Source organism: Nilaparvata lugens, chromosome 1 (assembly GCF_014356525.2).
Source record: "Nilaparvata lugens isolate BPH chromosome 1, ASM1435652v1, whole genome shotgun sequence".
In the NCBI taxonomy this organism is placed as follows: Eukaryota; Metazoa; Arthropoda; class Insecta; order Hemiptera; family Delphacidae; genus Nilaparvata; species Nilaparvata lugens.
In genome coordinates, this window is record NC_052504.1 from 28996496 (window position 1) to 29068584 (window position 72089).

The 72089-nt window shown below is 33.3% G+C and overlaps 3 protein-coding genes across 7 annotated transcripts; 1 reads left to right on the top strand and 2 right to left on the bottom strand.

The window, feature by feature from the left end:
• Positions 1-1851: 1851 nt before the first annotated feature.
• On the bottom strand, positions 1852-19027 carry LOC111050553 (nucleoplasmin-like protein). Its single transcript, XM_022336894.2, has 6 exons — positions 18566-19027; positions 15937-16049; positions 11180-11396; positions 10937-11037; positions 8156-8233; positions 1852-2872 (listed from the first exon to the last, which is right to left on the bottom strand). The coding sequence occupies exons 1-6, from the start codon at positions 18585-18587 to the stop codon at positions 2867-2869; spliced, it is 537 nt and encodes a 178-aa protein (XP_022192586.1). The 5' UTR covers positions 18588-19027; the 3' UTR covers positions 1852-2866.
• A 40-nt stretch (positions 19028-19067) lies between these two features.
• Positions 19068-37029, top strand: LOC111050554 (nucleotide exchange factor SIL1). 2 transcript variants are annotated; one of them, XM_022336896.2, is made up of 5 exons: positions 19068-19394; positions 23567-23811; positions 24492-24739; positions 26455-26770; positions 34418-37029. In XM_022336896.2, exons 1-5 carry the CDS (start codon positions 19268-19270, stop codon positions 34934-34936), a joined length of 1455 nt encoding a protein of 484 aa, XP_022192588.1. In that variant the 5' UTR covers positions 19068-19267; the 3' UTR covers positions 34937-37029. The 2 variants fall into 2 exon arrangements, with proteins under 2 accessions (XP_022192588.1, XP_022192587.1); XM_022336895.2 differs by having other exon boundaries at positions 19119-19409.
• On the bottom strand, positions 36882-51876 carry LOC111050551 (putative odorant receptor 69a). 4 transcript variants are annotated; one of them, XM_022336893.2, is made up of 7 exons: positions 51032-51857; positions 47024-47379; positions 45978-46360; positions 40380-40479; positions 39955-40065; positions 37974-38129; positions 36882-37570 (listed from the first exon to the last, which is right to left on the bottom strand). In XM_022336893.2, the coding sequence occupies exons 1-7, from the start codon at positions 51066-51068 to the stop codon at positions 37514-37516; spliced, it is 1200 nt and encodes a 399-aa protein (XP_022192585.2). In that variant the 5' UTR covers positions 51069-51857; the 3' UTR covers positions 36882-37513. The 4 variants fall into 4 exon arrangements, with proteins under 4 accessions (XP_022192585.2, XP_039280631.1, XP_039280621.1 ...); XM_039424697.1 differs by having other exon boundaries at positions 45978-46180; positions 51032-51855; XM_039424687.1 differs by lacking the exon at positions 39955-40065 and having other exon boundaries at positions 51032-51876.
• Positions 51877-72089: the final 20213 nt, after the last annotated feature.

Consider the following 72089-nt stretch of genomic DNA (forward strand, 5'->3'; position numbering starts at 1 on the left):
TTTTTAACTGCGCGTCGATGTATAGCCTACACAAGGTTTTTTTGAAATTTTGCATTTCAAGGATATGGAAGGAAAAGGAATCATCTTCTTCTTACTCCGATATCACTATAGGCTATATATCATCTTTAAAAAAAAAAGGCTGGAGGTGAAGAACTACTGGCATAAGTGAAACACTTGTACGCCAGTAGGAGTAGAGACTTAACTGTTTCTAAATCTTAAGCTAATAATTTAAAATGGAATCTTTTTATTCAAACAATGGTAAATATATTCTACTAAGTATATTCTGTAAGTATGGTAGGTATCTACTCTGAAGATAGGATTAATCAGAGTAGGCTATATAATTATTCATAATCAATTAGCTGACAAGTGGATTATTGATTGCATGCATTACACAGATGTCTGGCCATGTCTATTTCTATAAAGTAGGGTTTCAATACTTTTTATGATGCGTGCCCATCAGTATCAATATTTTCACATTTGAAAAACAAATTTGATAGGTGATTGAAAATAAAATAAAACATGATTAAATGAACTGGGGAGGTGTGGGGAAATGTCTGCAGAAGCCGGTGAACAGGTGACACCAGATACTGGTGGATGAGAAAGCTGCGTGAGGTCTACTGTTCACAGAACTACTAGTTTCAAAGATATTCACATGTAAAGATACTAATTAATCATGCATATCGATGTGCGTTTTTCGCCATTCATATTCTCCTGAAATTCTGTATACAATGTTTTCTGTCACATGTTTTCCATCTAAAAAAATTAAGTTTAATACTAATGATAGCGGTCCAAAATGTTGAATAATCATCAGTAAATCGCCAAGTGGGCACACAATTCTTATGTTGCGTCCACATGATGGCCCAACGCGTACAAATGACGACCAGCGCCTGAGTGTGGATGGATGGTTTGACAGCGCTGGCCTTCATTGGTTCCGATGTTTGTCGAGTGATAGCCAATGAAGGCCAGCGCTGGCAAACCACCCATCCACACTATGTCAACCAATGCGTTCTGTTCCCTGTTTTATCCGTGTAATTGAGTTGCTACAGGCCTAATTACTATTTTCAACTTTGTTGTAGTTTTGACACTAATAATTAGTATTATAATAATAATACTTATTATAATAATTATTATTATTGCGTTACTTGATGTTTTCAACTTGTATAATGGATATGTCGCAGGCTACCGCTGGTCACATTGCAGTGTGGATAGCAAGACCAAGCTTACCAAGGCTGGGCCAACGTGTGGACTAGTCATAAAATACTATACAGTAGATGATTTAGTTTGAATTGGGTATAGATGCTGAATTCGAATAAATGTACTATTTATTTCTGAATTCAACAGCACAGTATAATATAATTATAAACTTCACTCGGTATAATTTAAATTTTTGCCAAGTCTTGATTTGTAGAACATTAAGATCATAGTCATAGAGAAACACAGCTGTTAAATGTGCTGGTGCCAAGAGCTTTGTTGGTATTTTATCAGTCTCACTAGTACCGGTACTGTCCGCGAATAGCCCAGGGTGAAGACAGATCCGAGTCACTGTCACCATTCAGCAAATGGATTAATATAGATAAAAATCATCAACTTCAACTATCAAATTAAGATACTTATTAATCATCATAAATTTTGAAGTTTCAAGCTCTTCGCAACTGCCATTTGACACACAAGCTTGGTCGACGTGTGAGGTACTTTGAACCTTCGGATCCCTTTAAAAACACAACTTCCATTTCAAGAGCAAAGTAAGATTCCCGACGATGTTGAATTAATTTTATTGTTCTAAAATTAATTCTAATAGACTACTTTCTTAGCAAGTCTACAAATGAGAGAGGACTTGAAAGTAAAAATGAATTGGTTTTACGCATTCAAAGTTTATTCCACAAAATGAGAAAGGGTAATACTTGGGGTAGGTTACAAAAAGATTTCAAGATTACGAATCTGATTTCCAATTGTAATAATAATTAACTATATCAAACCGTTCTCAAGAGACTTAATTTATAAAAAATAAGAATGATGGAATGGTTCATTATTTAAATACTTCTCTTTAAGTAAAAAAATGTCAACGGTAGTCTTCAGATATGCTAGAGCAAAAACTTTGTAATGTTCCAATTCTATAAGAAATTACCATTTCTTATATTTCACAAAAGCAACTATTGGTGCTACCGTTTCAAACTTAACAAACGGTTAGAGTATCCGTTATTTAAACATAATTTACAATTTACGCATCCGAGATCAAATTTCATATCTTTCATTTTGTTCTATCATTTTAATTATAAAACCACTTTCTTATTACTAATTTAAAATTGATTTGAAAAATATAAAATTAATACTTTTTTGTAAAAAATGTTTTATTAAGATATTAAGAATACAGTGTTTTCAATCTAATGAATGAATCTTAGTTTATAATAACATTGGCTTGTGAATCAATACAAACTAAAAGCACGTATCTTTCACTCGTTATAGGTAACAAATAAAATTGGAAATGTTCCTACAATTTAGTAGTAGTAATATTCAAGAATCAGCTACAGTTAAATTCAAATAGGAAACGTTTACTTAAAATTAAATCTGACAAACTTTATGATGAAAGCCAAAACCCATAAAAAAATGAAATACGATACATACACATTTGGTGAATCACAAAGTTTTTAAATCGGCTAATAATGAAAGTAGGTAGATAAACAGTCTATTAGTTAAGTTGCAGCCACTGACAGTTGCAGTACTCAAGATGTCGTGTGCTCTGGCTGCAAGTTCACGTTTCAATAGCTTTACAAATTCACAATAGATGCTGAAGATGATGATCTATCTTCTTGTCTGAGTTCCGGTCGGGATACGACAGGTTCTATGAACAAGTTGAGATTTGGCTGCCCTACTTCTGAAAAAAAAACAATATTGAATTATTAATTAACCCTTATGTAAGACATAAGAAATGTTGATATCAATCTTGTTATATACAAAGTTACCACAAACGATTCATGGGATTTTTAGCCAAAATATGACTGCCCTGTGATGGAGTGATCTACTGCCTGGCAGGCTGGTGTGACCGACCAGGTTGCCTGGATGGCTGCGCGTCCTATCTGCCTAGTCTTCTAGGGGCCCCAACGTATTTATTGTAGAAAAAGCTTTAGAACTTTCTTTTTTGATTGGTATACAGATTATTCATCTCGAAAGAGTAATTACGTAATAAAATCAGATGAATCTTTTTTAGTAAATAAAAAATTCTTTCATGCACTGGGCTTAAATCAAAAGAAAAATTTCAATTTCATAGTGAAAAACAGGTTTACTGAGAATTGTTCGTTCATTTTGCTTTCAATATAGTAAATGGATAACTTTCAGCCTTCAAAAACAAAAGAGACGCTTCTTCTTATTAGCTGAGTATTAGCTAATAATACTAATGATGAAGTATTCTCTGAGATTTGTCATTTGTATGGACATGTTTAAACATTTGAATACAATTCAACATTCAACAGTCAATCCATGACAATGGACAATCCTTCAACGCCAATGCAACATAACCGACACTCCATACTTTACGACAGTTTTAGACGGCCGTAGCGTAACTTGAGCGACGTCTTCGCCGGGCGATGTAGATTATCAATACGCAAGCTATGAAAAGTTATATAGTAAAAATATATTGTGTTGTGAACTGTTCGTAGCTTGCGTATTAATAAACTACATCACCAGGAAAAAAGACGTCGCTCAGACGTCTGAAACGGCCGCACAGTTTCCATCCGGGCTAATCTTGCCATGCTACCTTTTGACAAAATAAAACATCCCTTTTTACAATACCAAGTAAGGTTTATAGTTGTACGTTATTTTGTTCAGGTTACATTCACTGTCAGAGTGTATAAATTTTTTGGAACCCTCTGAACTATACTCCAGATCATGGACGATTAATTACAATATTGGTGGTGTCTTAGTAATGAGATAAAAGTTACTGTGGGTGAAATTACATAAAATATAAATAATCAAGTAACAGTTACATAAAGTATTATGCAAAAGTCTAGAAACAAACATCTTGTCTCTTCTAGTGTTAGTCATCAGTGTTAATAATTGTCTTCTAGTGTCGAGTAATGGTGATACTTTAATATCCTTGAAACAAAAGGTCTTTACGCAAAGAGCAGCAAGAGAAAATCATGCATCTCAAAACTACCATGAGATTTATACCAGGTTCGTGAGTAAAGCTGATAAAGCTTTAGTTTCGAACGAATACGGACGTGTTCTTGGTCTAAGAAATATTACTTGTCACACGAGGCCGGACACAGGACAATTGGACGAAAAATGTACTGATCATATACAAAATGTCCAGATGGGTCTGTGACATGGTCTCACTAACTCCAGTGCTCAAGCCTGGCCACTCGCTCGGAGCGATCACTTTTTCTGTTCGTATGACATCACCCTAGTTTTTCTTAAGTCTCCGCTGGCCGGACTTCAACGGACAATTGCCACAGATGACAAACATAAAGTGGTCAAACACTTCCACTTTTCTTCAAGGATGAGGGTGTTGAGTGATAGTATTTCATATACTGTTCCATTTGAACCCATTATTTACAAAGGAGAAGAAATATAAATTGAAGGTGTTATGTGCACTAATCTAACAGCTGTAGAATGGAAGAAGGTATTATTGGCACTTTTCTTCTCCAGAGTGCGTGGCTTTCAATGTCGCTCAACACCTTCGTCCACTTACGTGTTCATGGAGAACCAATACACCAATCAACTCCTTATAGGTTATGTTGTATTGTTTTGCAGCAGTGGTTCTCAAACTTTTTACTTCAAGTCCCCCCTGCATCATTCAGCTGTAAGCCTGATACAGCTACATGTAAATACATGTAATACCCCCTACATGTATAAGCATAGACTACTATACATGTTGTACATATACGTACGTATATACCTACATATTTAGTTGAGTTTTGCACATTCTATATGAATGTTATATAGCATTCTATATTGCAACCCAATGTTGCAATAGTTTCAATCATAATAAAAAAACAAATTCTATACTAACAATAAATTATAATTTATTCAGGTACTACAGCTACTATAGTGCATAGTTATTATGTTCATTTCTCATGGAAATTAGCAATACAAAGAGTGTCAGTGTGAAGGATGAGCTTGTTTTTTTTCGCAGAGTTTTTTGAAACGAGGTGTCAGCTCCGATAACGCTAGTTCCTGGGTCACATCCAGTCTTGGTCTATTATATTCACTTTTCATGGCAGCTAGAGCAGAAAACCCAGTTTTACACGGATAAATTGCAGCAAATGGAGTCTATATCTTCAATGCCGTTTCACTCAAAATTGGGTGTTCCTTTTGCACACTTATCCAGAAGGATGTAAGAGAATATTCTTCAAACTTCATTTTAAGCGCCTTGGAGATCAATGTAGTTTCATTTTTCTATCATGTTGAGGGAGCACTTATTGATTGAGAATTTGAATTTGACAATACGGTTGATACAGGGGAAGCCGGGGTAATAAGAGAAAAAAGGGGTAATAAGAGAACCACTAATTTGTATCTCTAAATCTATAGCAGTAGAAGAATGAAAAAAATCATGCTACCCCACTGACTTCTCTTAATACCCCCGGTGGGGTATTAAGAGATGAGGCTGTAATTTTCTCATTTGAAAGTATTTAGAAGTTTTTGGGGTATCAAAAGAAACCTTATAATAGGACAAGCTTTGGGAGAAAAATTTATAGAAAAATACAAATTTGTTAAAAAGTTATTAAAAATCAAATATTAATCCGCGGAAATTAGTGTGGAAAATTACACAAATAAGGATTTCTTAAATTGTAAATAAGCTAGAACACCCCAATATCAGTTTTTGTCATCTTAAGACATCAATGAAAACCAATCAGTGGTAAAAATAAAATATAGTAGCTCAACTCACCTTTTTTTATTAGTTGGTTTTAAAGCAAGTTGGGCACTTTTTCAGACTAAGTTCAACCTAAAAACCACTTATTCTCACATAATAAAAGTTTTTTAATGTTTCTTAGCTACATATATCCACTCTACTAACACAGTAACTCTTCGATAGTTTATAAAAATATTATTTATTAAGTTTTTTAACTTTTTTTTAACGCGTGAAGGATCAAAACTAAAAACGAAACCAATTTTTAACTTAAATATTCTTATAGAAACAAAATGTCTTTAAATAACCTATTTACAGTTTTGGACTAATCATTTAAAAAACATATGAAATGAGTTCATCAGCATATTCTCTTACTACCCCACCGTCATAAACACTGTGGGGTAATAAGAGAATTGGTAATAATTATTTTTCAAATAAATTAACCCAGCTGATGACTCCTTTCATATCTTCTTTATAATCATGGAAAAAAAATGAGCATAAATTTTTTTAACAACTCTTTACTGTCTGTCTGTAGTTTTCTGCTCGTAAGCAGGTCCTTCTATATGGCAGCAGCCCTGCACTCTCTTCTATTCTCTGCCAGTCGCTTCGTTGCATAGTAGCTCATCCCCTCCTTGATGTCGTCCAACATTTTGTATCTTCTTCTCTCTCTTCCTCTTCTTCCCTGAATGGTCCCCTCCATGGCATCCACCAACAAGCATTGCCGTCTCATCCAATGTCCCAGCCATCTCCTCTTTCTTCCCTTTATCACATCCAGCAAACTCCTTCTTTCCCCAACCCTCCTCAACACCTCCTCGTTTGTAACTTTATCCCTCCAACTGATCCCCTCCATCCTTCTCCATATCCACATTTCCAATGCCTCAAGCCTCCTCTTATTCTCCTTTCTCAGCGTCCAAGTTTCAGCACCATACAGTGCCACACTCCAAACATAGCACATTATTAGCCTTTTCCTTATTGTCTTGTCCAGTTGGCTACAAAGAATTCTCTTTTTCTTATTGAATGCTGTTTTTGCTATAGCAATTCTTACTTTGATTTCTTTGTTGCATTTCATATCCTCTTCCATTATGCTTCCTAAATACTTGAAAGATGATACCTGTTCCAATTGTTCACCCTCCAGTCATAAACTCTTTACTGATAAAATGTAGGCTTAGGCTTAGGCTTACCGAACTCAAACCACTAAATCAGGTGTAAGCATTTTTTTAGCATAATATGGTGATGACTTAACATGAAGATTGGAGTACATTTATAACTTATAATCCAATGTTCAAACTACTAAAAACTATTTTTTTTAAATTTTTATGACTTTTATTTATTTTTTTTTATGATTTTTTTCTCTTATTACCCCAGCTTCCCCTAAATATTTTATGAGTAAAAATTACTCACATGTAATTTTAAAATAGAAAGATTGCTTATCGTAATTATTTTGAAAGTAAATTCAAAGCATTTTCCAACCAAGCTTTGCGCCCCCCTTGGGGGTCGCGTCCCACACTTTGAGAACCACTGTATTACGGTATTCAATAAGACTCGACATCGGTTTATGTTTTGTAATTATGGAGAACAAGTATTGTTTAATGAATAGGCCTAGTAGAGGGCAGAAGATATTGACTATGATAGTTTTGGACCCAAATAAAAAGAGTCCCATTATTCAAGGAATCAAAATCTACATAACAAGTATCTGTCACCAACTTTATCCATGAGTAAGATGCAAGAATTATGTAATGAATTTTGTCAGGTGAAGAAAATACCATCCAAATTCAATGTTACAGGAAGATTTTTGTAGCAAAGTTCAATTTATTATTTTCATCCCCAAAAAGTTACACTTGCGGCAAATGTGACAGTGGAGAAGGCAATTTTGAGCACATTGAAAATGATGAGGCTGGTTTTGAAGCTCAAAAACTTGATAAATCTCTTGCTCAAGCATCCAATAACATGGCTTATGTGACTTGAATCACAGCAAACTATGCCTCTTCCAAGATAAAATTTTTCTAGCGGAATTTGATGAATAATATATATTCCAAATAAAAAAATCTGATGATAGATAAAACTTTGAACGCTTGTATCTCAGAAGTTTGATTTTGTAAGTTAACACCTTCTCCCACTTGACGCTTCAATTGAATAACTATGAAAAAACCAATGTACACAAAAGTTAAAAATAAATTATTAACTATAACTTAGTTCAAGTAATCAAGTTGTTTATAATAATATAGGCTACTTCTTTCAAGAGTAGAAACCAAAAAATATCCACAGGTCTAAATATTGACACAAGATAATATGGAAATAGTCTCCGATATTTACCTCATCATCTGTTTTTGCCTTCTTCGCTTTTGGCTTTGAATTATTTGACTGAGCCAGCTTCCTTCTTCTTTCTTCAATCTGGGAATAGAAAAGCAAAAGTTAGGCCCACAAATCAAAATTAAGTTTATGATACTCAAATATTATTCCACGGATTAGAAAATGATATACTTTTGGTTATTTAAATGATAAAATAATGTCAGCGGATGAAATGAATAAGGCCCGCCGCAAAGTAGACCCACGCTAATCCACAAAAAGCAATCCACGCCGTGGGATGTTTTGTAAACCATTGCTAGGCTTTACCAGACATATGTGTAATACATGCAATGAATAATTCACTTGTCAGCTGATTGATTATGAAAAATTCTATAGCAGCAATGGTTTACAAAACATCCCACGGCGTGGGTTGCTTTTTGTGGATTAGCGTGGGTCTACTTTGCGGCGGGCCTAAATGTCTAGTACCATTTCTAAATTTTCTTGGAGAACTATTCTGTTTAGTAATTATAAAGTCTGATACAAAATTCTCTTCAAAGGAATTTATTGGATTAGCTCCACTATATAAACAGTTTTCTGCTCAGTGAAATAATTTCGACATTCAGTTATACTGTCAGTCGCAAATTACCCAATAAAAATAATCATCATAGCAGAATATCACCAAAATTCATAACAGCTTTCAAACAGTATAAGTGGTAGTGAATTGGGAAGTAGTGCTCAAAGTCTGCTCTGGCCACAAAGAAAATATGATTTATCATTGAAACTATAAATTAGTTGGACGAATTTAAAATGAAAAGTACATAACTGCTCAGAAAAGCGTCTTCGACACCCAGTCAAGACTGTCAGTCGCAAATTACCCAAAACATAATCATCATAGCAGTCAAAATATTGCCAACAAAATAGTTGTCAAGCTTGAATGAAAAATAAATGTTAATAATACAATACTGGGCTTCAATTTTTTATTTCAGTTTTGTAACTATAATCAATACGTCACTATGAGAAATCATTCAAGCAATCCACAATTTGCTAAACAGAAGCCTTTGATTTCATGGGAAATGGAATGAGAAGAGATCATACGAAAAAAGTGAAATGCTTGAAGAATCAAACATTAGCTTTCACAAAAAAGATATAGGCCTAGCTGTCAAATAATAGACAATAGGGAAGTAGAAAACTTGAAAATAAAAAACTTATATATAATTTTTCGATGATATTTCGGTGATATCAAATTTACAGAATATTGTTTCTTCCATCCTATAATTTATTGTTTGGAGCAATTTTGCTTATATAATCATATACATATACAGATCAATTTTTATTTATGAACATGAACCAATATTGTCATACAAGTTTAGCAATCAACATCATATAGACTAAATATAAAAATATCGATGAACAATTCGTAATTAATCAGACTAAGCTAAACAGTTTATTTATAATGCTACACGTTAACGCGATAAAATAGTAGTGTGAATGGTCGTACTAATAGTTGGGTTCCCTTCGCTCTACATACTCCATGGAGAACAGTAATCAATCTCCTCAAACCCAAATAGAGAACTTTTTACAGAACTTGAAAACTACAACTGCATTGTCGTCTAGCTGCACCTCCAATATCCTATTCGTTCTGAGCAATTGATGGATTATGATATTGGTATTAAAATATGAATTATGAATAATAATAGCCTATATAATACATAGAAACCAAAAATAATAAAATAGACCAATAATAATGTATAGAAAACCAACATTAAAATGACTCTCCGAATGGTAGGACAGTTTTATAGTGTTTATCTGCTCAGAATTTAAATTTGCAGCACTCAGCATGTCTGCTGTCAGTCGCAAATTACCCAAAAAACATCATAGCAGATAATTTTAGTAGGTAGCCATACGTCAGGCGCGATTGACACCACATCGGGCGCAACCGCTTCGATATCCACATTATTATATTCTCAACCCTACTTCACCGTATATCGTATAATACAAAATATTTGTTGCATAGTGATAACTATTAGAACAGATTTAGCCATAAAAACTAATGTATTAAAACTAAATAGAATCTTAGAATGAAGATCCCTTATTCATCATTCACACTTTCATCTTTCGGAAGTAGGGTTGCTGAATGGTTTTTTACGCATTTCAAGTTCCTTGTTGGGAAAGATATTCTTCAAAATTTCTGTAAATCCTTGTCCCTTATTTCACAAAGAAGATAGCACTATCCTTTTCTAGCCCTGTGCAAAGTTGCCAGATCGGTTCTTAACCATGTAGAAATATAATAAAACAAACAATTTCTATCCTAATCATACAGATTATTCCATTGAAAAAATATTTTCTTGACGAATAGAATGTGATTGTACAGAAATTTTGAAGTGATATATACACAAAATCTATTTTTGGACTATTTCTATCAAAATTTAGGAAAGGAATAGTTTTGGGCTTCAAGTCTGCTATTCCTTGCCCAATAGTGAGTAGTGAGAATGATAAATTGTATATATATATGAATGAAGAAATAAATAAATAATTGATAATTCAAAACAGTTAATGATTAATCAAGAATGAACAGTTGATCAGATATACCGTTTTTATACTCTATATTAGCGAGTGACAAGGGAGAGAATCGGCAGCGCTGTTCTATCTTTATCCACTGTAATTATAACGTGGACCTCACTGAATTGAATTAATGAGCTGTAGTAGAAGAGAGCGACTCTTGTAATACAAGAAATCGTTCAAATAGCCAGTTACAGCACAACATAGTTACATATCATCCACTATTTTTTGATACACCAAATAACTTACATTATTTCTCTCGGCAATTTCATCCAAGTCATCAATGTCTTCATCATCCAACTCCTCATCTAGAGCGTCATCGTCGTCATCATCTGCTCCTAGCTCACCAGCTGAAAAAAGATCAAAAGGCTCACTTTCAGATGTATTATTAGTAGAAAATATGATAATAAATAACTATAAAGAAGAGAATGTGGAAGGAATTGTTTTAGAATTGTATCAAGATTTGATGTTAGCGGGAAGTACAATACTCACATCCTTTGGAGTGGTTGCCAAGCAAGTATACTGGTCCGTTTCCCTTGACAAGTTTGAACGTGACAGGATAATCTGGGAAGAGAAGGTCCAGAACAGACTGATGTGGGCCTCCACCCTTCATCACGGCTATGGGGAATTTCATGTCTTGTTGGTAGCCCATAGCTTCCACTTCCACAACGTTTACTTCACCCTCCTTCACGTCTGGTCCTAATACTATCTGCAAATACATAACAACACATAAGATCTACCTATCTTGACATAAGATATAAACAAACAGAACAAGTATTTTTTTCCAAAAATCACTTATCAGTGGGCAGCCTATTATGAATTATAATATAATATTCTTGAAACGGGTGACCCAGAATAACGGGAACTTTTAAAAACACCATAAAAAAAGTGTAAAGGGCAAAAATTATTTTATTTAAACTAATGTAAAGTTCAAGACTTGCCATTTGAGAATTATTAATAACATATATAAATATATGACTTTTCGAGAATTACTTCATTAAGATGGATTCCTCCTGCACGAATATCCTTTTAAAATCTGTGTTTAGATTCCTGAACGATTGCTGCAACAATTCAGCTGGGATATTGTTAATTATTTCATTCTGAATTGTCTGCTATAACTCAACCACAGTTATTGGTAAAGTTGTGAAAACGTTTGATTTGAGATAGCTCCACAAACTCGCGAAGAAAATCGCAGGTCGACAGATCCATGCGACCAGGAAACGCAACCTTATCGTGAGATTACACGGTTACCAAACAATACTCACTCGCAGAGTTGCCATTAACTGCCGTGCGGTGTGGAATTCGCTCACAAATTAATCAATAATTTTGAATTCATTGAAAATTCAAAATGAAATCCCAGATGAGACATTGCAGCGATCAATGAGGAATCGTCAACACAGGTCTGAACAATGGTTATGTTCCGGAGGAAGCCATTTAAATGAAGTAATTGTCAAAAAGTGATAGATTTTATTAATTCTTAAATGGCGAGCCTTGAACTTCACATTAGTTTGAATAAAATTATCTTTGCCCTTCACACTAGTCCAGTCAACGGAAGTTTATAGAGGAAAAAGTTTGGAACGCAATTTTTGACCCCGCAGCTCTTTTAGGGATAGTAAGGGGGTATACATATCAACAGTCCTTACTCTTTCATCCTATATCCTAAGGGGATGGGGGTGGTTTGAAAGTACCATTTTTTGCATATATCTCGAACAATATGCATTTTTCGAAAATTTCATTAGAATACAAAATTAAAGCTTATACTTAATCAGCCTACAAGTTTCATCTGTAACATTATTCAATGATTGTGTTCATGGGAGGTTGCGGTACATGTACGATTTCGACCAAGGACACGAAAATGCGTTCGGTGGGAGCTTTTGACAGTTCAGGTACCGGTCGCCATCTTGGAACAGAGTGGAGTGGTGCATGCTCACTTTCACCACGTAGGCTTCATGCTCACTTGCACCGCTCGAAAAGTATGTTCCACAAAACCGGTACCGGGATCAACTCTTCTTATTGGTCGAGAGTTGAAGCGTTGGTTGTCTGCTGTTTTGTTAGGTTATGTCTTCACATCCAGAATCTATAGACTAAAAAAGGATGAGGCGTACAAAGTATTTTATTCCATTGATGGAATTAATTACAGGATAGTCGAAAAGCAAGAAATTCATTCATTATTAATTGGCTGGAAAGTTTATTATTTTTTAGCTTTATTGACGATTCTACTAAACTAAGATGTGTTTATGTTATCTATTGGTCGGAATACTATATTTTGTTGATTCATTCCTAGGCTTGGATCTATCCAGATAAATGTCTGGATAGTAGACATAAATCAAGATACTTCAATTATTAACATTTTGCTAATATTCCATAAAACGTTTTATTCATTGCATAGGAAAAGTAGTCAAATTTTCATTGATGACAGCACGAGCCATCATTAATTATTTAAAAATCTTTATAAGGAAAAACATGATTAGCCTAGTGCTTCTATAAGAACTAATCAATACTCCAGCTTTGTTGTGATAAGATAACATAGGTCTGTTGCAACCTACATGAAAGATAATATTGGCTTGGACAAGCTTGTATAATAAATTTAAAAATAAATATTTTTTCAAATTATAAATTAATAATTATTATTGATTCATGATAATAAATAATAGCTGAAATGTTCATATTGATAACACCTTTATTGTTTTGTCAACACCAATCTGTAAACGATTAATTTCAAAAGTACGCGCCAAAAACGGTGAACCAGAATTCGATTTTCGTTTGGTGGGAGCAAGTAGTGGTGCACCAGTCACGTGGTTTCTGGTTACTGCCGAAGCCGTACATGCACCGCAACCTCCCATGAACATAATCATTATCTTTCATAGTTTTCTAGATATGAGCTCACGAAGGTGTCACATTTTTAAGAAAACCATTCCGGCTCCGATTTTTCCATCTTTTGGCCTCAAAAATTTTCAACGATTGATTGATAAAATCTGTGCCAATCATAAGCTTATAGAGCATCATATTCTCTTCGATTTCATGTATCATTTCATTATTTTGCGCATCTCTCTACGATTGTTGCAGCCGTTATAGTGTTGAGTGTAAAATCTCCAGTTCAACAATAGATCAATTGACAGGGAAATTTGGAGGGAATGTTTGGAACACAATATTTGACTTCGCAGCTTTGTTTGGACTGGTTGGAAGGTAAACATATCAAAAGTCCTCACCCCTACCCCTTGTGCTCAAGGGATGAGGGTGGTTTAAAAATTGTGTTTTTTCGTTTCACACTTAACACTGCAAGATGCTATAACAATTGATGGAAGACATAAAATGGTGGAAAAATTGATCAAATTGGAGAGAATTAAATCCTCTACAACCTAGCATTCAGTACTTATTTTTTCGATGCATTGTTGTTGAGTAATAAGCCCTGAAAGTGCAAAAAGTTGGAAGAAAAACTGTCTTTCAAACATTTTACTTTTAAAAGTTGATATCTCAAAAACTAAAGAAGATATCAAAAAAACTCTACTGAACAAAAATTGTAGGAAATTCAACTAGCTTCATTTATTTCAATTAGTCATGTCGCTGAAATACATTGCTCTCAAGATAAATGCGTGTAAGCAAGACACGAAAAACCGCAACTTTTACACCAACCTCATCCCTTAAGCACAAGGGGGTAGGGGTGAGGACTTTTGATATGTTTACCTTCTAACCAATCCAAACAAAGCTGCGAAGTCAAATATTGTGTTCCAAACATTCCCTCCAAATTTACCTGTCAATTGATCTATTGTTGTTGAACTGGAGATTTTACACTCAACACTAGGCTATAACGGCTGCAACAATCGTAGGGAGATGCGCAAAATAAAGAAATCGAAGAGAATATGATGCTCTACAAGCTCATGATTGGCACAGATTTCATCAATCAATCGTTTTGGCAATGAGGCCAAAAAGATGAAAAAATCGGAGCCGGAATGGTTTTCTTGAAAATGTGACACCTTCGAGAGCTCATATCTAAAAAACTATGAAAGATATGGAAAAATGTTACAGATGAAACTTGTAGGCTGATTTATAAGCTTTAATTTTGTATTCTAATGAAATTTTTAAAGACGCATATTGTTCCAGATATATGCAAAACACCAAAATATGGTACTAAGCACTGGGGGAAGGAGTGTGGACTTTTGATAGGTTACACCCCTTACTATCCCTAAAAGAGCTGCAGGGTCAAAAATTGTGTTCCAAACTTTTCCCTCTATACCTTTTTTTGAGCATTCGTTGCCTGGACTACTAATATTTTATGGCGTTTTTTAAAGTTCCCGATATTCTGGGTCACCCACATTCATACACTCTGTTATTGAAGGGTGTAGGTGTGGCGAGGGGAGTGGTGGGTAGTAAGATACTTCCGTCCACGTGCTCTGAATAATGTATAACAATAATTGTGGAATCAACCATTAGTTGAATTAATTATTCAAAAGTAAAATGAATCGATTATAATAATTACATTTTTCATTACTGACAATTCAAAAGAGTAAATAGCTTGTTATAGTAGCACAAAAAATCGAGAAACCAAAAATAAATATGTACCGTACTATCAAAGAGAAAAGAAAGATGCAGTCCATCAATCTCTGTCAAGTCACTCATGAGCACGCATTCAAATAGAGTAGCAATTCACACACACACAGTGTGACTTGGTTATTGCGGCTTCGGCCGTAGCTTCAACACGGATATCAAGTAATTCATTTACAGGTCCCGCAAAACTATACGGTAAGTAATTTATTAACATTGTATAAAAACTCGGATTTATAGTCAGTAAATTATAAAACCTCTAATATAACATCCGAGAACTGAGAAGGCAACGTAGACAGACAGATATTTTTATTTTTAAATAAGATTCAGTTAAATATAATGAATACCTAGTTGCATATAAATGAATATCAGTTATTTATATATTAAAGTACTATGTATTTATTTAAATTAACTTTATTAAGATGTTTTTAAAATGAAAACTATTTTTTTTAATTTTCCCCAATTTAGAATTGAGATTTTGAAACCTCTCCGAACAGTGTCACTCTGATATAGCGTCATTTAATGTGTGGGCTCTTAAATAAGGTTATAATCAAGGTTCAATGTAATAATAATCTATTATTAATCACTTGATGCCCGACCAAGCAAATTTCATACCTAGGCTACTCAATTAGGAAATGAAAATTAGAATTTGTATGGAATGTATTGCAACAATTATGAAATTAACATAGTCAAGTGGTGAAGGTTACCTGTTTGACAAGAAGTGTGTGCTCTCCTCGCAGCCCTCCTGATGGATCAGATGGGTCTGCGTCTCGCTCAGGGTCCCAGCACACTGATTTCCTATCCTTATCCATAGAGATACCTGTAATAAGAATTTGCAACTTATTAAATGTCATTTGCGTAACTTATTAAATGCCAATGTTGCGTAAACAAAAAATTACAGAGAATAAAGCTGAGATTGTTAATTACATATAATAAATCGCGCTATTCAAAAACAATTTTCAATGAATGTAGGTAACTTGTAACAACTTGCAATTTTCTATCAGGCTTAAGGTAGGCTATATTTCTGGGAGATTTCGAGTGGTTCTATTGAAAGATTCACACTTTAGAACTTGGCGTTAAGAATAATGACAGGATAATCAATATTATTAGAACCACTTTTCGAACAATATAAATTTCTGCAATTATTATTGAGCCTCTAAATTTGCAAATCCATTCATTTTATAAAAACATGGATATGAATTCAATACTGGTGTTTCAATCCAGAATTACGAAACAGGTACCGTCATATATAGACGTACAAACATGTATGAGTAAAGTGTTAGAGACTCGGGAATAGGTTTTTATAATGTAGCTTCCTGCATGACTCAAGAAACTCACGGACAACAGATTCAGAGATCAGTTACAAAACACTTCAGAAGCAATAGAAATCAATTCATACTTTTTTTCATGTAACCCATGTCAGAGGTATTTATCAAACATGAAAAAAACCATTTACAATATGAAAAAAGTCCTCTACATACTTGGATTAATTTCCTTTAACTATCGTGTAGCATCATACTATAGAGTCTATGTGTCGGGATGCATTTAGTCTAAAATTCTAAATATAATATTTTAAATACAAATGAATTTTTATACAATACATTAATTGGCTATTTCTATTAATTAAATCGCGCTAAAATTAATAAGAACTAATAATCGTAGTGAAATAAAAAAATAGATAGTGTAAAGTATTGTACACAGAATAATTTGGTTGTACGTTGGACTTAAATTTATTATTAACTTTAACTGTTATCATGCACTAAGTAAAATATGATATTATATCCGCTTCTCTCATAAATTTGTCTATAAAATTTGACAGTTTTTATTATTTTGTAGTGATTATTATAATCATAGCATTCAGTTTTGTTAATTCTCAGCTATGGTATAGCATAGTAGTGCGTTGAATATGAATGTATCTTCATTAATTTTCAGGGGGAAAAATAAGGCGCTAGCTAAAAATTACAATACTGGAAATAACACTTCAAATTAGTTTAGTTTGTGGAACTATGGTTGGCCTTAACAAATAGTCAGATGCTTCCAGAACAGGCAATTGACCAAAAAATTGCTGTTCAACTACTTTGATAATTAGTTGTTATTGTAATGCTAACCTGAAATGTTTGAATGCAAGGCCTGAAATTTTATAATCATACATTTTGATTACTTTAACGGAGTCACTTACTAAGCAATAGAAAGTTAAAACCAAGAAGGTAATGTATTAAGGAATTATTAAGAAATTGAAGCAGTATAATATTTTGGGTTTTAATCCAAGCACTCTTGCAGATCTTCAGCGGAGGTGAAGGTTAAGCTACTGTCTCCTGTTAATGGTAATCAATTTTTAATCAAATGTAAAAATTAAGTTCTATCTGTCTGCCTCCGCACCCAGGAATGTTTTCATCAGTAAAATAGCCTAATGTAGCCGAAACTGCATGCTCAACATGTTTACAGAGTTATTCAGGTTTAAAAAAGGTTAATACCACGATGAATATAATCATTATAAGATGTGTAGGACTGCTCAGCTATTAATACATACTAGTATATGGCATATTATACAAAGAGAAGTAACAGGCCGGATCAAATCCTTATAGACTGCAATCAAAGATTTGACTCCAGGTAGGTAAATCAAAACTACAATGATGTAGTTATTTTTGAAAACGGGGTGGTTTATGAAGGGACCATTATTTATTTGAATATTGTGTTGTGTTGATTATTGTAGGTTTATTGTTGAAGATTTTTGGTTAGGCCACAAGCATGTTATTTATAGCAATAAAAAATTGAGGGTTATTAGTTTAATGCGTATTATTTTTCTCTGATTTTCGATTGTATTTGAGTTTATATTCTTAATAATAATTAACATACAAAGCGCCCTACTATGCTACTCTAGCCTACTTGTCAAACTATCTTTTTCATAAATTTATTAGTATTTGGTAATAAAGAACTATTTAAATAACACGGTCATATTATGCATAAAACAACCCAATGTGACAAATTAGATAACAACGGGAACAGTCAATTTACATTGCATGCTTGGTATTCCTACATACTACAAGACAAATGAAGGCTAGGTAAATCACAATGAAATAAACAAATTTATCTCATAATCTTAGAGGATATTGAAAAGAAATCAACAAAAATATCAAAATTATCTAATGAAGCGCAGTGTCCAAGTATAATAACAGAAATATACGCTAAAACCATAATGTTGAGCAAAAGCCAAACTATTTTGAAGATGATCATGTTGCTAGACCAGAATAAAGAAATTTATCTCGTTTGAATTACCAAAATATGAACATCACATTTAATGACAAGCATTTATTAAATTTATTTAATAATACTTACCCCAAAAATAGTCGTCAGTCATTGTGATTGATTAATATTCAACGGATGAAAACTATGTTCAAAATACTCAACACACCGGTGGATGGAAGCGGCAAATGGAATGGACGTCTCCGGCTTCTTTGCTAGACAAACAGGAAATGAAAAAGCGGATACAGAAATTTAATTTTCTGAATAAAATGAATTCAATCTCTGAAATCAATTTTAAAAAGAAAAATCATTTCATACGAGAGTACCTGAGATTTTGTGGATTTTATAAAAATAATCCTCATGATAAATGAATGATCTTTGACATTTACATAAAAATATGAAAACTGAAATTATGAAACTAAAATATGAAAGACAAGCAAAATATTAATTCTTGTATTAAATTTAATCATGCATAGAATTTTATTCTGTACATTTTGTGAAAAATTATTAGTTCTGTACTTTTTATAGCTCTTATTATATTGCACAATATTTTTCAAAATGGAAATTCTCAAGCATATTTCGTCAGCTGGGATTGTGTCGTCTACTTTTGGTAACCTAGCAACACTGACGTGTTCCTTAGCTTTTTCGTCATTATTATCTTTTTAATCTCTGGTTGATTTTATTGTAACTCGTTTGGAAACACAAGTGTTAGCAATTTTTCTCAACTCTGCGTAAGATTTGTTGTGTTATAGCCTACAATTTCAATATTGAAAAGTGTAAAGTAAAAAACTAATAATGATAAAGGCACAATTCTTGCTACTCTCAACAGTGTTATTCATGCAGGTATTTGTAAGAACTGTAACTAGTGGAGATGGAAAAACAAAAGAAAATGATCATGAGGAATGGAGAACTCTTAAGAAAGGTATAGTAAATATAGGTAAACAAAAATGCAACCATGCTGTATCATTAAGGTCTTAAAATTTTTTGAGCTCAACCTAACCTCTGTGAATTTTTACAACTTTTCGTGAAATATTAACTTATTTCTCAATATTAACTAATTTATAGTTTATCTTTTAACAGAGCTTTCTTTTCATTTGTGTATTAGAAATGGTTTGTTGTTGGATTATATAATTGAAAACCACTGTTAGTTTTATAAAAAAATTCTTTTTGGCTTGTATATTGTGAGGATGGTGAGTCTCTTGCTCTGGCTCTTTGTGATCTGAGCCGAGCTTTCAACTGTGTGGATCATCGCATTCTACTCAGAAAACTAAGTTTCTACGGTCTAATGGACTCGGCCCATTCAATCTTAGGCTCATAGCCTTTCTGGAAGGACTCAGCTTGTCTCCCTTAGTAGTGCAAACTCCCAGAACCTTCCGTTGGCTTTTGGTGTTCCTCAGGGATCAGTCATGGGGCCTAGACTGTTCCTTGTCATGATAAATGACCTCGACGACCATGGTTCTTCTCTGATGTTTGCGGATGATGCATCTCTGCTGTCATCGGGTGCTGAGCTTGAGCGGATTTTGGAGGCGTCTGCGGAGCATCTTTAATCTGCCATTTCATGGTTCCTGGCTACTCGATTCCAGCTAAATGAGGAAAAGACCCAAAGGATCATCTGCAGCTTGTCACGAACTGCGTGATCCTCTAAATCCAGTAAAGCTGCTACAGTCATTTACAGCAGGTAACCAGTCGACTCTCCCGCATTTGCTTCCTGCTGCTCAGGATGAGGGACCTTGTGACGGAGAGGAATCTGTTAATGATGTATCACGCTATCTTCCATTGCCACATTAATTATGGATTGCTCCTGTAGGTTCATTCGGCAGGGGCTGATAATGTCCTGAGGCTGCAAAAGAGGGCTTTAAGAATTATAGCAGGCAGCGACCATCTTGCCCACTGTAAGCTAATCTTTGCTCGCCTCTGCCCTGAAATTCTACAACAAGCTGCTTAGTAGTGTGAAACAATTGGATGAGGCCGCCTTCAGGAGAACCGTCCGGGAGCTAATGTGTGACAAGGCATATTACAGTGTAAATGAATTTATGTAAGATGATTTGAATTTTTAATGAGAGCGCGAGCACTGGATCACTGCCATCTGAACTGTTACAGTTTTTGTTGAGATTTGACATTTGTACAGAATGTGTTAAGATTTTTTGATGCCATCGATCCCACAATTGTGGGTAATGGATGAAGCGGAAGGCATTAATGGTGAGACTGAATGAATGTATTTTTTGGCAACTATTCAACGGTTTCCACATTACCAATTGAACAGAATTGTCCACTGAATGGCTGAGAATCTGCAATTGCTAAGGCCGGTTACAGAGCTCGACCGACCGTCAGTGCGTATGTACCATCCTGACCTTAAGTCTAAAATTTCAAGTCATTCGGTTAATTAGGAATGGAGTTATCGTGTTCACAGACACACACATACTGACACACACGGACCAACACCCAAAAATCATGTTTTTGGACTCAGGGGACCTTGAAACTTATAGAAAACATGAAATTAGGGTACCTTAAATTTTTTTTGAAAGCAATACTTTCCTTACCTATGGTGATAGGGCAAGGAAAGTAAAAAATGTAGTACACTTTTTGAAATAAATATACCTAAATAACTTATTTTTAATAATCTCCAAATCATTAACGGCAGTGCTTGATGGCATATCGGTGTGTAAACGACTAATGGCTGTTTGGGTTGTTGAATCGACAATGCTAATAATTTGATGTAAACAGCTATGCTACTCTCATCAAAAGCTTACCGAGTTGAAAGCAGAGAAAAGTCGGGAGAAAATAATATGCTTTATCAATTGCATGCCTTATCGCTTGCAATTGATAGTCCACACGACAGCTGATTTTTTACCAAGTTACATTGAGATATTAATTGCATGCAATTTATAATCCACTCAACAGCTGATTTATGATGAATAATTCTAGTCTAATTTTTACGGTAATATTGGCGTTTGAAGGAGACTCCTTTTTTTTGTAGTATCCTTAAAATGAAAAATTTCAAAAAACCTTATACGTCGACGCAAAATTCAAAAAGGAACATACCTGTCAAATTTCATGAAAATCTATTACTGCGTTTCGCTGTAAATGTGGAACATAAATATAAACATAAAAACATATAAACATAAAGAGAAATGCAAAACCGTCTACTTGAATCTTAGACCTCACTTCGCTCGGTCAATTAATTTTTATCTCAAGAACGAAATGTTGTACTGATCTGAAGTTTGGCATGAATATTTATGCTATAAAGACTCAAATTTAAAAAATAAAAGTAAAAGATTTCGATGTAAATTATCAAAATGGCGGCCATTTTAAATTATTGATGGGAAATTTCACGGAAACCGTCCACTTTACAGAAAGTTTACAAGAGACAAAAAAGTTGGCAAATTTAACAGAGAAATTCATTATTTTCGTACTGCATGCATGACCACTTTTCACCATTTAGACATCAATATTAAATTTTTAATTCCAATTGTATTTAAGATAAAGATTTGAAACTCGGTATGGTTTCATATGGACATACAACATATTTTACAATGTTTTTCATATGATCTTGTTTGTCTTGTAAAAGTATGATTGTACGAAAAGAATTAGGCCAGTTACAGAGCTCGACCGACCGTCAGTGCGTATGCAACATCCTGGCCATACTCATTCATAAATCAGTTTTACACATTCAGAGCTCGACCGACCGTCAGTGCGTATGCACCATCCTGACCATACGCATCCATACATCAGTTTTTCTGACTCACAAAATGGACGCCTTTACAGATTGTTTAATTGCAACTTATTATCTTCGTAAACGAAAGATTAAAAGACGTAGATATCAAGTTCACCCGATGGTCGCCTAAAGAGCATTTCAAAGCCTACCTATGTCACGTTATCATGTCAAATGTTCCACTCCCAATAAGTCAGCTTGGGGCCTGCATTATATCCAAATATAAAAGAATAATATCAAACTAGTTGACGACTTTGGATGAGGATCAGTGTGAACGTGTTCTGAAATCCATTTACCAACTGGAGTTTCAATTGAATTTTATTTATTCTATTTTTATTCCTACAGCTACCTCGGAAAGATGCTGTTCCTGTACTGATTACAATACCCAAAGATTCACTTTTCCGCTCTAGTGCGGGAAAAATTTTTCTGCACTCCAGATTTGCATCATGGCAACACAAAATAGTTAGTAGGTTATATGGAGCACCAGTGCAGGAAAATCAAAATTAAGTTGGTAACTGTGGTATAGTGTTGTGGTGCACGTTATAATAATATTAAGGCAGTGGACAACAGTGGATGACAGCGTCAGTCACCACATGAGTGACAGCCACCTTCATTCATTTACTACTACATTATTCAATTTTAAATAATTAAAAGGTTTTTATTAATAACAGCATCACACACACAAACATTTGATTGATTTCAGGGAATTTTACCCATAATTACCCACTTTTCATATTCAATGGTAACTGTAGGAAAAATTTAATGTGAAGTACGTGCGCAAAGTTCCTCTGCTGCACTCAAGAAACCATTCCGCCCTCGCTTACGGCTCGTGCATAAACGTTTCTTTCGGTGCAGCAAACTGTCACTTTGCGCACTAGTTGCACAAATAACTATTTTGTTCTCCTTTTCTGAAATTTTTATATATTATATAGTTATTATCAGCAAAATATTTTTAATATATTTTTTCTCTATCTAAAATTATTCATGGATCTATTATGGAATCTCTAGCTACAATTATTTCGTTTCTCAATTTACTCTCTGTGCGCTGCTTGTTGATTCTCCACAGCTGACGTGTGGGTGTGTGTGAGATGATTGGGGGGGGGGGGGGCGAGAGTGTGGGTGTGTGTGTGTGTGAGATGATTGGGGGGGGGGGGGGGGGCGAGAGTGTGGGTGTGTGTGTGTGTGTGATGATTTGGGGGGGAGGGTGTAGGGATGGTTTTAGTTGATTCAACATTAAACATTAATTTTATAATTAGAGCAATAAAATAAATTTTGGATTGGCAAAGTGCTGGACTCATTGAAAATAATTAATTTGTACAGCACATTCTGTATGAGAAGAAATAAAAACTCAGGTTTTTTATTCTAATCCAATTATGTTGCAGATGAAAGTGTTCCAGTCGGATCCCATGTCCGAATAGATTTAACTACTGGTCATCGAGCTATAAATGTTGCCAGCAAAAAAAATCTCAAATTTAAAACTTCTCTTATGCCAGTGGAAACAGATAATGAGCCAACTGATGAAGGAAGCGGTTCTGATTCAAAAAATGAAGTGAAAAGTGAAGGGCTCGATGATATACGACGCAGGCTAAAAGAAATTCATGGTGATGATACGAAATCAGCAAATTCTGTAAGAATAAAAAATTAAATTGAAAATTCCAATTAATCCTATAATTTTTCCGCGCTAAAATAGTTTACAGTAAATTCAACATACTAATTTTAAAAGTAGGTAATTGATAGTACTCAATTTCTCTTCCATTTCAATATCAGATGAATATAACCTAATCTTTTCTCTCTCTATAAATTGAGAGGGTGTTTTGAAATTAAGAAACTTAGGTTTTTCTTTTAAATGAGAATTTTTTGATATTATTCGAAATGTCTTGATAATTTTCGTTAATAAACACAAATGTCGAAAAGATAAAATACTGAGTAATTTGAATACAGAAAATGTGGGAAATATGAATTTCGGATGTGCATTGTTTCAATATTTTTATGAAATTTGGTGTTCAAATCATATATTATTTAGAGAGAGAAATTATAGGAGTGTGTTTGTCAAATTCTCGCGAATTGTCGAACACACCCTTATAATTTCTCTCCCTAATATAGATTATGTTTATTTCTGTGTTGTACCGGTATGCAGTGAAAAACTTCATTAATGTAGATAATGCCTATTCACCTTTTCAAGAGAAAAATATTACTTGAAATTTAAAAAGTATTTGAAAATGAATCCTACTTTGGGATTCGCAAACTCTAGGTTTCGCATATAGCTTTCAATTAAATTCATTCAGATAATATTTTTCAATATTTCAGGAAACAGAAAAAATCAAAGACAAATTCAAATCGTACGATGAAATAAAAAAGGACTTTGAAGAATTGCAAATGGCCGTACGTACGGATATAGAGGTTATGAACAGAATTATTGAGAAGTATTTGGAGCTGACAAAAACTAAATCTCCTCTAAGTGAAGAAGATGAAGAGCAACAGGTTGTGATGTTGAAAAGCCTGGAATACCTTGTTCATCAAATTGACAACGCCTATGAGTTCGTCAAGAATGATGGGTGAGTTGAAATCCTGAACAGGTGTATAGTGTTATGTTTATAGTGAATGTGTTGACTTGTTTATGATTCACGAATCATGTTTATTAGTGAATTTGTTGACTAATCTTCTCGGTAATTTTTAGACATTACCCTATGAGAAACACAAATTGGAATACCTGAAATGACATTTTAAAAGTTGACAACTAATCATCCTAGACTTCATCCATGCTTCATTTAGCCTACACGTATAGGTTAGATCTACTCGTACCGGTATGAATAATATTGAAATGTTATTTCAGAATTATTTCCATTGAAGTTACTTATTTTGAATAGAATTTCTATTTTTCTATTGTTCTTAAAAGAAATTGGAATAGAATACCTACCAAATAACTTGGGGTTCGCAAATTCCTATACCAGCAATGTTAAAATTTCCAATATTCAGGTACATTTTTCTCAACAACCAGTTCAGTTATAGCTATGAATTGTTTTGTTTTATTCCCCTTTTATTTCCCTATTCTAAGACACAGGCATTTTCCAGTATCACATAAAATATTTTTTTTAATATATTTTTTTCAAAACATCCAACATTTTAAATAATTTTTGATCGAAATAATTTTTCAGTGCGGAGGTCTCAAAAATTAATTTTTATTCGTCAAAACAAAGCTCAAACAACTGCATATTATACAGGGTGTTTACGAACTGCCTACCAATACTCTAGGGCCATTGTTCATTTCAATGCCATGGGCCATTTCACCCATTGTTCCTGGGTGAAAAACATATCTAAATATCATATTTAAATTGTCCGGAAGTTTTCAGTTACTCACACAGCAGCCATTTTGCTTTTTTCACTTATTATTTTTTTCTAAATAATGGTTAGACATACGAAATTGAAAATTTGCACAATCCTTTAAAATAACTAGACAAAGCTACAAAAAATTATGATAATTTTTCAAATTCATGAAACAAAATGGTAGGCAGTTCGTAAACACCCTGTATAATTATTATTGTTATCAGAAAGACCGGGAGAATTCAAAAATGTAAAAAAAAACAGAAATCCAATTTTTTACTAAAAATTAATTCGGCGAACCCCCTTCGCTGTTTCTGTTGATTTGAAATTCAAAGCTTTTTAAATTAGCCGCCATTTCAGGTTTGTACAGAAATAAAAGTCTGATCTCAGTTATGGAAGCAAATTTTTGAATCAAATTATGAAAAATATATTTTCTTGATTAATTTGACATTAAATTGATTATTTTACCAAGTTAATGATAATTATTATTCGATCAAATTTAATGGGATGAATTGAGTAACAGCTGTGTACACTCAGTGGCAAAATGGGGAGACTTGGCAACGTTTTTTTCCTATCTTTCTTCACTGCCATTATAACATGGACCTCACTATAGTACGGCTAATCCTGGAAAAAAGAAGATTACTATCTTATACATTTCTCTCTCCCTGTGTTTGAGCTTCAGTGTTGAGTGTGAAATATTGAGTTGTGAAACAACAATAATAATCATAGTATAAATATACTATCTGGAAGCAGCTGAATTGTATTTTTTAAAAAGGTGATGTTTTTTTTTGTTTTTGTTAAAAAGCTCAAGACGAACATTCCTCAATTAAGGCCTAGCTTAATGAGGAGTGCACTTAGATATTTTTATTTATGTTTATGTTTTATAAGATTGTAAACTGAAGTGAATAGAGATGATTTGATTTGAATAAATGTAATGTGTGTTTTGTAGATTGAAAACGGTGGTGCTGCCTTCGCTGAATTCGAGCGAGCCGCGGGTGCGTTCGACAGTGGCGCGCGTGCTGGGGTCGGCAACGCAGAGCAACATCGGCGCACAGATCGCCGCACTGGAGGCGGGCGCCGTCGGGGCGCTGCTGCGGCTCATAGCTCTCGACGCCGACCTCTCTGTGCGCACCTCCTGCCTCTTTGCGCTCTCCTGCCTCGTGCGACGGTTCCCTCTGGCGCAGAAGAAGCTCGTCGACGAGGGTGGGCTCACCGTTCTCGCAAACTTCTACAATAGCGAAGCCGTCGACAAACTCAACATAAGGGTCAGTACTCGAAACCTGGTCAACTGTTTCATATTTAAGAAGAAGATAGAAGATTGCTATAGTTATAGGCCTATAGCATATAGAAAGAGATTCATATTATAAAGTCAGTACCTGATTAACATTGGTACTGACAGACTATACAGGATGTTTCAGAAGTAGTGTCGAATATTTCAGGGTATTGTTCCTAGATGATAGGAGACTACAAATGTCGTATTTGGAGTGTCCAAAACTCAGCGGTTATCCTTATAGCTGCCATTTTGTTTTTTTCACTTAGGAATTTTTATCTCAAGAACGAAATGTTGTATTGATCTGAAATTTGGCATGAATATTTATGCTATAAAGACCCAGCTTTAAAAAATAAATTAGAAAAATGATCTAAGTTTGTAAATTTTCAAAATGGCGGCTATTTTAAATTTTTGATGGCAAATTTCACGAAAACCGTTCACTTCACAGAAAATTTACAAGAGACAAAAAAGTTGGATAATTTTGTCAAGATTTCAAGGATACCTTATTCATTAAGGTCAAACAATAACAGAGAAATTAAGGCCGGTTGCAGAGCTCGACCGACCGTCAGTGCGTACGTCAGTCACGCTTGTCTTTTCCATAGAGATACCATGTATCCGTACAGAGTAGGACTGACGGCACGCATGCGCACGGTCAGGAACATGCATTTTACACTGCGTACGAAGACCATCGGTCATTGGAAGACCAATGTGCTGACACTTCTGCCCGACAATCAGCTGATATTGAATTGAATAGCATAATGAGTTAATTCAATTGATAGTGTCATATTTGAATTCAGAGTTTTTCTTTAAATTTCTAAATCTTTTATTGGAAAAATAATATATTTTTATTATCTACATTTATTTGATCCTTAGCTTAAAGTGACTGCAAGTATTCCCAATGGTGATACAAGCTCGAAATATTTCATCAAAATTCCTTATGGACATTCTGAGGTAGTTGAAAAATGTATCTTCATCCCCAAGCAATGATGTATATAATGGAACTAAATTCCATTTGAAATGCTCTTTGGGCGACCATCGGGTGAACTTGATTTCTTCGTCTTTTAATCTTTCGTTTACGAAGATAATAAGCTGCAATTAAACAATCTGTAAAGGCGTCCATTTTGTGAGTCAGAAAAACTGATGTATGGATGCGTATGGTCAGGATGGTGCATACGCACTGACGGTCGGTCGAGCTCTGTAACTGGCCTAATTCTTTTCGTACAATCATACTTTTACAAGACAAACAAGATCATATGAAAAACATTGTAAAATATGTTGTATGTCCATATGAAGCCATACAGAGTTTCAAACCTTTATCTTAAATACAATTGGAATTAAAAATTTAATGTTGATGTCTAAATGTTGAAAAGTGGTCATGCATGCAGTACAAAAATAATGAATTTCTCTGTTAAGTTTGTTAACTTTTTTGTCTCTTGTAAATTTTCTGTAAAATGGACGGTTTCCGTGGAATTTCCCATCAATAATTTAAAATGGCCGCCATTTTGATAATTTACATCGAAATCTTTTACTTTTATTTTTTAAATTTGAGTCTTTATAGCATAAATATTCATGCCAAACTTCAGATCAGTACAACATTTCGTTCTTGAGATAATAATTAATTGACCGAGCGAAGTGAGGTCTAAGATTCAAGTAGACGGTTTTGCATTTCTCTTTATGTTTTTAAGTTTATATTTATGTTCCACATTTACAGCGAAACGCAGCAATAGATTTTCATGAAATTTGACAGGTATGTTCCTTTTTGAATTTCGCGTCGACATATACATAAGGTTTTTTGAAATTTTGCATTTTAAGGATACTACAAAAGGGAAAAGGCGTCTCCTTCGAACGCCAATATTACCGTAAAAATTAGACTAGAATTATTCATCATAAATCAGCTGTCGAGTGGATTATAAATTGCATGCAATTAATATCTTAATGTAACTTGGTAAAAAATCAGCTGTCGACTATCAATTATTGCAAGCGATAAGGCATGCAATTGATAAAGCATATTATTTTCTCCCGACTTTTCTCTGCTTTCAGCTCGGTAAGCTTTTGATGATAGTAGCATAGCTGTTTACATCAAATTATTAGCATTGTCGATTCAACAACCTAAACAGCCATTTGTCGTTTACACATCGATATGCCATCAAGCACTGCTGTTAATGATTTGTAGATTATTCAAAATAAGTTAGGCCTATTGAGGTATCTTTATTTCAAAAAGTGTACTACATTTTTTACTTTCCTTACCTATGGTAATAGGGCTATTACCATAGGTAAGGAAAGTATTGCTTTCCAAAAAAATTTAAGGTACCCTAATTTCATGTTTTCTATACGTTTCAAGGTCCCCTGAGTCCAAAAACATGATTTTTGGTGTTGGTCCGTGTGTGTGGGTGTGTGTGTGTCTGTGAACACGATAACTCCATTCCTAATTAACCGATTGACTTACAATTCTAGACTTAAGGTCCGTGAGGATCCGACAATAAGAAATTCAATAAAATTCAATTCAAAATGGCGGAAAAAAGACGGATAATGTCTAAAAAACCATGTTTTTCACAGTTTTCTCGAAAATGGCTTTAACGATTTTCTTCAAATTTATACCCTAGATAGCTATTTATAAGCTCTATCAACTGACATAAGTCTTATTTCTGGGAAAATTGCAGGAGCTCCGTAATATTCCTGAGAAGAATTAATTTTGTTAAATTTCTATCACGATTTTCTCAAAAACGACTTGACCAATTTTTTTCAAATTAATACCCTGTAAAGTTATATATCAGCTCTATTAACTGGCATGAGTCTCCTCCCTGAGAAATTAACAGGGGGTCCACCCCATCCTTGAGAAATTTACTTTGTAACCTCCTTCTCGTGCATGAGGTAGGTAGGTAGAGCAGTGTATTCAAAAGAACACATGTCGATATTTTATTTGTAGAACAGCTGTTTTGACAACTTTTAAAAAATCCTCAAATTTCATAATTCAAACAAAGGAAAATGCACTCTGAACACAATAACAATAGTATAGTCGTAGTTTTAATTATTTAGCCGCCAATCGGCATATTGTTATTCCCCTAAATTATCCTCGTTAATGAGGCTTATAGATCAATGAGCAAGGAAAGTTGTGTGAGTGTACCACAGCAGATTTTTTCCAATAGCTTTTTCCTCTGAAACTTCGAGGTCAACATTAAAAGTCCAAACATTGATAACCAGAATATCCATTAAAGCATTAATGTTATTATATGAAATTCTAAATAATAATATATTCATGCCAGATTTCATCAATTTGTAAAATTGCCATGTTCCATGCAATAGACCAAGACTTAATGTGCTATTTCAAATACCGTTTGTCAGATCCGCTCTCCATTTCAATTCCTACCTAAATAGAGCAATAGACTAAACCCATTCCTTGACCCCCCTATTCTATGACCACTAGGCTACAATACATTCAAAAAATCTTGTGAAAAATTATGCTGCTCAATTGATGATTAAATTTTCATTTTTGAGCTCTACTGATTCTTTATTTTTCCAATTGTTTCTTCTTTCTTTGTATATTGTAATGTTATTTTTCCGTAGCATTGTGCCCTGCTTGGCCGCAGTCGGTAGAGCAAAGATTTTTGAATATATATAATATTTTTCGTGACTCCTGAAAGAACAATAGCACCAGTCTCTTACCAGCTCTTCTAGGAGCTCAAACAATTCTCTGCTTTCGCTGGCTGCAAACGTCGGCCGCTTTAACAGTTCACAGTTTTTGTAACTGATTTGGTAGACTCCACAGATATAGATGCAGTAGAGGTAGATAGATATAAGGACTCTGATTATCGTACTAGACAATGCAGTATCGCCACCAATGCCACCCGCCACCATTCAACAAAGTGGTCAGCAATGAAAAATGATACCAAGCGGAATCAAAGGCGACACTCTATCAGAATACCTTATAAATTCTATTAATTTATATTGCTGCTGCAACTTAATACTATGACCTTTGAATTTTTTCAAATCAGATGTGCTGGTCCTGGATAATTTAAATAAATCTCGGGAATGTATTATTTCCAAAGATTTAACAATCACTGCTGTATATCTCTGATTGATCCAACTTATTCGGTGAAGAATACAGTTGGTTGATAATTTTAATAATATTTCAATAATAATAATAAAATAGAATATAACAAGATTGGTCTTACATGGAGATAGGATAATAAATTAAGAGTACACGATTCAATAAACACAAAAATAATATAATTACATGGAAAATCAATGAGCCATAAATAAAAAATATAGAGCACCAAATATAAAAATAATATGAGAATAAATATGAGAATAAATATATATCAAAAAATATCACAGATAGCTCACGACTTTGGTTCTTAGCACGAATTATTACCATGTGCTTCTTTAATCAGCATATATTCTTTCAAATTGTACAGCTCAATTGTCGACTTGCTGTTGCTTTTTGAATAAAAATTTATAAATCTTATTTCCAAATTAATATGAAAAATATAAATCTCAGAATATATATATCTCACAGGGCTTGGGTTCGGCCTCTAGTGGAAATTAGATAAATCAGTTTATCCTATGAACATGAGCTTTTCAAACATCTAATAAATTATTGATAAAGATATATGAGTGAGCATATAATTACAATAAATCAAATATTTATAATTATTCCCTCTGTGCATATGTAACAGTTAATCTCATAAACGTTTCTTAAAAAATATTCCCTTTACATTTAATACTTGCACAAGTTTTTATATTATATTTAAATATATAAATAACCTTTCGACGAGCTAGCTTTATTTAATCATGATAATTTCGAAGCACTGAGGGCCCTCCTAAATAATTTTTCAATTAAACTCACATGTCGAAATTCACAATTTTGATGGCTGTCCAGATTCGTTTTGATGTCCTCGGCCTTCCTGGTGGGCTGCTGTCGGTTTTTCCAAGGGGATTATTTAAATTCAATGACTCCTGTTATAATACAACTTCACTGAGTCTTATGAAATTAATTTCTAATTAATAACTTGGATTTCTAAAACATTCAATTATTTAAGAAGGGATCTAATCTTGTGCTCTCTAAATTGGTGGCTGTCCCCGGTGACCTCTAGCAAGCAAGTGCTTGGACCTACCCTTATTCTTTTTCACAACCACACTTCTGTATTTTTAATTTGCATAAAATTTAAATATCCACTCTCATTGGTGGCCTCACTAGCCTTACTACTACGCAATGATGTAATTCAAAGTTGTTAAAAATAGTCCATACTAAACTGCTATGTTACAACCTAAAGAGCAAATATTTTTGTCTTAAATATTTATTTTATATTTGTTACATAAATCTGGGTACTGCATAGTTTACAATTTCTTACTGTTTATATAATAAATACAAGTATTTTTTGAATTAATTCGCTTTTGCCGCCAGTCAAATACTGCACTATGATTGGCGTATCCTAAAACTACAAAAAATGTATTCATGCGCTGAATAAAGTTACATCCCATTTCCTTAATCTTCTTATTTATTTTATACATTTTGTTCATGCTCGTATGATATAATAAATATTTTTGTATTTTCTAAAACACTTTTTCTTTTTCATTGACATGCCATGCTTGATTACTAACCCTCTGATCATAGTTTAAGCGAATGCTATTTATACGCAACTAAATTTGCCACAAGGTGTCTGGCTAATTCTCAAATTATATGGCTCGACCGATTACTTAGGTCGCCGACTAGTAAGTACCAAAGAACCTAACCTCAAAATATTATATATTTTACATTATTAAATAAATAGCAATAATACTTTCATTTTCATTTGGCTGTTCAAAACCATAGCCTGGAGAGCAGTTATTATCTTATCTAGTGTTTGTTGACATCGTATCTAGTGATAACTATACAGCTGCTTGCTCGAGACCTATCAATTCCTTTCATTCCATGATTTTGAGAACTATTCAAAATTATATTCTTACAATATACATATTTTTCATACCCCTTCAGTAACTTTCCTGAATCTAACTCAAATATCGTTCTCTTCTAATCCTATCAGTTATACTGAATCGTTGTGAATATTTAATGAAGTGCGATGTTATTTTCTTTTGTTTTCCTTTTTAATTGTAAAGTTATGTGTACATCAGATAATTCACTCTCATCAACAATAGTAGAGGAGGCTGTGGTTTTTAACTGCGCGAGGTCCACTGTTCACAGAACTACTAGTAGGAATTGATGTTCACGAAATTGAACCAATGTTCACGACGAAGATGGAAGTGGGAGACCCAGCATAGTGACTGCCGAACTTGTCGAAAAAGTCGATGATAAAGTTCGTGAAAAAGTAAGGTCAAAATAACAGAACTTAAACCAAAGAAGACTACTGCCACTAAGGAGAAGTACATTCTTTGATGGACCATCAGTGACCTACTACACCACACCAGCCAACCGAGGGGCCTGTCGCTGCCGCTGTCGCCGCACGTTATTTATTTATTTATTCATAAACAGAACACGATTCTTCAAAATGATTGGGGAAGGACTAACAGGCACAGCCCAAAACTGTTTCTTCCCCGAATTTTGTTTTATACACTATAAATAGTCCAAAAAGTAGGTTATGTTCTATACACTTGAATTCAGATCCAATTTTCAGTCCAAACATTCGAAAACAGAAAAGTTGTAATATAGATTATTTATAAACCAAATTAAATAACACAATAAACTCTCTAATCACTTAAAACTATAAAATAATGATTAACTTTGAAAATTATGATATACTCCAATTTAGAATGATATACCATGTCATGTCAACAAATCAGATCATTTTGATCAAGTCGATAAAAATTTCTGTGATTACACAGCTGAACATAATTCTGTCTCTCTCCCAGACAGGCTCACGCATCTTCTGTTATTGACAGACGACGAAATTATCATCTGTTTTTCCAAGGATAAATAATTATTATCCTTTTCATGTCCTTCAGCGAGTTTTCCCAGGGATGAGACCTAGTGCAATCGAGTTTTTATATCATAAACCTACTATGTTCCAAATTTCGTAAAAATCGTACAAGCCGTTTTCGTGATCCGTTGGACATAAATATATAACCAACCATATAAATAACCATACACACATATATATAATTATATATAATAAAGAAATTGTTCGCTTAATATAATAGGATTCCTGGAAGTAATTTACTGAATAGAGTGGAATTGATAATAAAATGTTCGCAATTACGGAAAGTTCCATTATGATATGTATTCAACGAATTATCAATAACTGAATGATTCGAATAATATGATAATTTACTATTTTGCATTAATTATTATTTAATTCACTTATTTGCTAATTGATATTTATTGACTCATATATGAAATTTATTTCTAAACACTACTAAACATTGAAAACTTTGTATCAAATGCAGCTGATTAAATAATTTACTCTTAATATATAATGTAAATATTATAAAATAAAATATTGTAGTAAGATTTATATGTAAAAAACAGATAATATCTCAATTCACTATGTGGAATAGTGTTGTGTAAGAGTAAAACTACCAAATTGTTTTGTTGGTTGCAGGTTATAATCATAACTTTTATTCAGGGTTTCTTTGTAAAAAACTGATAAGATCCCAATTCAGTGTGTGGATTTGTTTTGTGTAAAACTACTGTGTTGGTTGTTTGCAGGTTAAAATCATAACATTCATTCAGGACCTGATAGTGGAGAAGCAAGATGCGGAGAAGACACTGGTGTCAGTGAGCAGCGGCAACACAAGCACCGCGATCGTGGACGAGGCGAAGGAGCGCCTGCGCCAATACAACCTGCTTGGCCTCCAAGTCAAGCTACAGGAGCAACACTGGTGTCACCAGCTGTCCACCCTCCTCGTGCAGCAAGTCTCGCAGCATCTCGACAAAATACTAGCCACCATCAAAACTCACCAAGTGCTATCAGAAGTCGGCCAAGTCGACCATGATGTTGTCGAAAAGGTTTTGAGTGCTCTTATTGCTTCCTCAAGTCTGTGCTTGAACGATCTCGGAAACGATACCGAGCTGAGGACAGTGTTACAAATTCTCTACAACTACTACACCGAGCTTGCTAGGACAGATCCCGGTGATGATGACTACTTTGCGACTGTAATTGTACCGCTCATAGAAGATGTGTCAAATAATCTTAACATGAAGATACATGAGCATGATGAACTCTAGTATAAGATGTTCAATGCATTTTCACATGAAAATTCCAAACATGTTTCATCAAGCTCTAACAATTTAGCACACCTTCATTTCACTTTCAAGGAAAATTCCATGTCACGGCTTCTGCTCAGTCCTGAAAACAGCTAGCACCAAGCAATTTATTTCCCAAAGTCTCACATTTGATTACCAATTGCACGTAGACGTGAATACGAAGTGAATTAGTTTTAGCAACCTTTATGGCGTGACAGACCTTCATGAAAATCTTCTTTTCCTTGACAGAAAAAAATGCATAAATACTGTTTTTGGTGAGATGTAGTGATATTTATCTATAATAAAACACTGGAATGTTTTCTAGGAGTATAAAACTTTTATACTTATAATAAACTAATTTATTGAAAATTACATACATGTCTCAACATCTGTGGTGACACTGAAGATGACACCACAGGTGTTGAAACACGTAATAAATGTAATTCAAACATACTATGTAATTTTTCAATAGTAATACTTCAAGACAACATTCCAGTATTTCATTATAATTCATAAATATGTGGATTCAAAATCCCATCGAACGAATAATTCAAACTATACTATCGAGAAACTTAAATGCTTCCATTCCATTCAAGCCTAGTTTTCATTACCACACGTTGCGGATGGACACGTTAAACCGTCGGTCCCACTGCCTAAAAACAGTCGTTAGGTCATGTCAGAGGCCCTGAAATTAATCAGGTATGACCTGAAAATTCTGACACCAGACCTGAGCCAGCCAGGTCACTCTATATTATTATTATAACCACAAATTGGACGCAGCAACATTAATGGAGGTCGAATACCGGAAACTTGTGTATAGTGAGGTCCACGTTATAATGGCAGTGGTTAAAGATAGAAGAATAGCGATGCCGATTCTCTGCATTAATTAATTATATTTCTACACTGTCAAAAACATAATTGGCATCGTTGTGGACCTAGAAAAGAATAGTACCACCGGCTTTGTCGAATGATAGACAATGATAGCAAAACCAAAGTAGATCAAATACTGTCATTATAACGTGGACCTCACTATAGTATAATGGAACAATGTTCTACAAAATTATGTGACTCGGCACGACATGAGTTAGACCAATATGCTGCATGGAAAGTTGAGCAGTGCTTTCATATTCCAGTGTCGAACGCGCGAACCATGACTCATCTCTTTTTCTCAAAGCCAAACTTCCTTAAAAATAAAAATAAGAGATTTCTGACTATATTTTGATTCAGCAGCCTAAACTCGCTATGCACCAGTCCCGAAATGGGAACAATAGGCGGAACCTAGTATAAATCCTACAAGGTGCTGGCGCAGCACGTCGCGTATCACGACATTGCAACATTTAGTATATGGAAACGAGGCTTTACTAACACAAACAAAATTGCCCAACCTCATGCTGTAAATGAATCTATTATTTTGATTCGCGTTGAGAAATAGTATCCCGTTATATTTTGTCAACTCCACAAGCTAGTCACTAGGCTAACAAACTGATGAAATACAGTTTTTGCAGCTATAATAAGGTAGTAGTTTTTATAAAATGTATATATTTCTTATTATTTATTCTACTTTTTATATATCTGTATAAAATTAGCTCAATAAACTGTTTTTGTTTTTAGTTTTCCAATTTCCCTGGGTTCATCAAACGTTTTTCCTCACTTTAGTAGGATTCACATTAAATCTCAAATTCAAACTATTCCAAATTCTTTTATTATTTCCAAGAAACTGGATCAAGGATAACCTCACCTATCAAATTTATTCAAATCAATCATAATCATTCAGCCTATATTATGTCTGTGAGTACCTGTATTATATGAATTTCTTCAAAATATCCAAAATGACTTATTCAGTTCTTGTGATGTGTTTGGAAAAAGTATATAATATTTGAGATAAAAATGTAATCAATTCTGTTTTTTACAATATCTCATTTGTGAATACAATATCTCATGATACTTTTACTCTGGAATATCATTATCATCTCATGCATTTGAAACATTATCTTGAATTAGAATGTTGACTTTTGTTTAGTGCTTGTTGTGGTCGTTATAGAATAGGAAATAAAGACTGTTTTTCTATCAAGTCATACAGTGTTCATGATTGATGCTACAATTATTACCATTATAATCATACATGATCATGCATTGCGTAAACAGTGGGCAGTAAGCAGTATGAAAGTGAGCTTCATAAATCATTAATTCCATTAAAAAACTTGATATATTCACCAAATTATGAGGCTGACAATCCTGTTACCCCTCTACCTTGACTCTCCTACTCTGTATTTCAATTTACTATTAATCCTCGCTTTATATTATACTGGTGAACTGTATTCGCTGTCTAAACACAGCACACTCAACACACATAAAGCATAGAAACATACATGGAAAGGTTGGAAAAAAATGAAATGAGAAGTGAATACAAAAAAATACGCTCAAAAAATATTTTATATACTTCGTTTATTTTCTATTTACTATAATCTACAATATGATCTTTATTCTATCTACAAACTAAATTTTGTCATAGAATCAATATAGCCTGATAGCCTCATACTTGTGAAAAAATATTAATTTCTAACGACTTGTCATAGCTTTCAAGAAGTTGAAGTAAGAAAATCCAGCTTGAAGTGCCTGAAATACATCAAAAGAAAGCATCAACTTATAATCCAGTTATTTTAAAAATTAGGCAAATGTGATGAATTTGAGGTTTAGAACAATTTCATAGATTGAATCAATTGTCTTAGGGAATGATTTCCCAAATGCGCCACTCCCTTTAACATATTATAGAGCATTAACGGATGACAGCAGTTGCTTTCACACGTTCACGGCAGTCTTTTCACATCAACTGATCACTGGGCCAATTATGATATAGTTCAAGTAAATTTAGCGGATGTAATAATTGGAGTTCGTAGAATGAGTGGGCCCAAAGTTAATAGGTTATTATTTTAATTTTTAGCGATTCCGTATAAGCTTATACGGGAAGCTAGCTGTTCAATAGTATTATTGTCTTCTCACAGAATAAGTTGATTATTACCTTCAAAAAACTGTTGAGAGTTACTGGGATAATGTAAACTGCATTGAAAGTGAGAACCTTCTGCATTCGTTTCATCATGATCAGAAGGAATTTTTGGAACCATAGCGGCTGCTCATACCAGTTACTGAAGTATACCAAAGTTCGCAATTCCTCGCTCTGAAATAATTATACGGTAACAAGATTTTTTTTAATGAAAAATAGACAATACCGGTACCAATATGCAATTATTATATATGAATATTAATCACTTTAATTCCTACCATATCTATGATATTCCAATTCATTTTTCTTATTTTGACCCGCAACAGTCTTATTTTCAATAGGTGACTGATCTACTAGGATGTAGAACTATGTATAGGTAATTATTCAATTCATTTTTCAATCAGTTCGATCAACAAATATTCAACGTTCTCAAGATTCAATTTATTGATGAAATGTTAATCATTCAAACAACGCTGTGAGGTTTAACTCAGATCTGAGAGGCTTGAACCAAAAAATCATAAACTAGTCAAGACAGGACCGACTATGCTTCTATATTGATAATATTAATGAACAATCGGTAACGAGGTGGGAATATTCTGTTATGATTTTTCACGTAAATAATGCACACCGGAACTTGCCTAAAAAAGGTGAGTTATAACTTGCCTATAAAGGTATTTAAATCTTGAGAAAACAATATTTTGCATTATCACAGAATTAATATTTCAATCTTGTATTGTAACTGTTCTTTATTCTAACTTACATAAATTAGGAATTGAAAAGGACCTGTATTTGTTACCGCCGATTAAACTGATTTTTTTTTCAAGTATCTAGGTACTACATTACAAAGTGGCGCAGGGAAACGGGAAATTTGACATTTTTAGCTGGTAGCTCTTTAGATTCCTTCAGTTCTTCGATGTAAACGCACGCATGCCATTTAGTGATCATGGATGATTGGACTATAGTGAGGTCCACTTCATAATGGCAGTGTTTGATTAGGAATGGTACTCGCTATCATTCAACAAAGCGGATAGCGCTATCTCTTTCTCGCTTTGCTCTGTTGCCAGATCGCCTTTTAACAATGTAGAATTAATAATTAATCAACACAATATTTCATCATAATTATGAAAATTCATTCTGAAATAATTATTGAAAAATATAATTTCTTGCCTAATGAAATATAATTTATTATTTTAAACGAGAATGAACAGTTAATATTACATCAATAAACCTGTATCAGCTACCGTCTACAGAAGGCATTGACAATAAGACTGAGGATCAGTAATAACGTTGTTCTGCTATCTATTTTTTTTTTTTTTGCTATTTAAATAGATCTAATTATGCTATTTTATCTAATTTGTGCTATCTAATTATGCGATTTTTATCGCAACATCATAAAATGCGATCTAATTATAGAACATAATAATGTGCTATCTTCCTCCACTGTCATTATAACATGTACCGGTACCTCACTAATAGTATGGAGCTTGTACGGGAGCAGTTGCAAAACTAGTGACAAAACTGCCGCACAAATAATAATAGTTCGACATCATTATCAGCTTGGTACGTCATGGAAGAGTTGCTTTGACAAGGTGCACAGTAAACGTCTTGCAACATTCCATGAAATAAGGAGAAAATTTAAAAACAAATCACTGCTATTTCTCAAGATTTGATACTGGCACAGAGTTTTTACAACAGGATGTAAACGGGGAATGGGAGCACATCTTTCAAATGTCACTTACAATCTCACTTAGCCTACGGTACTACTGCAAACTAGAAATACCATTTTGGATTTTTTGTTTTAGAAAAATGGCATGCATGAATGCCTTTTCGTTATAATTTACTATTATAGATAATTTATTCATAGATATAGCATTAACTCATTTTAAAATGACCCGTTTCTCTGCACTGCTCTGTATAATTTCTATCTTGACAGTCTTGTTGGATAGCACAGTCAATTTGATATAGTCAAAATAATAATTGTAGTAGAAGCTATACTTACCGCCTCTGAAATTTTAGTTCCTAAAAGGAAGTACATGAATGACGTCATAAGAAGTGCAGGAATCGTGCAAATGGTCTGTATGGAATTGAGTATTCTACCTTGATTGGCTTGCTGAAATGGTATGAAACTCAATAAAATGCATATACATAATATAATGCATATATTCTTGATTATGAACAAACATAATTAATTTTCACTCCTGCTGTATCCCACACGACAAATGAATGAGGCAAAATTAGTTGATGTTTTTTACATGACGAACCGAAACACTTTATAATAACTCTGTTGTAGTTAAGACACTGGACAGAATTAGTATAAATATAGTTATTGATTGTAGACACTAGCCTATTTCCACTCATGAAAAACTAAAACAAAACTGTATTGGAAGCGTTTCATTTGTGTAAACATTTAATTATTAATCTTACCATGATGCTTTGATAGGTGAGTAGGCAAGTCATACATTGATTCCCAAAGAATTCCCACAGAATTATTTCTCCAAACACGGTTTCCAACTGACTGACAATGCTGGAAATGGAGAGTTGGACTCATATTATTTATTAGATGAAAATTAGATTATAGATTCTTGGAGGCTGCCGTCTAAAAACATTTCGTTGAGTGGTATATAAGAGAACGTCAATGTTAATCACAGTGGAAGTAGGTTATTTGTACAAAACCAGATCCCATTTTATTGGTTTCACCACTAGGCTATTATAGTTTGTGTAAAATAAGTTAAGACTTGGCCATCCATCCCAAGAAATTACAGAGTTGACAATTCGTGAAAAATTGCAACTTTCTCAAATTTCCAATTCAACGTCAGAATTGGATGTAGAATATCGTCCCCGACGATATCCTAGTAGTGCTAGAAAAGTTTCAGGGTTGAAGGATCAAAAGGAAATTTAACTTTTATGATAAAATTGGAAACATCGCGAAGATTTGTTTTTCTTTTGAATATCACTCCTCTCAAAATCATGAGGCGTCGTAATGCGTAATAATTTTATATCAAATCAACGGGGAGAATGTCTCCTTTCTATTGGAATATTTTGGTCTGGATAATTTTCATCCGACCTATAATTATTTTTTAATTAATGATTATGTTCGTCAATGTCGAGACATTTCGAGCAGAAAACATGAAATTTTCGACATGCTGGAAACTTTTTTGTTTCAAAATATAAGTAGGTGGTGAACGCGAGAAAGTTTCTCACAAATAATTGAAATTATTTTTCCAATTGTCAAACGTACTCGGAACAACGTATTTTGGCCTTTCAGGAGTTTCAAAGTCAAGGATAGCGGCTGAATGGTGTGCCTCTATAGGCCAAAGACCTTAAAGATGCATAGACTCACATGCAGCGCTAGTGTCATACTTGGAATTGAAATCCGCCATTGAGGGGGCAACCTATAAGATTATTAGTTTATTACATACCAATGCCACCAATGCCTTTGTGATCTATAGTATTACAAATAAATAATATATAGTACTAGCCGTCAGGCTCGCTTCGCTCGCCACATCCGTCTAGCCAGGGGGCTCCGCCCCCTGGACCCCCAACTGTATCGTCCAAGGATGAGATGAGCAGGCTCGCTTCGCTCGCCTGCATTTTTCATTTGAGAATTCTCATCATATTATGTTAGGACGATCCAGTCGGGGGTCTAGACTAAACGTCTGGCTAAACGGATATAGTGAGCGAAGCGAGCCTGACGGCTAGTAATATAGTATTCCCAGGAATAGCTCTGATTAAAGTAGCAGTGCCCAATCAATTTTTCCGCAATAAATGCATTTCAATCTTCAACTTGGTGCCAACCTAACAAAGTCAACTCAACTTAATGCCTACCTGACAAAATTATTAATTTAGTTACCAGTTAACAACTGTTTTGAAAAGGTACTCTCTCTAGATTATAGTTCTATATTAACATATGGTATGGACATTTTTCAATTATAAATTAAGAGAATAAGAAGAACATACATGCTAAAAGACAAACTTTAAACCCTTAAAAACCACCCTTAGAGTTAAAATATTGCCAAAAGATTTCTTAGTGCGCCTCTAAAGGGCCAACTGAACATACCTACCAAATTTGAACGTTTTTGGTCCGGTAGATTTTTAGTTCTGCGAGTGAGTGAGTGAGTGAGTGAGTCAGTCAGTCAGTCAGTCAATCAGTCAGTCAGTGAGTGAGTGCCATTTCGCTTTTATATATATAGATCTCGTGCTAAAATACCCCAATGGCGGCCTTCAATTTCAAGTAAGAGCTATCATTGGGAAGGCATAGGCATTGTGGGTCTATATCTCTTTAAGGTCTTTGCTATTATAGGCTATCAATAGCTGGGATCAACAAAAACAAAATACAGAACGATTGAAAAATTCAGCAACTGCAAGCCACATGATTATAACATAGTGAAAATGACAACCTGGCCTCGAATAATCCATGGAGTGTTTTATTACAGCCTTTCTAGAGGCAATCAGCTGCTTACGTTTGAAATAATTCAGTCAAATATGTCGTCAATTTCCAGCTTTTAGCATACAATTTGGTACACAATGCATACCACGCAGCCGCTCTCCGAACTTAAAAATAATTCATTGGAGACCAAAATACGATCTTCGACTACTTTTGACAATTAAAAAAATAATTTCATCTATTTCTGAGAAACTTTCTCGCTTTAACCATCCACTTATCTTTTGAAACAAAAAGTTTCCAGCATGTCGAAAATTTCGTTTCCAATTTTATCATAAAAGTTAAATTTCCTTCTAATCCTTCAAACCTGGATCTTTTCTAGCACTACTAGGATATCGGGGATGATATTCTACATCCAATTCTGACGTTGAATTGGAAATTTGAGAAAGTTGCAATTTTACACGAATTGGCAACCATGTAATTTCTTTGAAAGGAGGGTCAAGTCTCAACTTATTTCACACAAACTATAATGAAACTTTCAGAAAATCTATTTTTTAGTTGGTAGAAGTACGTGCAATGGTTTGAAATAGTTCCTTTCAGGACTAAATGCAAACTGCTGAAAAGCTTTAGTGTCCTATGTGTCATAATTATGACATTCGTTGAAATTCTTCTTGAATTATTGTCATGTGACGTACTATATCTTAATATATTTAAACAAACCCCCTTTTAATACTGGCTATTGCTATGGTAGGTATATATGATAATTTCCATTGCTGGAGTGTTCAAGACTTAATTTATCATTCAATTACCGTACATCAATCAATTAACAATGAAATAGGTTTTGAACTATTTTGACGACACTACAGTCTGATTTTTGAATAATAGTTATTAAAAACTAGTACACACATGTTGAGGACTTTCGTAGTGAAAAAATCCATTTTCAACACTAAACTAATCCAATAGCGCTCCACATGTGAGTACTAGTCTATATAAATAAAAATCGAGCCTCAAATTTTGACGTTCAATAACTTTTTTATTTATGCACCGAATTTGATTATTTTTGTTTAGTTGTGTTTGTTATGTTCATGAGCAGGTTTATTGCTTATCAAATTCACGAACAGACTCCAGGACTCTTTCCTACGGTTCTTCAAAGTTTACATGTAATCCTTATGGAAGAACATTTGTGAGCTGGCCACACACAGAAATAAAAATCAGCTGTTATAATCATTGCGTCATCCAACAGCCGTCGGTAGATCTGTTTTTACTTTCCTTGCCCTATTACCATTGATAGGTAAGGAAAATATTGCTTTACGGAAAAAATTGAGATACCCAAATTTCTAAATTTCTATACGTTTCAAGGTCCCCTGAGTCCGAAAAAGTGGTTTTTGGGTATTGGTCTGTATATGTGTGTTTGTGTGTGTGTGTGTGTTGTGTGTGTGTGTGTGTGTGTTGTGTGTGTGTGTGTGGTGTGTGTGTGTGTGGTGTGTGTGTGTGTGTGTGTGTGTGTATGAGTGTGTGTGCCTCTGTGTACACGATATCTCATCTCCCAATTAACGGAATGACTTGACATTTGGAACTTAAGGTCCTTACACTATAAAGATCCGACACGAACAATTTCGATCAAATGCAATTCAAGATGGCGGCTAAAATGGCGAAAATGTTGTCAAAAACAGGGTTTTTCGCGATTTTCTCAAAAACGGCTCCAACGATTTTGATCAAATTCATACCTGAAATAGTCATTGATAAGCTCTATCAACTGCCACAAGTCTCATATCTGTAAACATTTCAGGAGCTCCGCCCCATCTATGCAAAGTTTGATTTTAGATTCTCAATTATCAGCCTTCATATACAATTTAAACAAAAAATTCAAGTGGAAAAGATTGAGCATGAAAATCTCTGCAATTAATGTTCAGTAACATGTTCACCTAAAATTGAAAATAAGCTTGAAATTCGAGAAAATGTGACTATTAAATTGCAAACTGTTGGTTCTATTAAATCATTCACTACGAAGAGATAGCAGACCTCGTGTGTCTCCAGCGTTATTGTCCTATCACCAGCTGTCTCCTTTCTATTGGAATATTTTGGTCTGGATAATTTTCATCCGACCTATAATTATTTTTTAATTAATGATTATGTTCGTCAATGTCGAGACATTTCGAGCAGAAAACATGAAATTTTCGACATGCTGGAAACTTTTTTGTTTCAAAATATAAGTAGGTGGTGAACGCGAGAAAGTTTCTCACAAATAATTGAAATTATTATTGAGATATAATATACTGATTGTTGGATAATTTTCATAAAAATATAGAGCATCAGATTAAGCTAAGACTAAGTACACCTGAGGAGGCGCGGCTTGGTGATACAAAGTGTTGATCTTATGGAGATTGCCTTATCACACCGTTCCACGCCATGTCCGATTCAGTGTGTGTGAGTTCTTCCATTCAAACCAATTTAAGCAAGAAGCACCTGGATGCAAAATGCCGCATCGCGCCTCCTCAGGTGTGCATCCAGCTAAAGTTTGTCATGAGATGGATTAAATATTTGGCGGTACGAAGTTCGCCGGGCCAGCTAGTTTTCAATAATTATTATTCAAGAATCACACTGTAGAGTCGTCAAAATAGTTCAAAACGAATTATTAACTTGCAGTTCGTCATGGATAGTGAAATACATGAATAAAATAGGTGTTAGATATTCCAACTACTTTCCCACATTGAAGTAGCTGCCTCTAGGGCTAGATAATAGAGAGGTTTTTATAGAAACTAGTGATAGACACTATTCATAATTTTTACAGTTGAAGGTATTCATTCATTTATTTACTAGTGGATACAATTACAAATCATAATATGGCTCAGCTCAAAAGTAGTATTAGCGACGATTGTTTTATTTGGTGATGGGAAGAGAGGATTAACAAATAAACGATATTATTGTTAGGTGTAAACTTGTTATTTGTAGAATTAGTTCTCTACAGAAAAATCTGCTCTATTGGTAAAATTATCTGCTCTTTCAAATAACTTTTGAAACGTCAATGTAACCAGAGAATTTCAGTTCAAAATGAGACTTCAGAGTATCGTGATATAATAAATACGGTCATATTATAAGCCTATCATCAATCAATAAAATCCCACTCAACCAGAGCATCGAATGAAAAATTTGTTGGAAATAGGAGCATAGACTGCATGTGAAGAAAATAATATGATCTATTCAGATTATATTTTAACTTCGAAATCTTGATTGGACTTGAATTTTTAGGAGAGGAGGCTCGTATAAATATAGAATACGTTAATTTATAAAACATCGGAGGAAATTTTTGGGCTGAGTCTGTGTTTTGCTCCCGAACGAAATGTATGATTTGAAATTGTATGAACAGATCAGTATGAACAATAACAAACATAAATAACAGATAAATGGTAGAGAGGACTAAGAAAGTCCGCATTGTACAAAATATTTCATTCCATTCCATAATAATCATATTTTTATTCTTATTATTTTTCTATTAATTATTGCTATCTAGTCTAGAGACTAATGGGCAACTTTTCTGTGATCTAAAATATTAGAGAGTTTTTATGAGAATAATCCTAACTTATAGACTCTCTTATCTAAATATTCTATAATAGGTACTCATTTATACAAAAATATCATACTCCATAAGATGTAAATGGAATTGCACATATTCTTTAATCTTCTCCAGCTTGCAATGAGCGGACATTGCTCTGCTCCGATCTGCAGTCAAATTGCAAATTTCAATTCCAAGGACTTTGTTCTGAACACATAGAACGTTACTGACATGTGCGAATGAAGCTAGTGTTGCACCATTGATGGCAACCACCTGCAAGCACGATGCTACCTGCAGTCCATAAAAAGTATAAAATCCCAAAGAATTATTTTCAACAAATTTTGGCAGGTAGATGGGATACAAAAATTGAGTGTCTTCATGATTAAGATAGAGGAAATTTGAGTTCAGTATTGCAAATATTATAGCTGCAGCGGAAGACCAAATGAGAACAATTACAGCAAAGTAAATTTCCTGGAACAAAAATTATTCGATTAGGAAATCAACATTATTAATAAAAGCAGTAAAATTTCAGGTACCGTATTAGTAAATTCCAATTTCAAAGTTCACCAAATTGGGTTCGAATCCACTTTGACTATGAAAGTGAGAAAACTGTTTTTAATCATAAGAATACTAAAAGCAAATCTGTATGGTGAGTGAAAATACATATATGGTTTTTTTCAAATTATACCATTTAAAATCAAACACCTCAAAACTAATTCAGCTTCTACGATCTACAGTACTTGAATAATACCAAGCATTTCTTAAATTATAGATAGTTGGGTAAAAAGTTTGAGAACGAAATATTCCATCTTCAAGGATACTTTTTGATGGTAGGTGTGATTGAGATCTGAAGCAGTACCTGACTCACTTTCTTGTGAACTAGAAGCTCTAGAGATTGATAAAATCAATCTCAAGTTTATATTGTAATGGTCATCAAAAGTCTGAAGATGTTGCCAATAAATTTTTGAAATCATTGGAAAATTACATCTTTCATGTTCAAATTAAATTTAGAAAGATGAAGTGATGTTTGTTTTACAGAACTATCATCTTCCCCACAGTTATAACAAATCAGTTTTATAATGGAGAAAAAATTCAAGATTATTTCTTTCAAAAAGAAACATTACGGTACCGTACCTCCTCTTTTTCATTGAACATATCACTTGAATCGAAAGGTAGTATTTTACAAATGACACTGTCTAGTTTGTGAACCTCACGACGATTTTTAAAGTACAGAATGAGTTTCATCACTGCTAGCGATACACCGCAGAATCCCACAATTGCATGCGAATATGTGAACGACATTATTTCTTCTTCTCCTGAGGTGACTAGTTGCATAACTTTGACTCCGGCCAAAGCATTCATTAAGCACATATTGATGACTGTTCCATAGATTAATTTGAGACTCGTTCTGGTCCCTTGGAATCCAATGAAATGTTTACATACCCCACTAATTTTTTTCAACTTTGACTTGAAATGCATCTGTTGATTTCCTGTAAAAATTCGAAAAAACAATCTACCGTATACATATATTTCAACGAAGTATTTCAATAGGGCTACTTGAATTGTTGACTAAATAAATTCATAGTACCCTTATTTTTATAAAAAACACTTATACAGATTGTTTCTAAGCTCCCTACTAATATTCTAGGGAATTTTACTGGGTAAGAAACATATCTAAATAGCACTTTCAAACTGTCCAAAAGTCCTTATAGCCCAGTCAATAAAGGTTTTTTCGATCCGAAAATTAAATAAAAGCTGAATCTCTCACCATCGATAGAACCCTCCCAGAGGGTCATTCTCCCAAAAGTCCCAAGAAATCCCCTTTGAGCTTTCCCCCTAGCACCCTTCAAAGTTGAAAAATGCAGGTAATTACGGGAAATCTTTTATCTCAATAACCATTGATTGGGAAGAGTTCTATTATGTCATTCGATTCCTTACATTATGGACTACAATATAATTTATATTCATTTCTTCAATAAAACAAACAGTTTTCTTGATAAAATAATATATATGTGAAAATTTAGGGGTTTTTCGATTTGATTTTTTTTTTGTTTTCTTCGACTAACTTCGAAGCAAGTAATTTTAAAGAAAAATGAGCCGGATAATTGATGTAGCCACTTTCATTGCGAACCCATTGATGTATATTGTTATGTATTTGAGATTCAATTTGACGCCGTGGAAGGGGAAACAGCCGACGCGGTACGGCGCCGCTGACTCTCTTCGCCATAGTAAACAGCAAACAGGAAATCAATTATTTCTGTAACCATTAATCAAAAAAATCTATCATATGTCACTCGATTCGTTAAATTATGGACTACAATATTAGTCGTATTTATTTTCTCGATAAAACAAACAGTTTCCTTGATAAAATAAAATATATGTAAAAATTTGGGGGTTTTTCGATTTGATTTTTTTGTTTTCTCCGATTAACTTCGGATCAAGTAATTTTAAAGAAAAATGAGCCAAATAGTTAATGTAGCCACTTCCATTGCGTACCTATCCATTATTGTATATTTTTATGTATTTTCGATATGATTTGACGCTGTGGTAGGGGAAACAACCGACGCGGCTGACTCCTTTCACCATAGTAAACAGAAAGTACTGATTTCTACATTGCATCTCATTTACACTATGGCGTTCGAAATGTAATCAGCTGGGGTCGATGATTCCCAGAATTCTATTCCTTTCTGGTGGGGTTGGACTGTGCAGGACGGTGGTTGAATACAGTGAGGACGACAAGAAGATTTTAACACCGATTTATTCCACAGAATCAAATAAGAACACCGACAATATAAAAATAAAAGTGTTCCTAAATCTCAACACAGAATATGGCAACAACAGTATTAACAAATTTATCTCACAAAATCAAAGAGGAACAAGTGGCAACACGACAAACTCAAAATAAGAAAATATTCTTAAATCTAAACACATATTATGGCGACAATAGTATCAACGATTTTATTCTACAAAATTAAAGAGGAACAAGTGGCAACACGCAAACTCAAAATAAAAATATTCTCAAATCTAAACAGAAAATACTAAGATCAATTTCGGGGCATTGGCCGTGCAGTATAGGCCATATCAACGGTCTCGAAAAATTGTAAAATGGTTGGCAAGTGGCTTTCCAACAATAATAGGTAATCTCCGAACTTCGGACAACTCAATAGACTAAAGAAATGAATAAATTCAAAATAGTAATAAATTAAGTCTATAATAATAAAATTAACTTTGTAATCAAAACTTCAGTTACTATAGTGAAGTTCACTCAAACAAATCAAAATTGAAGATTAAAGACAAAATTCGTGATTCAATTAATTATATAAATAAATAATAAAATTAACTCTATAATCAAAACTTCAGTTACTAGTGGAGTTCACTCAAACAAATCAAAATGGAAGATTAAAGACAAAATTGAAGCCATTAAAATTAATAATTTGATGGGACTCAAGTAAGGTAATCAAGCCAAGGACTAATAATTGCAGATCAATAATTCAATCTGACACAAATAAATCAATAAATATTGGTCTATAAGAACTATGAATATCGTGGGTTTAGAAAGAAAAATAAATCTAATACACGCAGCAGATATGATATTAGTATAAACAACAGAAGGTTAAACTAGTAGTTTATGTAATAAATACTACATAAATTTTATGCAATAAAAACTATTAGCTCGAATGAATAAAGATTGGTCAATCAGAACTATGAATTTCGTGGGATCAGAAAGCAAAATAAATCTAATACACGCAGCAAATAAGATGATATTAGTATGATGAACAACAGAAGGTTAAACTAATAGCCCTTCCTGAGTGCTCTCTCCCCAAAGGGCGAATAGGATCAATAATAGATAATAATATAAGATCAATAATAATACTTGATTAAGATCAAAGTAGTAAATAACCTGTGACAACGATCTTCTCAGGGAGTATCGGAATTATCAAAATTAAAGTTTATTTTTGATTAATAATAATTCAATTTAATGATAATGACTATTCATTTATCAATCCGCTCTTTGCTGACAAAGGACTAAACACCAAGTATCTAAATGAATCAATATCAAAGGTGAGACTTTACAAAATCCAACTAATAAAATTAGCTTATGATTTAGAATGCCGCCATCAACTACTAAAAAGGGAAAAATAAATTTACTTATAATTTAGAACGTCATTGACCACACAAAATGGAAAGATAAATTAACTATTAATTTAGAACATCATTAACTACACAAAATGGGAAAATAAATAAACCTATGATTTAGGACGTCATTAACCACACAAAATGGAAAAATAAATTAACTATTAATTTAGAACATAATTAACTACACAAGAAGGAAAAATAAATTAACCTATGTTTTAGAACGTCATTGACCACAAAAAATGGAAAAATAAATCAACTATTAATTTATAACGTCATTAACCAAACAAAATGAAAAATAAATTAACCTATGATTTAGGACGTCATGAACCACACAAAAATGGAAAAATAAATTAGCTTGTTAACTGTCAGGGGTTGGATTTACAATAAATTTCTCATTTCTTAAGACATCGAAAATTATATCTAGCTCAAAAGCATTGAAAACAAAACCGATTTTCACCGAAAAAACGTTTATCTAGAGATGAGGTATTTCTTGATCTCACTAGTTACTTTAACAGCTCTCTGGAAGACAGCCTAGGCCTTCGCTGGTCCCTCTCAGAGGCAAATAAGAACAAATTTAGTATCGAAAATATAGACAATACACATATAACATTACTCCTCTCACAACAATACAAAAGAGAAGGTGATTAGGATATTAAACAGAACAAACTTGAGGAGGATGGATGGAAAGACTATTAAGCATCAGTTACAAATATTCACATACTCAAATCCAAAAGAATAGTAAATTATAAATGAACTTAATTTATCTATGGTTATATATTAATGATGTGCTAACATTGAAACCGCTTGACTATTAATCAGTTACTTAATCTCTGTGTCTCAGGGTTTCGAGTAGGCAGGAGGCCTCCTCCAATAGGGCTTTTAAAACTTGAAAATTTTTTTGAAAGACTTTAATTTAATTTGAAAGTGGGAATTACAATGATTAAACTGGACTGGTCAAAATGAAACAATGGGTGGCTCAAGCTTAATAATGAATTAGGGACTCACCAGCCAAAATGTACACCCTCACAGTTGTCCACTCCATCCTCCCGTGGTCGCTGCTCCTGGGTCTTCTTCAGGTGATGGTTGGAATTAGAATCAACGGCTAGGGTTCCCGAATCAATCAAGAAACCTCGTATTTGTCGTCATCGCCGAACAACAGCTGACCCCCCACTCAACAGAAATTGCCAAAATGGTACGATATTGGAAAAATTTGAAACAAGAATCAGTGACCACAGAATGTGACATGGGATTGCACAAAAAGTCTATTGTGACAGGCTTTTGAGAATACAATTTGTAATTATGGACTGCTGTCCATTTGTTTGGCTAAGCAGAGCATTGCCAAAATTTTGAATTCTTACAATAAAATTATCTAATTAAATAGCTAAGCTACATTGTCTAATTCAATAAAGGAGTTTCATCGAGGTAGAATTAGTTCATAGTTATCCAATACTGCTCATTCAGCGACTATGCAAAATCATACGATAAATTCAGAGCAGTTAATTGTTTCATTGATTGCAAAATAATTTTCGTAAAGCAGTTTGGCTGGTAGCACCATATAAGGCACAATGAGTCAGCAGTATAGCTACAATTGGAATTAATACAATACATTCTTACATGCTAAGGAGCTTGTTTCATATTTAATATAAAATACTTAATTGTAACCACATATATTACAGAAACAATTTATTTTGTCTACATGCGCTGAATCTAGATTTTCACTTTTCAATACTCTAATAAAATATTGTAATTTTCTTAATTTGATCACGCTGATGAGAAAAATCAGGATCTGCTCACAGAATTTGTTATATTAATTTGAAGTGTACCTCTCAATACGAGTTAGAGATATCAAAAAATAAAGATTCAAAATTTATTCTCATAGCATTTTGTGTTTTTCCTTGTTTGGTTACTCTTTATAATTTAAACACTTGATAATGGAATGAATATCATCAGATTATGTGAACAAAAAAAATAATAAAAGATTAAGCCTACCTGTGATACTATGATAACGCTGTACTCCTAATAAGTTGAAAATTTTCAAGATTAAAGTAGATAAATTTGTTGCTCATTCGATTTAAACATTAACCAATGTTACCAAATATTACCAATATATCACATACAGTGAGAACAAATTATTCTGGAGCTTTCTATTCTCACTGAGCATGAAGAGGCAATACCAAGTGAGAATTGCAGCTCCCTTTACAATCATTATTATCAGAGCATTCAAATTGATGCTATGTAAATTTAACAAAGGATTATCCCCATCTCACAATTTCCCTATTTATCCTTATCGTGATTTAGAATAAAGTGATTAATGTCAATAATAAAAAAAATGAATCTACAGTACCTATAATAAATATTACAAATAACAAAATTTCTAGTAGAATAATGCAACTTTTTATAGGTACGAAATGAAGGCTCTCGAAATTACTTCTTCTCAATCACAGGCGGAAATTCCAATGATCATCATAATATTAATCAAATGAAAATTGTGTATTGTAAATTGTTTTACGTAAGATAAACTACATCCATAAGGTAATCAACTTATTTAGGATTATCAAATTTCGAATGAAAGCGAGACTGTGATAAGAGATTAGTCAAACTGAAATACAAACATCATATACAATGCATATTTCTATATATATGCATTCTGATCAACTCAAATTAAAAATGATAGTACCAAGCCGAAATGAATTGAGCAACTGAATTCCAAAGTGACTATCAACTGTTCAAATTGCACTGTGATTTCCATTTACTTGGATTAAATTGCTTGATTCAATGTAACAATTGTTGTAAAAATCAATGGAATGTGAACGTCATCCAAATAACATTTAAATTTGAATTTTTAGATCATGAAATTCATAACAAACTAATTCTTGAGAGAATAGTGATGAATTGCAACAGTGCATATGTAACATTGATATAAAGTGATACAATGAAAAACAACATCGATTAATTTAATAGGTACTGGACTTATCAAATTCATATTACCGTACCTTTAAAGCTTATAAAAAATGTAAAACAAACATTTTAAATTTTCTCTACTGGAGCAAAAAATCGATAGAAAATAAATAAAAGCCAATATAACAACAAAATACTTGTACTATAGTTCACTTGAACTAACTCACTTCAACCCTTCAACTATCACAATGAACTAGAATGGTATAAAAACTATGAAATTGATAATCAGGTACATTTTTCAAATAACTTCACCCAAATAAATCTGTGAATGCCAAGTCATAAGAAGTGATGTTCAATACTTCAATAGATTTAATTTGAATGCTTCTACATATAAATAGAAATGGATTTATTCTTTTGGTGCCCGAATCAAAATCAATACAGTATCAATCAACAATAATCGACAACAAGAAAAGATTTTGCCAACCTTGTAATTTCAGTATGATTCTGCTCATGCTTTACTGCCATTTATAAAGTTCTCATTAAGGCCCTTGTGTAATGAATGACAAGATGCGAGTGGAGTTGGAGAATCGATGTGTTAAGAAATAATAGAAGATGATGAATCATCTTTCAATTTATCTTATACGGTAGGCTACTTTGTACTTGGTTCATGATTATTTACGAATTTGCCATCTCCAATGGACCGTACATCTTGTTTTCAATATTGAATATTCAAAATTTGCTATCCTACTTGATCAGCTTGTCATTACGAAGATAGAATGTAAAACACTTTCATGATTTTCCTACTTTTTATGCATGCCTACTCGTCCTTAATTTGTATGTTTGCATTGCTGTCATCTTTAGAATCTACTGAATTTTCATATTGAATTTTCAGATATGTATATTCAACTAGTAAGAACGGAAGATGAGTTACTTTACAGAGAGAATCATAGAAAGTTTCAACTCAACATGCCCAATGTATAATTTTTTGTTGCCTCAGCCGTCATATATACCTACCTCACCTGTAGGTATATTATCAACCTGGATGGAGAATATAAAACTGTGGAAAACAGCAAACACTGCACGCTATGATTTTTCAGGAAAATGCCACTGTTAACACCATTGTATTCTATGATTCATCTCAGTTTTTGACATTCATAACTTATGATAAATATAGCATAGAATTATGATCATTCATATATATATATATATATATATATATATATATATATATTATATATATATATATATATATATTAAAACACAGGAGTTCCTGACTCTGGGTCTGCTCGGTTGAGGAAGGGAACTCAGTTCCCGAAAATTTCCCCCATTTCTAATGTAAGTTTTCAAGTGTTTTCAATCTATATCTTGTGTCTCCTGTTTTAATTTATATTACAAACTTTAAAGTGTCTTCTGTTATGTGCTATATATATATATATATGATTCTAATATTTATTATATTATGCAATAGTATTAATATTTTATCGGTTGCAAACAATATCTTTGTCTGTCATAGAATGCATGATTAAGCAAAAATATAACAACAAAATGATGAGTTAATTATCACATTTCATTCAAAAAATAGACAGCAATTTGATGACCGTATTGGAATAGTGACATTATAATTAATTCACGTAAAAAATATTGATTTCCTGAACAGGCAATGAAAGCTGAATATTGTTGTAATCAACTTGGTTGAATCTCAAACATTTTAATATTTAGAATTTGGAGAACTAAAAAGTGTAAATCTAGATTCAGCGCATGTCAAAACCATAGACAAAATTAATTGTTTCGAGCGCCATAGTGTAAATGAGATGCAACTTAGAAAGCAGTATACTATTCTGTTTACTATATGGTGTAAGGAGTCAGCCGACCACAGTTTCCCCTTCCACAGCGTCAAATCAAATAGCAAATACATAACAATATACATCAATGGATTCGCAATGGAAGTGGCTACATTAATTATCTTGATTATTTTTCTTTAAAATCAATTGCTTCGAAGTTAATTGAAGAAAACAAAAAAATCAAACTGCAAACCCCCTAAATTTTTACATATATATTATTTTATCAATAATACTGTTCATTTTATTGAAAAAATGAATAGAACTAATATTGTAGTCAATAATGTAACGAATCTAATGACATATGATAGATTTTTTTCGATCAATGGTTACAGAGATAATTGTTTTCCCGTGATTACCTGCATTTTTCAAGTTTTAGTTGACTTGGGTGGGGGGGGAAGCTCCAAGGGGATTTCTTGGGACTTTGGGGAGAATGACCCTCTGGGAGTGTTCTATCGATGGTGAGAAATTCATCTTCTCCCGATTTTTAGCTTCAACCCCCCATCATTAACTCTACTATCCTCTTATTGAGAATTCAATACCGGTAATAAAGATCTATGAGATCATGTTCTATCATACTCACCCGTTGACTGAACTTTTTTCAGTATTTTTTAGTAGAGGGGCGCGAATAAGGACACCTCAAGGATCAAAATTTCAAACAGTGATAACTTTTGACTCAATTATAGGATCTCCTCATAGTACAGTTCATTCTTCTCGGCTAGGTTCTCCAGTCGGTTCAAAATTACGTATCACACGTCAAATTTAGTGAAAAATGGGAAATTTATCCTCGACTGTACTTAAACCTATATTTTCATTCAAAGAAAAAAAGGCTGATATCTATATTTCAGGAATCAATTATTATAAAATATTTCGATTGGTCTTGAATTGTTGAATTGTTCTCTTTCATTCGACGTGAATACTGACCTCCCCGAAGTTTGAAACAGCAATGGTTTCATGAAAGAAGTATATTTATATCGGTACCAAATCAAGGTACCGAGCTGACTTTCATCATTCTAAGGATAAAGAACAACAATTGATGTCATATTACATTTTATCGTATATCTATTGAACAGGAAGATATTCATACACAAAACCAGAAAATAAGAGATAGTTCAGTCAATATAGACATAAAAAAGGGGTGTGCTTGCAATTTATATTGTAGTTCTGATTTTTACTTCCTTGCCCTTATTACCATAGGTAAGGAAAGTATTGCTTCCCGAAAAAAATTAAGGAACCCCAATTTCTAAATTTCTATACGTTTCAAGGTCCCCTGAGTCCAAAAAAAGTGGTTTTTGGGTATTGGTCTGTATATATATATATATATATATATATATATATATATATATATATATATATATATGTGTGTGTGTGTGTGTGTGTGTGCGTCTGTGTACACGATATCTCATCTCCCAATTAACGGAATGACTTGAAATTTGGAAAGTAAGGTCCTTACAATATAAGGATCCGACACCAAAAAGAACACCCTATTCAATTCATAAATAGACTGCAACAAAAAAGAACCGTGATTATCTCAAGACACAAACTCGATGGACTAAATGATCCAATTCTTGAAACTATTTCATCTCAGTTGGATAAACAAATTGTAATGATTTTAGTCGAAGGAATCAACCACCAGCTTGGAGCTCACCTACAAACGCTAGGAATAATCAAAGACCTCAGTGATGTTGACAGGCTATTATCAATAAGAGTAGTGCTTATTTGAAACATTTAGGATTTACTACTGATGTAACACAAATGAATCAAACTTTCAGTAAATCTGAAGGAAAACAAAACTCGTCAAATTCCAATCAAAATTCGCATCCGAAAAATTTCCATCAGTTTCAAAACCAAAACAATTCAAATCAAAGAAACTTTTCTCAATCTCAAAATCGTAATTTCAATTTCAATCAGAGAAATTTCTCTCAGCCTCAAAATAATTTCAACAGTGGACAATCCTTTCAAAGTAGATTTCGTAATGGACAAAGTTTCCAAAATCACAACTTCAATCGTAATCCAAATGCAAACTTCAATAATAACAACCAAAATTTGAATCAAAAATCAAACGATGTGAGCATGAGAACAGTTTCCAACTTTCAAAAGTTTCCAGTTCAAAATATTGAATCTTCTGAAAATGAGTTTTCCGAATTTGAAAGCATGAATACTAGAATGAGTTCTATGGAAAATGCTGTAAGTGACCTTTGCGAGAAAATGAATCATTTTTAGAAGTAGGCTCGAACAACAATCCAAAAACGTAGTATTAGATTTGAATACGATCTCTCTTGATTTGCCTCATATTCATTACAATGACTCACTAATGACACAACATTCTCAAGAAAGTTCAGATGATAGAATAGGTATAATGGACGAAAATAGTATCATAAACACTGAAGCAAACCAAATAGTTATTTCACGAGGTAAAGGAAAACCCCAATTCAAAAAGATCTTTAATAAAAACAGAATAATTTTCAAATACAGAGACGCACGTGACATTGGAAACAACGTAGAAGAAATACGAGAGTATTTGAAACCTGATACTGTGTACGGTATAGTATTTTCAAATAAAAGTCCATTGTTTGAAGCTCTAAAAACAGAAATTCTAAGTTCAATGACTAATGAAATTGTCAAAATAGTTCCCAACATAAAATTCCGAATCTACAAAAGAATAAACGCCGACATAACTGATGTAGATGAACAAACAATGATAATAGCTCGATGTCATGAAGACAAAAACTTCCACAGAGGAATTAACGAGAATTATAAACAAATACGTAAAAACTACTATTGGCCCGCAATGCACAAAGACGTAACCGAATTTGTAAATAAATGTGAATTCTGTTTGAAAACCAAGTATGAAAGAAACCCAATTAAAACTAAATTCAGAGTAACTCCCACACCTACTAAACCTTTCGAAAAACTTCAGATTGACACTTTCACGTATAATAATATTAAAATCCTCACAATTGTCGATTAGTTTTCTAAAAGACTTTCCGCCTACACATTGAAATCAGCTAACAGTATCGAAATAATAAAAAATCTAAACAACTATCTTTCAGTTTTCCCAATTCCAATGCATTCAAACCGATAACGGATTAGAATTCAACAATGCACTATACAAACAATTCACTGAAATAAATGGTATTGAAACTTACTTCACCACACCTTATCATCCCAATCTCAAGGACTAATAGAAAGAACACACTCCACAATTATTGAAATTCTACAAGGACTCGAAATTAAATTCCCAAAATATAGTGTTGAACAAAAACTTCGATTAGCTTTGCGAACCTATAACAATTCGATAAAAGATCAATTCAACTTAAGCCCAAATGAACTAACTTTCGGAATTCAGAAATATTTACCAAAAAATCAAGATCAGGATAATCCCGCCGTAATCACTGAAGAACTTGCTAATCAATACTTCAAAGAAATACAAGCGTTGAATGATGCCGTTTACAAGAAAATAATCGAGGAAAAAGAAAAACGAACAGAAAAATGTAACAAAAATAGAAAGGAACCACCTGAAATGCCAGATAGGATATTCATCAAAAACCCGAAATTTCACAAAAATGTTCCAAGGTATAGCACAGCTACTAAGGAAGGTGATAGGTTTAAATTGAAAAGAAATTAATCAAAATCCACCCTAACAGAATGAAAAGGCCTCGTAAAAAAGTAAAAGATAATCTAATTGTTGCAGATGAAGGCAATGACCATCCTTCTGTTGCTCCTGATCCCAGCAACGTTGACGTACAGACTGACAGACTTGACAAAGACAGCAGGAATAATTCCGATTAAAATAGGACATCTATGCTCATTAACGACACATACAAAGTTATCCATTTACTAACGTGACTGACCTTAAAATACAATCTTTGAAATTACAGACTCATATTAATAATCTGCAAGTCGCTTACATATCCTCTGACATTATTGAATCCTTGAAGAAAATTTCACTCAACCAATATTTTAAATTAGAAATGATTTCTGAAAATAAAAATAAAAAGGTAAAACGTGACTAATGAACGGATTAGGAAACGCCATATCATGGTTGATAGGACTTATGACTGCTGACGACAAAGAGAAAAAAATAGACTGCTGATAAAATAGAAAATAATGAATTACATCTTGTTAAAAATGAAGAACATAATTTTGAAATGAACCATGAGTTAATTAAGAAATTTAATTTCAATGTTGAGCATATTAATTCAAATAATAAAGCATTAGAAAATATTACTAACGAAACTGCCAATATTGTCGAAAATATGCAAGCTGTTGACTTAATTACTTTGACTATACAATTGTTGGATGATGAAATAAATGATGTTGTTAACTCGTTGATGTATTGCAAAGAAGGAAACTTCATCCATCAATTTTGAGCTTTGATGATTTTCGTAGGTTAATTAATTATAAGAATTATTTATTAGCTAGTAGAGATTCCAGTATTTTATGGGAAATTAGTAATAGCACTTGTATTTTATCGAAATCTGTTATAACTTACATTATCCATTTACCGAAATTAAACGATTTATTTGAAAAATATGACCTTCTATCTTATCCTGTTGAAATGGAATCAAATGTTCACACCATGAAATTAAAAGAAAAATCGATATCTGTGTCTCAAACAAAAAGCTTTGGAAACTGACCAATTGTCAAAAATTCTCTTCTATTTCTTTTTGTACTTCAGGAGAAATTATACATGATAACTGTATTTTGTCTGTAGTAGATAATAAGGATTTGGATAGTTGTGTAAGAATAGAAATAATTAATGATAGACCATTTATGAATTATTTCGAAAATTGTAATTGTATTTTAGGATATAAGTTTGATCAAATTAATATCAATAATGGCACTATAAATACTCCCTCATCTTTCCTTATCAATCTGGATATCAATGATAAAATGACAGATGTAAAATTACCGTTTACTTCAGTTACCACATATGCACAAAAATTAAGTCATGTACCAAATAAAATTCATACTAAACTTATAGATTTGAAAGATATTAGTGAACTTGATGATATTGAACCTAGAGATTTTGATTATATAAATTTTGAAGATTCTTTCGTCCTTAAGACACGCCACATTGTAATTTTTGTTTTAAGTACATGTATACTTCTTGTAATTTTGATAATCGTTTATTACAAATTCAAGAAGCCAACCAGTGTACTGAATTACCGAATTGATACACAAGTACCAATATCATCAACCCCTACCATAAGCTATATTGTACCACCTAGAAATTAGATCTAAGTTAGTAAACTTTAATTTGTAACTTCATTTTAATTTTTGTTATTTTTGAGTGTCCCAAATTTATTTTTCGGGACGAAAAAAACTTAAGGAGGGAGGAATTATGTAAACTTAAACAATTGATGTGCTGACTACTATTTTTGTCAGTACCGCTTAGTGTCGCTCTCAGCGCGCTCATGTTAGTTAGTCTACTCCAGTCACTTGATGTGTTAACATGTATTTTTTGCAAATAAAATTTATTTTTAAAAACTGAGTTTTAATGAACGTGAACGTGTTATATATATATATATATATTATATATATATATATATATATGATTCTAATATTTATTATATTATGCAATAGTATTAATATTTTATCAGTTGCAAACAATATCTTTGCCTGTCATAGAATGATTAAGCACAAATATAACAACAGAATGATGAGTTAATTATCACATTTCATTCAAAAAATAGACAGCAATATGATGACCGTATTGGAATAGTGACATTATAATTAATTCACGTAAAAATATTGATTTCCTGAACAGGCAATGAAAGCTGAATATTGTTGTAATCAACTTGGTTGAATCTCAAACATTTTAATATTTAGAATTTGGAGAACTAAAAAGTGTAAATCTAGATTCAGCGCATGTCAAAACCATAGACAAAATTAATTGTTTCGAGCGCCATAGTGTAAATGAGATGCAACTTAGAAAGCAGTACACTATTCTGTTTACTATATGGTGTAAGGAGTCAGCCGCACCGGCTGTTTCCCCTTCCACAGCGTCAAATCAAATCGCAAATACATAACAATATACATCAATGGATTCGCAATGGAAGTGGCTACATTAATTATCTTGCTTATTTTTCTTTAAAATCAATTGCTTCGAAGTTAATTGAAGAAAACAAAAAAATCAAACTGCAAACCCCCTAAGTTTTTGCATATATATTATTTTATCAATAATACTGTTCATTTTATTGAAAAAATGAATAGAACTAATATTGTAGTCAATAATGTAATGAATCTAATGACATATGATAGATTTTTTCGATCAATGGTTACAGAGATAATTGTTTTCCGTGATTACCTGCATTTTTCAAGTTTTAGTTGACTGGGGGTGGGGGGGGGAAGCTCCAAGGGGATTCTTGGGAATTTGGTGAGAATGACCCTCTGGGAGTGTTCTATCGATGGTGAGAAATTCATCTTCTATTTAATTTTCGGGTTGAAACTGCTTTTTTTAACCTTCATTGACTGGGCTATTACTTATAGTTACTCACATGGCCGTTATTTTGTTTTTTCACTTACTATTTTTTCCTCAATAATAGAATAATATATGGAAATTAATCTTTGGACAATCATTTATGACAAGACAGCACTGGAAAAATAATAACAATAAATTGTTCAAATTCATAGAACAAATAATTGGCGGCCGTCTAAAATGTCATTTCCTAAATAACCAGAAAACCGTTGATTCCATAAAAAATGTCTAGTAAATTCAATTACAATTCGATTGGAACCTCATTTTACAAGATTGAACAAATTTCAAGTGAGATATGGCAGCTTTGGTGATTGGTGACCGCTAGAGATTGTTGCAGTGCATCATGCTGTTTAAGTGTGCTTCAATAATACTTCTTCTTCTTAAGGTGCCTGTCCGCCTCGAACGCTGGCGATCACATTGGTTATGATGACTTTGTTAGTTGCGCTCCGGAACAATTGAATGGAGGTTTTTCCAAACCAGGCTCTCAGGTTGGCCATTCAGGATATTCTTCTTCGACCTGGGGCTCTCCTGCCTTCTATTTTGCCCTGCTGTATGCTTTGCAATAGCTCATATCTGCCCTTATTACGCATTATGTGGCCCAAGTATTGCAACTTCCCGAATTTTATTATGTTAACCAGTTCTGGGGCCATATTCATCCTCCTCAACACCTCCTGATTGGTAATCCTATCAGTCCATGGTATCCTCAGGATTCTCCTATACAGCCATAACTCAAATGCTTCAATAATACAGCAATCCTTATCTGCTTAGCATGTTATTCGTAAGCGATTTTAGATTATTTCAAACAATGATGAAACGTTACAGAACCCTCTAGAAGTAGGTCAACTATCAAAAACCACGAATTTCGGCTCCTTTTCCAGTTCTAAAATTTTCGCCGAATCGAGCCATCGGACAGAAAAACCACTCTCGCCTTTTCCCTAGATAATATAATTTCGAATAAAATGAAATAATTTTGAACTCTCTATCTCCATTGCTATAAAAATTTATGATTCAAAATCCCTCTGGGCGTAACTTTTTTGCAACCTGAGACTAGGTACCGTAGATCGTTCTATCTCCGATGAATTTCCAGGTACACTAACAATGTTCCTTGTATTTCGAATAACACCAGATTTTTAGCTTCAACCCCCATCATTAACTCTACTATCCTCTTATTGAGAATTCAATAATAAAGATCTATGAGATCATGTTCTATCATACTCACCCGTTGGATGAACTTTTTTCAGTATTTTTTAGTAGAGGGGCACGAATAAGGACACCTCAAGGATAAAAATTTCAAACAGTGATAACTTTTGACTCAATTATAGGATCTCCTCATAGTACAGTTCATTCTTCTCGGCTAGGTTCTCCAGTCGGTTCAAAATTACGCATCACACGTCAAATTTAGTGAAAAATGGGAAATTTATACTCGACTGTACTTAAACCTATATTTTCATTCAAAGAAAAAAGGCTGATATCTATAATTCAGGAATCAATTATTATAAAATATTTCGATTGGTCTTGAATTGTTGAACGAAACCTTCTCTTTCATTCGACGTGAATACTGACCTCCCCGGAGTTTGAAACAGCAATGGTTTCATGAAAGAAGTATATTTATATCGGTACCAAATCAAGGTACCGAGCTGACTTTCATCATTCTAAGGATAAATAGAACAATTGATGTCATATTACATTTTATCGTATATCTATTGTTCAGGAAGATATTCATACACAAAACCAGAAAAAAAGAAATAGTTCAGTCAATATAGACATAAAAAAAGGGGTGTGCTTGCAATTTATATTGTAGTTCTGATTTTTACTTCCTTGCCCTTATTACCATAGGTAAGGAAAGTATTGCTTTCCGAAAAAAATTAAGGTACCCCAATTTCTAAATTTCTATACGTTTCAAGGTCCCCTGAGTCCAAAAAAAGTGGTTTTTGGGTATTGGTCTGTATATATATATATATATATATATATATATATATATATTATATATATATATATATATGTGTGTGTGTGTGTGTGTCTGTGTACACGATATCTCATCTCCCAATTAACGGAATGACTTGAAATTTGGAACGTAAGGTCCTTACAATATAAGGATCCGACACGAACAATTTCGATCAAATGCAATTCAAGATGGCGGCTAAAATGGCGAAAATGTTGTCAAAAACAGGGGTTTTCACGATTTTCTCAAAAACGGCTCCAACGATTTTGATCAAATTCATACCTGAAATAGTCATTCAAAAGCTCTATCAACTGCCACAAGTCTTATACATATCTGTAAAAATTTCAGGAGCTCCGCCCCATCTATGCAAAGTTTGATTTTAGATTCTCAATTATCAGCCTTCATATACAATTTAAACAAAAAATTCAAGTGGAAAAGATTGAGCATGAAAATCTCTGCAATTAATGTTCAGTAACATGTTCACCTAAAATTGAAAATAAGCTTGAAATTCGAGAAAATGTGACTATTAAATTGCAAACTGTTGGTTCTATTAAATCATTCACTACGAAGAGATAGCAGACCTCGTGTATCTCCAGCGTTATTGTCCTATCACCAGCTGTGTCATATCTTTGAATAGTAGACTTGAGATGCGCGAGAACACTAGCGTCAGGTGATCAATTTTCATAACGGCAAGGAAAGTTGTGTGAGTGCACCACACCAGATTTTTCCATTTTCTTTCTACTGATTCAAAAAATTGTAATGCTAATAATAATGCCGAGGTGTGTGTGTGTGTGTGTGTGTGTGTGTGTGTGTGTGTGTGTGTGTGTGTGTGTGTGTGTGTGTGTGTGTGTGTGTAGGAGTGTGTGTATGAGTTTATGTTCGTCTGTGTACACGATATCTTATTTCCCAATTGACGGAATGACTTGAAATTTGGAACTTAAGGTCCTTACACTATAAGTATCTGACACGAACAATTTCGATCAAATGCAATAATTCAAGATAGAGGCTAGAATGGTGTAAAAAACAGGTTTTTCTCGATTTTCTCGAAAACGGCTCCAACGATTTTGATCAAATTCATATCTAAAAAAGTCATTGATGAGCTTTATCAACTGCCACAAGTCCCATATCTGTAAAAATTTCAGGAGCACCGTCCCATCTATGCAAAGTTTTAGATTTTCAATTATCAGGCTTCAGATACAATTTAAACAAAAAAATTCAAGTGGAAAAGATTAAGCATAAAAATTTCAACAATTAATGGTCAGTAACATTTACACATGAAATTGAAAATAAGCTCGAAATTCAAGAAAATAAAATTATTCAATAGCAAACTGTTGCAACTGTTGATTCTATTAAAATAATCATCCACTATGAAGAGATGGAGATAGCAGACTTCGTGTGTCTGCAGTGCTATTGTCCTGTCACCAGCTGACTCTGATCTTGAAATTTTTAGTAGACTTGAGATGCGCGTCAGTTGATCAATTTTCATAATGGCAAGGAAAGTTGTGTGAGTGCGCCACGCCAGATTTTTAATATAAATTATTTGGGTACATAGGAGAAGTCCAGAACCAATTTCTTCATGCAAAATTTCCTAGTGCTAGATACAGAGTGGTCCAAAAACCTCGTATTTTCGGCTCATTTTCCAGTTTTCAGCTACTTCTGCCAAATCTCTTAATCGGACAGAAAAATTTGCTCTTGTCTTTTATTCGGATTATAAAATTCTAAATAAAATGAGATCATTCTGAACTCTCTGTCTCAAATGAGTACTAAGTTATGATGTTTCAAAGATGAGTGAAATTTGAAGAAAAAAAATCAATTTTGATGATTTTAGTTTTCGATCAATAATATCTTCCGATTGTTATCATTTAGATGTATAATTCAAAATCCCTCTGGGTATATTTTTGTGCTTTACAATCTGAGATCAGGTAGAGCGCTCTATCTCATATAGATTTCAAGGTACACCTGACAACAATGCTCCTTGTATTGTGAAAAACACCTAATTTTCAGCTTCAACCATCATCACCAACTACATGGTCCACACAATGATATTTCGCACAATAACATGAGTTCATGTTCTATGAGAATCACCTGTTAGATGCACTTCATTTCAGTATTTCCTAGTGGAGAGGCGCGCTTAAGGACACCTCAAGGATCAAAATTTCAAACACTTTTAACTTTTGACACAATGCTCAGATTCCATTGTACTACACATCATTCTTCTCGGCTCGTCAAGGCGGTCCAAAATCTTGCACCATAAGTCGAATTCGGTTGAAATATGAAAAAAATATTGTTGAGTGTAGCCTACTTTTAAGCCCATTATTACAAAACACAAAAAATGGCCAATTTCTAAATTCAAAGCTATGTATCTCGGTAACCCCTAATTATAAAAATCATTACTTGATCTTGAAATGTACAATAGAATTTTCTCTTTCATCTGCTGTAAACGATTCATGAAAAAATATGTTCGTAGAGTGTGATTTGATTGTTGAGAAAAATCCGGAAATTGTAGATATTTTTCTCATATTGACTGTTTTGGCAGTTAATAGGGAAAAGTGATTCAAGATGGATTTTAGGAAACTGAACTAGTAAAGGATGAATTTATCTACAATTTGGAATCAATCTTGAGTTTCTATGATGTATCAGACTCGTTCTAGAAACTCTTGATCAGAAGTAAAATCACGAAAAAAAGTGAAAACTGAAATCGCCATTTTTAAAATATTCTGTAACTTTCGAATTGTATTGGAATCAAAAATATTATTTGTTGGAGTGGGTAGAGGGGGACATTTTTCACATCCTCACTGAATTTGGAAATTTCATAAGAAGTATTTCACAAGACATGCAGCTTTGAATATAGAAATTGGCCATTTTTTGTGTTTTGGAATATGGGCTTAAGTACACTCAACAATATTTTTTTCATTTTTCAACCGAATTCAACTTATGATGCATGATTTTGGACCGCCTTGATGAGCCGAGAAGAATGGAGTGTAATACAATGAAATCTGTCAAAAGTTAAAAGTGTTTGAAATTTTAATCCTTGAGGTGTCCTTAAGCGCGCCTCTCCACTAGGAAATACTGAAATGAAGTGCATCTAACGGGTGATTCTCATAGAACATGATCTCATGTCATTGTGTGAAATATCAATATGAGGACAATGTAGTTGGTGATGATGGTTGAAGCTGAAAATTAGGTGTTTTTCACAATACAAGAAGCATTGTTGTCAGGTGTGCCTGGAAATCTATATGAGATAGAGCGCTCTACCTGATCTCAGATTGTAAAGCACAAAAATATACCCAGAGGGATTTTGAATTATACATCTAAATGATAACAATCGGAAGATATTGTTGATCGAAAACTAAAATTCATCAAAATTGATTTTTCCTCAAATTTTACTCATTTTTGAAAAATCATAACTTAGTACTCATTGGAGATAGAGAGTTCGGAATGATCTCATTTTATTCAGAATTTTATAATCCAAAGAAAAGACAAGAGCAAATTTTTCTATCCGATTACGAGATTTGGCAGAAGTAGCTGAAAACTGGAAAATGAGCCGAAAATACAAGGTTTTTGGGCCACCTTGTATCTAGCACAAGGAAATTTTGCATGAAGAAATTGGTTCTGGACTTCTCTTATGTACCCAAATATATTAAAAAATCAGAACGTCAATATAAATTGAATGCACCAATGTATATAGTAACTGGACTAAAACTTTTCACCTCATAATTTTATATTTTGTCAAAAAATGTTTACGCTTCCGTTTTTTGAATAAATGAATGATATAAAGTTATAGCTCGTTTTAAGACCTTGAAAATGGTTGTGGTGCGGTAATATATTGCCATCCATGTTGGGCGACATTCTTATGTGGAATGGTATATTTGATATACTGGAGCAGTTGTTAAGATCCCTAGATTGCAAATAAATTTGCAAAAGGTTAAGGCCGTCCGGCTCGCAAATATGCTGGGTTGAGACCACAGCTCTAGCTCAGTAGTAGATGCATGAATACTCCAAATATAATGAATCACCATAGGGTTCAATAACTGGTGATCAATAATTCTTACCGTTGCTTTCGGGAAGTTATTGAAGAATACCAATAAGGAAGTCAAAAAGATAGTTGGTGACTGATTATCAGTAACCATATATTCAATCGAGAATAATGAAAATCAACTATGGTTTTTCTAGTTGATCCTTAAAACGCTCGTCATGAATACAGGTATGCACCAATTTATTCTTTCCAAATTCCTTGAAACTTACAACGCCAGTTCTTGAAGTTCTCTGGATCCTTATATGATATATTGCAGACTTATTTATATAAATATCAGTAAGATTTTGCTGGCTGAATAGTATTACTATCATCAAAGGATGATAAGTAATGAATGCTCTGAATGAGATAAATATTAATTAATTCCTTAATTATATATGCTGTGGAATAAAAATGCTTGGTACCAAGACAGCTCAAACTGTATATCACGAGATGAATTAGGAAAATAATAAAAACTTCTTCGATCTTGTATGCTGACATAAAACATAAAATATATTCCCATAAAAATTTATAATTTATATAAAATTTCCTTATATCTATAATTCCAATATAAATAAATTCTTTAATATCTCAGTTATCACAGGAATTGTTAGCATTCACAATATTGTGAGCTATAGAATATTTATTTTATTGATACTGATATACGGACTTCAATTCGGTTCAGAATTTAACAACTTGGAACCTGTTCAGCCTATAAATTTAATAGAACATACTTTGATCAATGAATAATAATTAATAAAAGTAATAATTTGAAATCTCAGGGTTTGTGGATTTGTGCCATGCATGGAAATGAGCTTCCTACATATATCAAATAAATTCATAAAAAGATTTCTTATAAACTATAATTATGATAGTGTTCAACATGTTGCAAGTTTCTTAAATTTGAATAAAAATTTATATAGCACTTTGATTAATCCCCCAATTCACTGATAAAGGCCTGCTAATGAGCTCATTAGAATAACTAGCACACTCACTATAATGATGTTCTGAAGTTCTCGTAGAATAATTAATTATCTCCAATAATTAATTAGCCGGATCCTTTCGTCTCTGCAGGGCCCGTGTATGGTCCAGATTTCTTGCAAGTTTCTATCAGTATTAAAGATATATTTACGGGAATAAGTTACAGTTAAGAACTCTTTAACACACACTGAGTTCACAAATAATCAAACATTAATTACATATACTTGACATTTAAAAAAGAGATTGGCTTGATGCTTTTAAAAATTAATTGGAAAAAAGACCCTATTCTCCATGTGCCGAACACATAGGTCGTGATCACAAGCCAGAGAGAGCAATTCTCAGAAAAATTTCATCTCATCCTTTAACGATTTATAAGCTTTCCTCTGATTGGCTTTCTAATCTTAGTAAAACGTGATGTAATTGGTTACTTAAGATTCAGGGTTTCTCCAACTTTGTTATACAAAGATAAATAAAAGTTTATAAATAAATAAATATTAGATAATAGCCTGAGAGCATTCCAATAAATAAATCTCAATACATGAAGCTATAATGCGATATACATTTAATTTTTTATGTGAGCTTTGTGTACTCTTGGTTTTCATACTTTGTTAGATTTCAATAAATATACGAGTAACATAATAATCATTGTTATCTTATTACATAAACCTTCCCTAACATATAGTATATAAATTTTATGAGTAAAAATTATAATTTTATTCATATTAGTTGGTTGAGCAATCAGCTGATTTGTTTGATATTGATTCAATAAATTGTCAATTGATCTAAGATTGATTGATGTATTAAATCAAAACAAAGGATTCTAACCTCAAATTGTACAAGCAATCTTTTTTTTATAATATGCCAATAATAAACAGGCCACTTTATAATTTTATTTCTGCCAAAGAATTCTCATTATTGCTTAATTACAATTTTGCATGGTTCTCTTATCGCTTTATAGATAACATGACTACTCTTTATCATAAAATAATATTCGATTTTATTTGAGTGGTACCTTGACTAGGCTATCTATTCTTTCAATTTCACAACTCTACTAAAGCTCAGTTATTTACTTCAAAATTATTTTATGGTGCTAAGACACGACGTCATTATGGTGTATCATAAGTAATAGTTTTTTTAATGTTATATAATCTTAATTTTCCAGTTAATCTGCACGATGCACGTTTTTACACGCTAAATGCCCATTTAAAGTAATACTACCACCAACACACATGGTAGTACCAACTGGTCAAATGCAAGGCAATTTGTTATCGAGTGTACCTGGAAATCTATTTGAGATAGAATGGTCCACCTGGTCTTAGGTTGTTGATCACATTTTCCCTAGAGGGATTCTGAATCATCGAGGAAATTCGAAAATAATTTGAACGCTTTCCTCCTAATTTTGTAAAATTGATTGAGAGCAATGACTGAAAAAGGATGAACAGAGAAAAAACAGAGAACTTTTTGGGCCTACCTGGAGTTTCTTCCATGTCCCACTTATAGAAATTACAGCTTGCTTAGGAGATATGAAGTTATACTGAAATATGAAATGATAAAGCCACTAATTTATGGTGAAACAGTAGAGTGCTTTCCACTCCCATTACTTATAGCTCAATATAACTTTGCGAAGAAATTGGTTTGAATTGCAAAGTCGACTATTGAGAACTTAAAAGTTTCACATCTGCAACATTTTAATATTAATAATATGAAAAGAAGAAAATTGGAAAGGAGTGAACCATCTTGAACAGAGTTCACGGAACTATTTAGAAACATTAATTATTAATTGACAAATTCGAGCTTTTTCACTCACCCCAGAAGCAATAATTATCATAGAACTTTTGAAGACTTTCATGAAATTCGCAGATAATTTACATCATTTGTAATGCATGGGGCATTACCTAAACTTTTTGTTGCGTGCTTATTCTTATATTTATTGAACTCTTTCAAAGTTGTTGATCAGTGATATTATCAGCTCAGTGGTAATTCTTGATGCGGGGTCACAATTGCAGATCAACTATGGAAAATTGCATTTGGATCGTTTTTGGCTGACAAACGTTTTGATCCTTGAAGTGTCCTTATGCGCGCCTCTCCACTGAATTAAGTGCATCTAACGGGTTAATCTCATGGAACATGATCTTATGAACCTACATCATTGTGCGGAATCTCAATGAGATGACATTGGAGTTGGTGATGACGATTGAAGATAATAATTAGGTGTTTTTTAAAATACAATGAGCATTGTTGTCAGGTTTACCCGGAAATCTATAAATGGAGTAGAGTACTCTACCTGGTTTTAGATTGTAAAGCACAAAATTACGCCTAGAGGGATTTTGAATTATAATTTAAAATGTTAACAATCGGAAGATATTGTTGATAAAAAATTAAAATTCATCAAAATTGATTTTTTTCTTAAAATCTCACTCATTTAAAAAAAATTGTAACTCAGTACTCATTGAAGATAGAGAGCTCCGAATGATCTCATTTTATTATGAATTTCATAATCCGAAAAAAAAGTGAGAGCAAATATTTCTGTCTGATTACAGGATTTGGCAGAAATAACAAAAAAACTGGAAAATAAAAAAGAGGTTTTTGGTTTTGGGCCTGTATCTAGCACAAGGTGAATTTGCATGAAAAAAAAATCGTTCTGGACTCCTCTTGTGTATCCAAACAATATATGAAAAAATCAGAGCTGCAATATAAAATGCAAGTACCAATGTACCTATATATAGTGACTGGACTAATTGTGAGATATGAATCGGCAACAGCACCTTGTGCCGCGGCACATTGGACTGGCGCAAGGTACAGCCGAGTTGAAATGTTGTCGACCGTTTCCATTATTACAAGTTCCCATCATTCGATTCCTATAGTGAGGTCCACTTTATAATGGCAGTGGATAAAGATAGGAGAATAGCGATGCCGATTCTCTGCATCAATTAATTATATTTCTACACTGTCAAAAACATAATTGGCATCGTTGTGAACCTAGAAAAGGATAGTACCACCGGCTTTGTCGAATTATAGACAAGTATAGCAAAACCAAAGTTGATCAAATACTGTCATTATAACGTGGACCTCACTATAGTCATGTTGCAGCGCTGAATCTGTCGTAATGGAAACGACGCTGAACTTTGCACAGACTATTGATGCATCTACCTAGAACTCACACATGCTCGTTCAACTGAATTGTTGCACTAGCTAGAACTAATATGGCTACTTGCTAGCCAATAGATTCTAGTTTCTATTCAATCGACCCAATATCAATAAATGAGTTAATGAATATACAGGCTACTAGTGCAGTAACGTAGTGAAGTCGCTTGTTTCTACAAAATAGCCTACCACTTAGGCTATACCACTTAGGCCTACTCAAATGGCACGGTTGCACAAATATCTAAATGTCGATTAAATTCAACTGCGTTTGAGGAACTGCATCGTATTGAATTGTCTTTTGATTCGTTTATTGGTTCAGTTAGATTAAGTCAACTGAGTCATTGCCAATATTGTAGAACCGTTCCATAATTGAATGAAATACGTTCCATATTTGACAACATATGTGTGTTTTTATTCAATTGGACTAAGTCACTTGAATGTGGTCGAATTAAATATATATTGCAGCAACCAGGAATAAGTTTCATCACCAGTAACAATTGGCAGCAGAGAGCAAATTTTGCCACTCTCATCTAGGGTTGCCACTTTTTTTTTAAGAAAAATAAAGTACATTGATAATCACAGGTCTGGAAAATATAGTACATTAGGTTTAAATAAAGTACATGTCATTTTTACCTGTATATTAATAAAGTCAGCATTCTGTGGCATTCTGATATACTCAAAGAATACACATTATTGACAAGAATATCACTGATTACTATTAGAATCCATTATAATTATTGATAGAATAATTCGATTCATCCAAA

Bases quoted from the DNA above. Each gene is read 5' to 3' on its own strand.
- LOC111050553 (XM_022336894.2), bottom strand. From the start codon at position 18,587: ATGACTGACGACTATTTTTGGG. The intron at 16,050-18,565 runs GTAAGTATTATT...TTCTTATTACAG, and splicing joins GACTGACGACTATTTTTGGG to GTATCTCTATGGATAAGGAT. The intron at 11,397-15,936 runs GTAACCTTCACC...ATGTATTTGCAG, and splicing joins ACACACTTCTTGTCAAACAG to ATAGTATTAGGACCAGACGT.
- LOC111050554 (XM_022336895.2), top strand. From the start codon at position 19,268: ATGATAAAGGCACAATTCTTGCTACTCTCAACAGTGTTATTCATGCAG. The intron at 23,812-24,491 runs GTAAGAATAAAA...TCAATATTTCAG, and splicing joins ATACGAAATCAGCAAATTCT to GAAACAGAAAAAATCAAAGA. The intron at 26,771-34,417 runs GTCAGTACTCGA...GGTTGTTTGCAG, and splicing joins TCGACAAACTCAACATAAGG to GTTAAAATCATAACATTCAT.
- LOC111050551 (XM_022336893.2), bottom strand. From the start codon at position 51,068: ATGGAGTGGACAACTGTGAGGGTGTACATTTTGGCTG. The intron at 46,361-47,023 runs GTACGGTACCGT...TTTTTGTTCCAG, and splicing joins TGTTCAATGAAAAAGAGGAG to GAAATTTACTTTGCTGTAAT. The intron at 40,066-40,379 runs GTAAGATTAATA...ATACCATTTCAG, and splicing joins TCACCTATCAAAGCATCATG to CAAGCCAATCAAGGTAGAAT.